Raw genomic sequence first — 72,089 nt, forward strand, 5'->3', positions numbered from 1 at the left:
AAATAAATAATACATTTTCCCTGTGGTCGTATGTTGAAATCTCCCCCAACACTGCCCCACTGCCCTTCCCTACACGGGCCGCGGCTGCTCCCACAGTATGCTCAGGGTACATCCGGAGTTTCATTGAGGTCTATCTCCCCCCATATACATTCTTTAAACCTAGCATCCTTCAGCCTTCCGGTTTGAAATGCCCAATGGGAGTTGGCCCTCTGTGTCTCAGTTCCCACTGTGATCTCTATGGGTGAATGATCGGACAGAACCCTCAGATGATTATCCCTGGAACAATTCTAATATGTCAGCGGAGGAGAGTAACAAGTAGTCAATTCTTGCATATGATTTGTGTGAATGACGTTTGTTCGGGGTGGTGGCAGCACCTCGATATCCCGCTTTGAAGGCGAGCAGATTGCGAGGGCTCTCCTCTGCTCTAACTTGCACCCCACTGTAATACCGAGTACTTTTTAAAAATTACATGCAATTGATTTTAAAAATTGTGGTGTAGTAATTGTGTCCTTTTATATTTTTCAAAAACCTTTGTGTTCTGTGATCTGGTCCCCCTGTGCCCCGTTCCACCGCGGCTTCCAGGTGCCGATTGTTGTGGAGGGCTAGGTCGGGCACCATCTTGAGTGAGGCCCGGACCCTGCGGGACCCGAGTTAGCGGTCCAGCTGAGGGAGGGGCTTGGTCTATAAGTAGACCTTGTATTTGGGGGCCTGGGCGTCTGTTCGGGGTGGTGGCAGCAGCTCGATATCCCGCTTTGAAGGCGAGCAGATTGCGAGGGCTCTTCTCTGCTCTAACTTGCACCCCACTGTAATACCGAGTACTTTTTAAAAATTTCATGCAATTGATTTAAAAAATTGTGGTGTAGTAATTGTGTCCTTTTATATCTTTTAAAAATCTTTGTGTTCTGTGATCTGGTCCCCCTGTGGCCCGTTCCACCGCGGCTTCCAGGTGCCGATTGTTGTGGAGGGCTAGGTCGGGCGCCATCTTGAGTGAGGCCCGGACCCTGCGGTACCCGAGTTAGCGGTCCAGCTGAGGGAGGGGCTTGGTCTATAAGTAGATCTTGTATTTGGGGGCCTGGGCGTTTGTTCGGGGTGGTGGCAGCACCTCGATATCCCACTTTGAAGGCGAGCAGATTGCGAGGGCTCTCCTCTGCTCTAACTTGCACCCCACTGTAATACCGAGTACTTTTTAAAAATTACATGCAATTGATTTTAAAAATTGTGGTGTAGTAATTGTGTCCTTTTATATTTTTTAAAAACCTTTGTGTTCTGTGATCTGGTCCCCCTGTGCCCCGTTCCACCGTGGCTTCCAGGTGCCGATTGTTGTGGAGGGCTAGGTCGGGCGCCATCTTGAGTGAGGCCCGGACCCTGCGGGACCCGAGTTAGCGGTCCAGCTGAGGGAGGGGCTTGGTCTATAAGTAGTTATGCACTTTAAGACGTGCAGCGGCCACTCGCAGCGGGCGCGCCGACTGCGCGCTGAAGGAGCGCCAAAGGAGGGCCCGTCTGTGCCCCTCCGTGTCCCAGGCGTTCCCTGCGCCAGCCCTCCTGTTAACGTACCTCAGACGCCTTCTATCTCTAACGCCCGGTACTCCCGCAACCACCTCATTGCACTCAATGTCAGGAACTGTAGGTGCAATGATTCTTGGGCGGTGATAGACAGTGCATCTTGGGTATGCTATGGGTGTAATTTCCCCTTTCAACCTACCCTTAACCACCATGCTCGAGGTCATGCTGACTCTTCACTCATTAGAGCAGGTTTGATTAATGCTAGGTCACTGGTCAAACATGCAGCAGACGTTTTTGAACTGCTGCTTGAAAAGCAGCTGGACCTACTTTTCATTACTGAAACCTGGCTCAATGACACATGTGCCCCATCAATCGAGCTTGCCATCCCACGGGGTTTTAAAATCACAAGAACTGACCGCCCGCTTGGTAGAGGTGGCGGCATTGCTGTGGTTTATAGGGAGTATTGGATTCTCTCCCTTGACCCCCCGGATCCGCTGGCTGACGCTGAGGTGCTCCACTTCTCCTTGGCATTTAATTCTCACCTTACCGTAGGTGGTACGTTGGTGTACCGACCTCCGGGATACGTTGGGAATTTTGTGGGGGCACTGGAAGAGGTTATTATCCCACGGGCCTTAAGATACTCAAGGTATCTTCTCCTTGGGGATTTTAACATCCATGTGGATAGCCTGGATTCTCCAGAGGCCGTCCGCCTAAACGAAGTTCTTTCCATGGCTCAGCTTAAACAGTGGGTCGCGGCACCCACTCACATGGGTGGTCACGTCCTAGATTTGGTCTGTTCCAACTTCGATATTCTCATGGCTCGCCCTGAGATGGTGACTTGGTCAGACCATAAGCTGATCAGGTTCTCCTGGCCTCTGGCTAATGCGGTGAAGAGCGGTCCCCCAATCATTCACGCACAGAAGATCAATTTAGATATCCTGCCTGAATGCCTCGCTGCTACCCGTCCTCTACTACCCTTAGAAACTGAGGCGGCAGTTAATGTTTTTAACACATGGGTCGAACTCGGGACCACTGCCTCCATTAGAAAAGGCGGGGTGCGTAGAATACGCACTACCCCCTCCAAACCCTGGTTCTCACACACCCTTCGCGAACTTAGATCAGGCTGTAAGAAACTCGAACGGGCATGGAGAATAGCTTACCACTCTAGCCCTCCTGATCAGCTTCTGTTTAAGTGCTTCCCTAGCAGATTCTATGCAACGTATTACCTCTGGTTCAGGTATCTGGTCAAGTGGCATTCCACTTCCCAGATCTGCCTCTCTGGGGCTGCAATCTGTTTCTCATTCTCTTTCTTCCTATTAGCTATGTATGCTATTATTTGCCCTCTGAGGACCACTTTTATGGCCTCCCACACAGCTGCGGCCCTTGTAAGCAAGAGCAGTTCCGCCAAGTTGGGGGGATTCAACAGACGGCCATGTGGGAAAATTAAATAAATAATACATTTTCCCCGTGGTCGTATGTTGAAATCTCCCCCAACACTGCCCCACTGCCCTTCCCTACACGGGCCGCGGCTGCTCCCACAGTATGCTCAGGGTACATCCGGAGTTTCATTGAGGTCTATCTCCCCCCATATACATTCTTTGAACCTAGCATCCTTCAGCCTTCCGGTTTGAAATGCCCAATGGGAGTTGGCCCTCTGTGTCTCAGTTCCCACTGTGATCTCTATGGGTGAATGATCGGACAGAACCCTCAGATGATTATCCCTGGAACAATTCTAATATGTCAGCGGAGGAGAGTAACAAGTAGTCAATTCTTGCATATGATTTGTGTGAATGACGTTTGTTCGGGTGGTGGCAGCACCTCGATATCCCACTTTGAAGGCGAGCAGATTGCGAGGGCTCTCCTCTGCTCTAACTTGCACCCCACTGTAATACCGAGTACTTCTTAAAAATTACATGCAATTGATTTTAAAAATTGTGGTGTAGTAATTGTGTCCTTTTATATTTTTTAAAAACCTTTGTGTTCTGTGATCTGGTCCCCCTGTGCCCCGTTCCACCGCGGCTTCCAGGTGCCGATTGTTGTGGAGGGCTAGGTCGGGCGCCATCTTGAGTGAGGCCCGGACCCTGCGGGACCCGAGTTAGCGGTCCAGCTGAGGGAGGGGCTTGGTCTATAAGTAGTTATGCACTTTAAGACGTGCAGCGGCCACGCGCTGCGGGCGCGCCGACTGCGCGCCGAAGGAGCGCCAAAGGAGGGCCCGTCTGTGCCCCTCCGTGTCCCGGTCGTGCCCTGCGCCAGCCCTCCTGTTAACGTACCTCAGACGCCTTCTATCTCTAACGCCCGGTACTCCCGCAACCACCTCATTGCACTCAATGTCAGGAACTGTAGGTGCAATGATTCTTGGGCGGTGATAGACAGTGCATCTCGGGTATGCTATGGGTGTAATTTCCCCTTTCAACCTACCCTTAACCACCATGCTCGAGGTCATGCTGACTCTTCACTCATTAGAGCAGGTTTGATTAATGCTAGGTCACTGGTCAAACATGCAGCAGACGTTTTTGAACTGCTGCTTGAAAAGCAGCTGGACCTACTTTTCATTACTGAAACCTGGCTCAATGACACATGTGCCCCATCAATCGGGCTTGCCATCCCACGGGGTTTTAAAATCACAAGAACTGACCGCCCGCTTGGTAGAGGTGGCGGCATTGCTGTGGTTTATAGGGAGTATTGGATTCTCTCCCTTGACCCCCCGGATCCGCTGGCTGACGCTGAGGTGCTCCACTTCTCCTTGGCATTTAATTCTCACCTTACCGTAGGTGGTACGTTGGTGTACCGACCTCCGTGATACGTTGGGAATTTTGTGGGGGCACTGGAAGAGGTTATTATCCCACGGGCCTTAAGATACTCAAGGTATCTTCTCCTTGGGGATTTTAACATCCATGTGGATAGCCTGGATTATCCAGAGGCCGTCCGCCTAAACGAAGTTCTTTCCATGGCTCAGCTTAAACAGTGGGTCGTGGCACCCACTCACATGGGTGGTCACGTCCTAGATTTGGTCTGTTCCAACTTCGATATTCTCATGGCTCGCCCTGAGATGGTGACTTGGTCAGACCATAAGCTGATCAGGTTCTCCTGGCCTCTGGCTAATGCCGTGAAGAGCGGTCCCCCAATCATTCACGCACAGAAGATCAATTTAGATATCCTGCCTGAATGCCTTGCTGCTACCCGTCCTCTACTACCCTTAGAAACTGAGGCGGCAGTTAATGTTTTTAACACATGGGTCGAACTCAGGACCACTGCCTCCATTAGAAAAGGCGGGGTGCGTAGAATACGCACTACCCCCTCCAAACCCTGGTTCTCACATACCCTTCGCGAACTTAAATCAGGCTGTAAGAAACTCGAACGGGCATGGAGAATAGCTTACCTACCTGAGGCAAAGAAGGATCATCGGGTGGTGCAAAAAAATTACTATGCGGCAATCAGATCTGCCAAGAGTTGCTACTATTCAGGACGAATTAATAAAGCTAATAACAACAGCAAGGAAATTTTTTCAATCGTAAAAAGCTTTGTTTCACCATGTGCCGCCCAACCTTTGTTGCCCTCATCTGAGCAATGGTGTGAAGAGCTTTCATTGTTTTTTGCTGACAAAATTACCAAAATCCAGGATGACCTGCTCGCTGTTTGTAACAACTTTCCGTCACCCCCTGTATTTCCCCCTTCCATGATGCCGGAACCTGCAGAACAGTTTGCTAACTTTGCTTTGTCCTCCAGGTCTGACATCATTACTGCCCTTACAGCCTTGAAATTGGGGTCCCCCTCTGACCCCTGCCCTGCTAGAGTTCTCGGGGGACTAGCGGAAACAGTGTGTGTGTGTGTGTGTGTGTGTGTGTGTGTGTGTGTGTGTGTGTTTCGATTTATATAGCGCACTAATCACCCAGGGGTCTCAAGGCGCTTGCTTAGGGAACCCGTCCTGGTATTCCCCTGTGAGATACCCCGGCAGGGTATTCACAAGGTGAAAGCCAGGCATCCCGCCGCGAGGGGCCGTAGTGGAGATTAAGCAAGCTATTGCCCAGAGTCGCAGAGTGTGACCCCGTGAGTCGAGTAGGCACCGGAGCGAGAATTGTCGAGTCCGTGGAATTTTTGAGCCCGAGACCCGCCGAGGTGGGGAATCGAACCCTGGTCCACGGCTGATCTCAGCTTCCGGGTCTGCCGCCTCTAACCACTGAGCCACGCTTCTCCACTGTGGGGAACGAGGTCACGCAGATCATTAACCTTTCTTTTCTCACTGCTACCGTCCCGGCTTGTTGGAAGCAAGCAAAATTGCTTCCACTTTTAAAAAAAAACGGGTTGGATTCTGCCGTTCCCTCCAACTACCGGCCTATATCTTTATTGCCTGCTCTTGCGAAAGTTTGCAAGAAGATCGCTTTTAAACAGCTGGACAACTTTGTCGAAACTTCTCAGGCACTACACCCAGCACAGTCAGGATTCAGGGCTGCCTACAGCACTGAAACTGCCCTAGTTGAAATATCTGAGGCTATCCGGGAGTGTCTGGACGGAGGTGGCAGAGCGGCTCTGATTTTATTAGACCTCTCTGCCGCCTTCGACACGGTTCCCCACTCCCTCCTTCTCACCAGATTAGCCATTATTGGCATTACCGGCCCTGCTCTTGACTGGCTGACATCTTTTTTAGATAAAAGGACTCAACAAGTTTGGATGCCTCCCTTCGCCTCCTCCCCTAAGAAACTTGATACTGGGGTCCCACAGGGCTCCACTTTGAGCCCTCTGCTTTTCAATGTTTACCTTACCCCTCTAATTTACCTAGCAGAACAGCTTGGGGCAAAAATTATGGCCTACCCAACTTTTGTTTACCTGGCCTAAGGACAATTTGGATACGTCAGCGGCCCAATTTTGCCTATCTTCAGTTTTCCGATGGCTAGGACTTGCCCAGTTAAAATGTAACGAGGGCAAGTCCGAGATTCTGCCCTATGTGTTATGTTATGTTATGTTATTTACATTTTTAATGCGCACAGATGCTCCAGCGAAGGAGCGTCCTGGCGCAGGGAAAGGTAGACGTAACATAACACTAAAACCAGCAACAAAAATAGCAGGACACTTAAAACAGGGAAAAATTAAAACAAAAAGGTTTTCAGGGCCCTACGAAAGGATATTAAATCATCCAAGAGGCGGATTTCCAAGGGGAGCGCATTCCAAAGGGTTGCAGCTTTCACTCGAAAGGAGCGTCCCCCAATCCGGCTGAGTCTAAAACGGGGAACAACCACCAAGGATTGTCCGAGGGATCGGAGTGAACGAGTTGGAACATATGGAGAGATCAGTTTGTTAAGTATCTCAGGGGCCGACTCTTGAAGAATTTTAAAAACCAGGCTAAGAGCCTTAAAGTGAATTCGCTTTTTAATCGGAAGCCAGTGCAGGGACCGCAGAGTATTAGAGGTGGGGCAGGTCCGTGGCAATCCGACCACCGCCCTAGCCGCAGCGTTCTGTACTCGTTGTAGACGAAGGATCTCGGCTTGGTTCACTCCTAAAAGGAGTGAACTAGCGTAGTCCAACCGAGAGATAATCATTGCTTGAATGACCAGCTGTCTTGTGGGAGCATCAAAAAATTTGAGCAGGGGTCTTAGCCCGCGTAATACCCCAAAACAGCAAGCCGCCACTCTCTTAGTATGAGTCACAAAGCTTAAAGTGTGGTCAAGCCACACTCCCAAGTTCCTGAGTTCCAGGACAGGGGCCGGAGCCGATCCCAGCTCAGGAGGCCACCATCCGTCCCCCCAAAGGTCCGCATCCCTTCCAACGATCATCACCTCCGTTTTTTTCGCGTTCAGCTGGAGACAGTTGTTATTCATCCAGCTGGCCACCTCTCTCAGTCCACTTCGGAACCTGAGGGCATCCTGCTTGGCATCCCCGCTGATCGTAACCGCCAGCTGAGTGTCGTCGGCATAAGAGACCATGGTTAGGCCCCACTGCCTGGCGACCTCAGCCAGCGGCTGCACGTACAGGTTAAAAAGCGTGGGACTCAGCGAGGAGCCCTGAGGCACCCCCAGGTCCAAAGGATGATACTTGGACTGAAAAGGAGGGGTGGCAACGCAGAAGGAGCGATCACTAAGGAAGGAGCGGAACCACTGCAGAGCCGAACCACAAAAGCCAATGTCTTGAAGGCGGTGTAGAAGGATGTGGTGGGAGACAGTGTCAAAGGCAGCGCTCAGGTCTAATAAAATAAGCGCTGCCGTTTGACCTGCATCCAGCACAGTCCGCAGATGCTCAACCATTGCCAGAAGGGCCGTCTCTGTGCTGTGACCAGCACGGAACCCATTCTGCATGGGATCCAGGACATTAACTCGGGTCATATGCTCCGCGAGGGCCAGATTTACATGGGCCTCCATGACTTTGGCCGGCCAAGGAAGCAAAGATATAGGGCGGTAGTTTTCTGGTTTTAGCGGATCCAAGGATGTTTTTTTTAGGATCAGGGAAACCACCGCTTGCTTCCACTTGGCAGGGACGAGGCCCGAGGTCAGGGAGAGGTTAATCAGAGAACATACTATTGTGCGTCCCTGAAAGGCAGCATCCCTGAAAAGGGCAGATCTTACCGGGTCTGCAGGCGAGCCAGATTTGACTCGCAAGGCCCACTTAGCAAACTCCTCATCAGAAAGAGTGGGAAGGGAGTGCAACGACGGACAGCTACTGGAGCCCCTCCAAGGAATCACAGGTGGCATTGTGCTTGGAAACGCCTGGTAGATTTTCTTAACTTTGTCCAGAAAGAAAGTGGCAAGGGCTTCGCAGTGGGAGATGGAACTATCCAACTGCGGGGCAACTCTCTTTGCCATCAGATCTTTTATGGTTTTAAAGATGGTCTTGGTGGGATTGAGGCTATTTCGGAATTCGGCTGCGTAAAACGCCGCCCGGGCCCTGCATATAGCTCGATGATAGAGCTTAACAGAGGCCAGGTAGGCGGTTTTCCTAACGGCGTCGTACGTCTTACGCCACTCCCTTTCTGCCCGTCTACAGGAGGACTTCAAGGCGCGCAGCGCACTGTCATACCAGGGGCTAGCCTGCCGGGAACTGGACTTACTAGAGATGGTAGGTACCAGGGCGTCAAGCGCCTTAGTAATCCAATTACAGAACAGGTCATAGCCCGAGGTAGCATTCAGCAAAGGACCTAGAGGCTCAGCACCCATGATGTGGTGGAGGTCCTCTAGCCTAAGTTTGTTCCAGTGGCGCCGAGGTATCCGCTTAGGAGGTGGAATAATAGGGGTAGCGGGAAGGGGAAGCCAAGCAGACACCAGAAAGTGGTCAGACCATACCACAGGATCAACCGCCACGATCTGGACATCCGAAAGGGTCGTAAAAAACTGATCCAGAGTGTGGCCGGCCACGTGTGTGGGCTGAGAGACCAGCTGGATCAGCTGCAGGGCCTCTAAGTCGGCCAGAAAACCACTGATGGCCAGAGTCTCTAACCTGTCGAAGTGGAGGTTGAGGTCGCCTAAGATCAAGAAATTAGCGCAACCACTAGCCAATAGGCTCACTGCCTCCGGAAAGGCACCTCTGAAAGCTACATCGCTGCCTGGGGGGCGGTAAACAACCATCCCTGACAGCGAGAACTGAGCGCTGATGGTAACCTTAAACAGCGCGCTCTCGCATCCAGCAATCTGCAAGACCGTCCAGGTACATGTGAAAGTGGATTTGATAAATAGGGCGATACCTCCACCTCTAGAGCGGCGATTAGATGTGAAACATAGATAGCCCGGAGGACAGGCAAGATTAACTATGGCATCGTCAGTGTCTTGAAGCCAGGTTTCAGTTAAGGCCAGCAGGTCTGGTGTCTCATCCAAAATAAGATCTGCCACGGACAAGTGGTGTTTTACTAGAGATCTGGTGTTAAGATTTAAAAATCGTAGACCAGACCCCAGGCTACCAGGCACAGGGGAGACACCGGGAAGAGCTCGTAGACCAGGAGAAGTGACGAGATCGCGAATACCTATGGGCCGGTCCAGCGACCACCTATTACAGACACACTGGAACGGGCCACACAGCGGATGGTATGATGTGGCAGAGCAGCGTGGGAGAGAATCCCTGATGGCTCGAAGCGAGGCACTAGAATAGGCAATCATCCTATCAATCCAAAGGATGAGGGCATGAAATAGTCTGAAAGAAAAATCCCGCTGCGTCCCGCGCGTCCTTAGCGCGGACTCCGGCGCGAGTCAGGCGCTACCGCTGCGCGTCACCGCTGCGCGAACAGAGTGAGCTTTAAGTAGCAGCTCACCTGGGCTACTGGAAGCGCTAGAGCGCTCAGGCTGATGGCGCGACAGGCTATGGTTCCTTCCCTGACAATTTTGCCAACCTTCTCTGGCCCACTGATCTGCCCTGTCCAAATTCTATTGGCGGCCCTGCTAAAAATCTGGGAGTGTGGTTCGGAAAGGACCTCAAATTTGAGGACCATATAAAAAAACTTACAGGTGTCTGCTTTTCTACCCTGAAAACCCTACGCAGGTTCTTTCCCCTTCTCCCTCAAGAGGCCAAAGAGACTGTTACACGTGCTCTAATTCTCTCCCGGTTAGATTACGCGAACGGGCTGTTCTGCGGGCTACCGGCCTATCTTATCCATCGTCTTCAGGTCATACAAAATGCCACCGTAAGACTCCTGTTCAATATACCCAAGAGTTCCAGTGTGCGCCTTCTACTTCGCAGCCTTCATTGGCTCCCAGTTGCCCATAGGATCATGTTTAAAACTCATGTACTTTCCTATCGCGCTGTCCATCAAATTGGCCCTGTCTACTTGAGGAAACGGTTTTCCCCTTATGTTCCTAACCGAGCCCTCCGGTCTGCCAATTTGTGCCAACTGACTGTGCCCAAATTTAAGTACTGTAGATTAGGCGGCCAATCTATCGCGGTCAAGACCGCCAAGGCCTGGAATGCTCTCCCCCTCCATATCAAGACCGCCCCTACCCTCATGGCTTTTAAGAAAGTTCTAAAACCCACCTATTCAACATTACCCTGTAAAGTGTCTCCATTCTGTCTTCTCCTGAACCCTTTGCTCTGCTCTCACCTTCTCGCGCCAGGATACTATTTTTTAGTAATAGAGCGCGCTACAAAAGCCTTTATAATAATAATAATAATAATAATAATAATAATAATAATGAGAGTAGTGTGTGTATTCATGGTCATTGGTCCATTGGTCATTGGCCTGGTAAATGTAGCTATCTGGACTTGCCACATGGCTGTCTTGTCTTTCACCATCCTGGCTGATCTCGGTCACTTCTACATGACTCAGAGTCCTCCACTGCTCCCTCAGAAACCCATAACTATTCAAAATGAAAGTACACTCACTGAACGGCAAGCACAGCAGCCGCTGTCCTGCCCCATAAATCTCTCCAGGTGGAGGTCCCCAGCACAAGGGTTTTGCATCCAGGATGCCCAGTTACCAAGAATCTTGTCAGGAAGAGGCACCTCACTCAGCCTGCACCACATGCTTATTTCTGTATACGAGTGGCATCTTTGGGCCTACTTCTCATGGTAAGGTTAATTAGTGTAGTGTCCTGTGGTTACCTAACACTTCACCCTCAAGTATCAGTGGGGGAATCTGGCCACTTAGCAAGTGCAGCCATTGGTTCAGCTTCCTGTAGGGCATGGTGTAATGTTCCCACATTTAAGAGTGAAAGGGCATGGTTATAGAGTGAGCCACCACCCTATGGTAGTTTGCCCAAAGTCCCCAGGTACCACCAGTCGCAAGAAAAATGGGGGTCTGAAGCGGCTTCAGGTTAAGGAAGTAGTAAGTAAATGCGGAGCTCCCATGAACCAAACTTGTTGGCACCAGCTTCTCACCCCGCTAGCCGTCATTGACAGTGTCGAACGCCTGCATCACTCCCCCAATGTTTTGCAACAGTGACCCGAGTTATACCTCTGCCAGGAGTCTGTGCACACAGGCTCTTGACAATAGCACCCCGGGTCTTCACAGAAGTGTGCCAGCCTCCAGGCCAGCAGGGAGAGAATGGGCCACCTCCTCTTCAGTAGGCGCAGCTCCAGGTGGTACCCTGGCTGTTACTGGTGTGTGTGGGCTCCTAGGGTAAGTGTATCCATGCTGACAAAGAGGGGGAATGACGAGGGGTGGATAAAGGGGGCAATGGTGAATGCTTACCAGTCTTCTATGTAATAATGTTCATCAGGATTCGTGATGCCGGCATGGAGCTCACTTGCAGTGCTGCCACCATCTTGAGCCACCAGCCACACCCTCCAATTTTCTGTTTTTTATGGTTCCTAAATACTTTTGATTGCTTTGAGGGATTTCTATTGGATTGATTTTATTTTTGCACTTTTTTGGAGCTTTTTGGATAATATTTTTCTATTTTTTGGTGGATTATACGTTTTGACTATGTGGCTAGAGAGGATGATCTGAGGATACAGAATAGTAAGTCATAATTATTTGTATTGGGCGGAAAATGCTACATTTTTATTATTTGTGTACATATTATGTGTTATTTGGAAATGTGTATTTTATGTGTTGTTATTATTTAATGTAATGGATTGAGTTTTGTCTTTGAGCTTTTTTGTTGGTGAGTTTTAGGTTTTATTATAAAAAATGTAATATATTAATTTAATACATTGGTCTTATCGACAATTGGAGGTTTATTTATTGTTTTGACTTATGTAAAAAATATCACATTTATTGTTTACATAAAATTATTTGCCATGCTTAATAAGATGATGTCTTTTGGTAATCTTGAAGGGAAGTGTTTATTCTAATATGCTTTTGGCTGATATTACTAAGTAACCTACTCCTTTAATGTTTATGAAGACATGTCGTACATTCTTTTGATTTATTTGCTAAGTTTAGGTGCAATTTGTGTTACAGACTTCTCAATTCATAGTTATTGATAGCTTTGCTTTTTATGTAATGCTTCTATTAATTTATAGAGTGTTGATTTGGCTCTGCCTAATATGGAATGGATTGTATTATGCCATCCTTCTATTATGCTGTTTGTTTTGGCTTCCTGTGCCTAGGTGCTGTCCACCATGGTATTTGGAATTTGGGTTGGCATCCGTGTCCGGAGCAATGTAGTCTGCCAACCCAAGATTCTTTAAAATAATCGATTGGTAGGCTTAGTTTGTATTTGTTTTGTTACTAGAATGGGCTTTCAATAGTGCGATAGTTTTGTTTATTTCAAAGGCAAACTGTGGCATATTCTGCACTTGATACAGATTATGGGAGGTGTCTCCATATGTTTTTATTGAAATGGTAGTAACAGCCTTGCATAGCTGTGTTGGGGTAAAGTTTTAAAATTACTTTAATCATGGTTTGTTCAAAGTCTATAATCATTTTATGAGGGTAGCAGTTATTTGTTTTACGGTTAATGGGTTAAAGAGTTTGAAGTAAGTGCTAATTATTTTAGTTGGTAGTAGAGCATTTATAAAAGGGATATTTGTGGTTTGATATTCACCATGTATGGTGTATATCTAAGTGAATGGTTTAGGACACATTTTTGAACATCCCATTCATCATCTAGGTTCGACAATGTATTTGTTTTAGTAGGTGTCTGCTGTAGGAAATATAAAGATATGCCTATCATTTATTTATTTATTTTGGCAGTTTTGTATAGCGCGAACAAGACCCTTGCGGGTATCAGAGCGCTTTACAGATCAAGTATAGGTAATGGTATAAAAACACATATAAATATAGGTACAGTGGCATATATGAATACAGTAAGCAATGGGAACAATTAAAGATTAGTACATAGCTACAGTAATGTATAGGACAAGTTCAAGTGAATTTGGCCATGATAATTGATTTCACTTCTTTTCTTAAATAGGCCATAGATGGGTTAAGTCTCGTTTCTGGGGGTAGAGCATTCCAAATCCTGGGTGCCATTCCTGAGAAGGTACGATTGTATGTTTTTTTCTTGGAGAAGCGATGAGGTTTCAGAAGAAGATTGTTAGAGCTCCTGGTAGACCTGTTGCCGCCTGAAAGAACTAGTTTCTCCGCTAGGTATCTCGGGGTTTTGTGATGAAGTGCCTTATGTGTCATACAGGCGATTTTTAACTGGATCCTGGCCTCAAAAGGTAGCCAGTTGAGGGCCTGAAGGTCAGGGGAGATGTGGCAGTTGCGTTTAGTGCCTGTGACGAGCCTAGCGGCTGTATTGATAGAATCTCTGAGAGGAGCGGTTGTTGATTTGGGTAGACCACAGAGTGCGACACTCCCATAGTCAATTCTGGGAATTACTAGACATTGGAATGCCTGTGTGAAGTCATTTGTGGGAATGAAGAGTTTCAGTTTTCTTAGTGTGTTAATCTGAAAATGTGCACCCTTTGTTGCAGCGCAGATGTGTTTCAGCATATTTAGTTTTTCATCTAGGGTTATTCCCAGAGATTTAGCGGAATCAATGATGAGGGGTTGACCGTCTAGTGCCGTTAGGTGTTCCATCCACTCGCGGATGATCGTTGATTGGTTGGGAGGTGCGATCAAGAGGAAATCTGTTTTTTGTGTGTTTAGTTTTAAATGGTTCTTGGCTAGCCAGATCTGTGTATCTTTGAGCGTTGAGTTAAGGGACTTGATGTATTCAAGAGATTTGACCTTAATGTAGAGTTGCGTATCGTCTGCGTACATGTGATATTGGATATTTGCGGAGTTGAGAAGCTCAGTGAGTGGTTCCATAAACAGATTGAAGAGTGTTGGGGAAAGAGAAGATCCCTGAGGTACTCCTAGAGTGACAGGGGTGGAATTAGATAATGATTGGTTGATCTTGAATCTTTGAGTTCTGTTTTGGAGGAAAGAGGTGAACCAGTTTAATACTGTCCCAGATAGCCCCATTCTATGCTTCAGGAGGTCCAGTAGGTTGTCGTGTTTGACGGTATCGAAGGCTGAGGATAGGTCAAGGAGGATTAGAAGGCAGGCTTTGTTTTGATCCAGTATTTGTAGTGCATCATCAATTATGTGGGTCATGGCTGATTCAGTGCTGTGTCCTGATCGAAAGCCTGATTGAAATTGGTCTAGCAGGTTGAAGCGGTCTATGTGGATACTCAGCTGCATGTGGACACACTTTTCAAGTAGTTTGGCAAGGGTTGAGATGTTAGATATTGGGCGATAGTTACTTAAGTCAGTTGGGTCCGCTGAAACTTTCTTAAGGATGGGGGTTACCTGACCAGCTTTGAGGATGTCAGGGATGGATCCTTGCATGAGGGAGGAATTTATGATCCTCGTCCATAGGGGCACTAGCAGTGGCATGAAGGTCTTTAGGTGCGATGCTGGGAGGGGGTCAGTGAAATGGCTAGAGGGATTCAGAGAACTGAGCATGTTGAGGATAGTTTCTTCGTTGTAGAGGTTGAAGGTGGACCAGGAGGCATTGTTTTTGAGGTTGGGAGTTGTGATGCAGTTGTACAGGGGATCCGCTGTGGTCCAAGAGGAGATTGTGGGAGTAACGGGAAGTGATACTAGATCGTTAGGTCAGCTTTAAGTTTTTCAGTCTTTGTTGTGAAAAAGGAGGCAAGATCCTCACATTTGGGGAGTGTATCCAGGTTGGCTTGGGGGGAGTAGTGGACACCCTTAGACTGAGCTTTGATTATTTCGAAGAGTTTTTTGGGGCGATTCTTGGCATGGTCTAGTTGGGTACGTATGTATTCCGCTTTAGCTCATCTAATCCTTTTGTAGTAGGCATTTCTGGTGCTCTTAATAATTTCAGGAGAGCAGTGGAAGGGACCGCTCTCCATTGTCTTTCAATAGCTCTCAATGATCTCCTATCTTCATTTAGTCTACCATCATACCAGGGGTTTGAGTTCTTTGTGTTGCCTCTTTTTAGTTGTAGGGGGCTATGTTGTCAAGAACCTTGTTCATCGAATGGAAGTAGTGATTTGTCAAAGCCTGAGCATCGGTTGATCCATCAGGTGGGGGCGCGAGGGTGTGACTAGCTGATGAAAAATCGACCGGATTGATGTTTTCTAGGTTCCTCTTCCAGATTTGTGTTCTCGTGGGTTGGACCGAGAGCAGTTTGACTACTTCCTTCATATGAAAAGTGATAATGTGACGGTCGGACCAATCGCAAGGGAGGATCGATTCCAGTTGGATAGAGTTTGATTTGGAAATTATTAGAACAAGGATTGATCCTTTTTCATGCGTGTGGCTGTCGCAAATTTGGGTCAGATTGAGGTCGGATAGGAAAGCTTTGAGGTTATTGACCTCTGGGTCGTCAGGATCATTCCAGTGGAGGTTAAAGTCCCCCAGGAATATCTGTGTATTCTGTTGCCCTACGTTCATCGCTAAAATATCCATCAAATGTTCGATGAAGGTGAGGTTGTTGCCAGGAGGATGGTAGAAAGAGTGTAGTGTGCATATTGACTTGCTATTACTAGTAATGAGTAGGCAAAGGCATTCACAGGAAGAGAACAATGGGGCGCGGTTCACAGAGATGTTGTTCCTGAGAATACAGGCAATACCACCGCCTGTCTTAATGGGTCTGTCTAGTCTTGTGATGTAGTAGTTCTGGGGAACTAATATGTCTAGAATGGGTGTGGATGACTCAGTTAGCCAGGTTTCCGTTAAAATTATAAGGTCAGGTTCATTGGTTATAATAAGGTTAGCTATGTCGGAGGCATGACGTACAGCCGATCTACAATTTAATAAAATGCATTTTAACTGGGCCTTGGTCGAGGTGGTGTTCTGGTCATGGGAGATGGGTACTCTTGTGAGGTTGCTTTCAACAATACCTCTGGGGGTGTGTCTTGTCCATCTAGAGGCATTGGGTGGATGGGTTGGATTAAAGACCGTTTCTGAGTAGTCACTAGGTCAACTGGCCCACCAGGTAGGAATGGAGGTTCGTAGGAGTGAAGTAGGGAAGTAATGTCCTTTGGTGATAGTGTTCTCCTTTCCCTTGATGGCCTGGATGAAGCATTGGGGTGAGGTACTGTTTTCCATTTGGGGGGCTGCTGAGGCGAGGGATTAGAGCAAGGCTGCTGAGGGGGTTTCGCTTTGGGTTTGGGTGGTTGCCTGATCAGATTGTGAAGAGTTTGGATGTCTTCCTTTATTTGTCGTAAGGATAGTTTTATCTCGTCTAGTTTGGGGTCAGGTGTTAAGGTTGTCATATTGATGGTCTGGTCTGTGGTAAAAAGGGGTGATGATGTGGTTTGTGTGGTGTCCTCGGGTGAGACTTGTGATGGATCGACGGGTGGTGGGTTTACAGTGACGAGTCCCATGGGGACTGGATGGGAGGAGAGTGCTTTAGGAGTATCTGAATTCTTATGTGGTATTGTTGTGGGAGGGGAGATATTAGGCAGGTGGAGAGTGAAGCGAGGAAGTGCAGGTGTAATGTTGTGTGCTGTGAGAGGACTGATGTTGGGATTAAGATTGCAGGGAGCGAGGGGGGATGCGGCCATGACGTGATTAAGTGTGTATGGAGAGATTGGGGTAGAAACTGGAATAGAGTTAGTGGAAGGGGTGAGTGTGGGGGATGATGTGGAGAAGGAATGGGTGAGGAGATGGGGAGTGGTAGTGAGGGGCGAGGGAGTGAGTGGGAAGGTCACGGGTGATGTGACGCTAGTGAGAGGCGAAGGGGAAGTAGTAGGAATATTAGTGTTACTGGGGGGAGCATAAATACTGTGGGTGAGTATTATTCAGTGGAGTGACGGTAGGACTTGTGGTGGATGTATTTGTGCTATGGGATAGCGAGGGAGAGTGACTAGCGGGGGATTAGATATAGAGATCCTTTAGAGGATTAGGAGAGGTGGGATGGGGTCTTGTAGCCTTAGCTTTGATGATTGGGAAGATATTATCCAGTAGATTAAGGTTATGGTCTGATGCCTGCATGAGGATGAACCCATTGTGATAGATGGTAATTGTGGCCATTGCGTTGTAAACGGGAAAGGGATGATGGATAGTGTAATACCGTGTGCAGTTTTCTTAGTAGATGCAGTTGCGAATAGTGTGAGAAAGGCTTTCCGCAATTGTGCTCTACTTTTGGTGTAGAATATAATGTCATTCGTTATGTGTCCTGTGTTATTTGAGAAATAGGTGTCAGAGATTGGGGTTTCTGGGTGTGCTTTTAGGAGGTTATGTTTGAAGCCTTTTGCTGACTTTTTTGAGAGGGTGGAGGGGTATTTGATGTAGTAGGTGTGTTGGCCCTTCGGTTCCATAGTATATGATCCGATTGTTGAGGGGGTGGGAAGGTCAAATAGTTAGGCAGTAGGAGTGGGAAGGGATCTAAACAGGGCGTATGTGAGGTGATGGGCCTCCCTATTTGTTACAGCGCCTCATAAGGGGTCTAGTAGTTCTGAGGATAAATCAATCAGAGATTATCTTCCTGGGTGAATGCCTAATGTATTGGTCGTTCCAAGATGGCCGCTAGTTTGCCTGGTGAAGGGGTACTTTTGTCGATTGGTCCTATTTCTCTTTCCATGCAGCTAGGCTATCTAGGTCAAGTGCTTTGTCTAACCATTGAAACTGTTCAGATCGAGTCCTTTTCCTATTACTTAGATGGTAGCTTGGGTTTGCTGTATCAGTTAGTCCTCAGTCTATGTGAGTGAACCTTCCTTTGATTAGGTTGTAAGGGTTATTCAGGCTCATTCAACCGAGTCGTAATGGCTAGGAATATTGCAGCAAATCACTAGGATTGATATATGATAAATGAAGTCAGGGGGCGCAATGAGCAGGGGCTTGGCCCTCTGGTATTTCCAGAATATGCTTGCAGCTGGGAGGTGGAACAGTACCTTATTGCTCCTCCAGCGAGGGGATGTATCTGCTCTCTCGCCGATGGTGAGGTCACGAGGCATCCAGTGTAGGTGTGGGCTCTTTGCAGGCTCCCAGGCGCCGACTCCCAGCTCCGGTGATCACGCTGCAATTCCCGCGCGGGTGTGGGCTCTCGGCGGGCGCAGACTCCTGGCTCTTCTTCACGCGCTGCAGCTCTAGCGCGGGTGTGGGCTCTCGATCGCTGACTCATGCGCGCACTCCGCTCAGGACAGGCTGGTGCACGACGGCAACAAAACTCCTGAGAAAATCCTGAGAAAATCCACACAAAGCAATCACATGTGAAGTCGATGCGGCCCGACCCGACTCCAGGTCCACGGGCCGATTGCAGATGGCACCCGGCTTGAAAAAGTGCCGTCAGCGTCCGCCTCTCTCCTGCAGCCCAAGATTCGGACGCGGCAGCTGAACCAGCCACGCGGTCCGGGTCCGTCATGCAGGGTCTGCACCGAGGAACGTCTCATCCAAAGTTCCTCGTGCTATTAGAGGTACAGGTCCGACCAAGAAAATGTCTTTGTTTTGTTGATCTCCGTATGTGCTCTATCTTCCAATCCAATCCAAAAATTCTTTATTTCGGCCTCATGGGCCATAAAAGAAGCAATAAAAATACATACAGATAAAAGACAATATATACAATAAAAGCCAGCTGAACCTGCAGAATTTAAAGAAGCGTGGTAAAATGGATTAACCAGACATTTTCTTCCTTATTATCCATGCTGCCATTAGGAATTTAGAAACCGCAAACACAATGTGGCCCAGGGTATTCGTTTTCAGCACCCTGTAGGCTTGTAAATAGTTACTGAAGCCCAGATTCCGACATAGAGGGGCTAGCCAGCGCCTCCTCGGGCTCCAGTAAGCATGGCAACAGAACATTATGTGCAAGTCATCTTCTTCCTTAACTTTACAGCAAGGGCAAAGCTTGTCGCCCCCAAGCGACCACTTATGGGTAAAAACTTTGGTAGGGAGCGTACCGAACCTCCATTGCAGGAACAACTTCCTCGCCAAAAGAGGGTAAATAAAATCCATAAAAGGTTCAAAAGCATAAGAATTTTTGGATACAATAAAACATCCGGTCAAGGTGCCGCTATCATGTGCACTGTCCATATCAGCAAGGGTTTTGTTCTTGTAGAGCTGTGCCAGGGATTTGCGCGAGATCCTTCTACATCCCTGCGCGGGGTCATCCCATAGGTCTGGCAAGTTCAAACTGACACATTCCGATTTGATGTGTGCCAGCCACGGGATCTTACCATTTACATCCAGCCTCAAGACATGTATGAGGTCCTGCCTATAGTAATGCAGCTCCTCAGTGGACCATAACCGATGCCAATACTTCACCGGTTTCGCCCGCAAGTCCTCTGCGATTGACGGGAGGCCCAAGTCAAGTCTTAGGGGGAGGAGTGGTGTGCCCTGCGGGAGAGCAAGTAGACGTCTGAGGAAACAATTTTCCACCACTGCCATGACCCTCCCAGCTTTATGGCCCCACAGTTCACTGCCATACAAGGCGGCCGCCTTCGCCTGAGTCCTGTACATTTCTAAGGCCGGGCTAACAGGCTTGAAGGTGGACTTGTTAGATACCCTCAGGAGTGCGCCCGAAAGCTGAGAGAGTTTCAGCCTAGATCTTGCCACCTGGGAATCCCAAGTCAGATTTTCTTGAAGTGAGACCCCCAGGTATGTAAAGGTAGAAACCCTTTCCAGAGTGGTTCCCTCGAGTTTTGGGCTGGGTCTGGTCTTGGTCGGAGGGTTGAAGATCATGAACTTAGTTTTGTCCGTGTTCACCTCCAACCCATGTTGTTTACAGAAGTGACCAAAACCATCCACGATCCTCTGAATCCCCATGGGGGATTTGGAGAGAAGGAGGGTGTCATCGGCAAACATAATTGCCGGAACCCTCCTTCCTGCCAAAACCGGGGCATCATTGTCCCTAACAGCGTCCAGATGTTGAATGACGCTGTTGATGTACAGACAGAACAGTGTCGGAGCCAAAACACAGCCCTGTCTGACACCTCGGCGGACCGGGAATTTACCCGAGGGCTTGCCATCCCTCCCACACCTTACCACCGCAAAGTTGTTCTCATGGAGTCGAAAGATGGTTCTAAGGAGGTGGGGGGGAACTCCTAGCTTCTGCAGAACCTCCCATAACTTCCCCCTCGGGACGAGGTCAAAGGCTGACCTCAGATCCACGAAGACCATGTACAATCGACCCCCCTCTAACGTAACCGTCTTCCAGTACAAAAGAAGGAGGCGAAAGATTTGATCCATGGTCGACGTGTTCTTTCTGAAGCCAGCCTGTAAGGGGCTTAAGATGTCATTGGCCTCGACCCAGTCTAGGAGATGGTCCAGAATGAGGCGCGCGAAGATCTTTTGGGGCACGTCTATAAGGCTTATAGGCCTGTAGTTGGAAGGGAGCAGAGTAGAGCCCTTCTTGTGGATGGGCACAATCTCTGCCCCCAACCACGACCCAGGGATCGCCATACCTCCAAGAATGGCATTGAATAAGACAAGAAGGTATGGACCCCAGATATCCGGGTGGTGCCTAAATAGATCCCCGGGTAACCTATCCAGGCCTGGCGCCTTCCCCACTGCTAGACGTTCTAGGGCAAGCTCCACTTCCCCCAGGGATAATTCCATTCCGGACTCCTCAGCACCCAAAGGCAATTGCATCTCCACGGCCGAGCAGGGACTGGCATCTAGGTAAAGAGCCCCGAAATGGGACTCCCATGCCGCAGGGGCTATATTAGGCTCAATCGCTTTACTAAGTTTCCCTGACCCGTTGTTTACAAGGGCCCAGAATTGCCGGGGGTCCCTGGATTTGAGGGCATCGTAGAGGTCCTGCCAATACTTCCAATCCCACTCGGTCCTTGCAGCCACCAGCACAGATTTATGGTGGTTCCTTAGGTCACGCACTATGGCCTTATCTGACCCCTCTTTTATGGCTGCAATAAGGTTAGATTTTGCAGCCCTGCAGTCTGGGGTATACCAGGTGGGAAGAGGTGTCCTTTTCTTTCGAATTGGGACCTCCGGATGAAATACCTCGGCCAAGTCCCTCACTAGAACCTGGTGAATGTTTCCCAGTTTCTCACAGTAATCAGCAGTTCTAGGTTCGTTCAGAAGGGTCTCCACCTCCATGAGGCTAGGGAGCGCCAGCTCGTATAATTTCTTAATTGACTCCTCCGAATTTACAAGCTTCCCCCACTTAACTCGGCGCCTATTTGTAGTCAGGAGCAAATCCCCCATATCAGCCCCTTGGCCAGCTGGGGATAAGTCAGTCAAGGGCGAAGGGCACACAATATTTAAGCAGAGAGCATTGTGGTCACTGTCTGTCCTCTTAATAACCCTAAAGTCCCGCACTTTGGGCCAGAGTGAAATATCCACCATGATATAATCTAGCCTAGACTCATGGCCCCTCCTATTGAATGTACACACCGAGGGGGTATCGGACGGAGTACGGCCATTACACGCCCTCAGCGCGGCATTCAAAGTAAGGGACATGAGCTGTAAGGCTAGAGGGGACCAAGCTTTAGGGTGAGGGGAAGAAGAGGGTGGAACCCCCCAATGGTCGTCCTCGGCCGTAAGGGCACCATCGAGTAACCCTTCCAAGGGTTCAAAGTGGCAATTGAAGTCTCCTCCAAGTACCACCTTGTGTTCACCCGGGAGTTGACCCAGGAAGGAAGCCAGATCGTTTAGGGTAGGTGATTCACTTGACGAGGCAACCGGGCGCGAGTAGACATTGACAATGTCCCACGGAGTTTTACCAGGCCAGGTGAGCCGCACACACTGGATGTCCTGCGAGCACGTAAGTACCCGCTCCGCCTGACAGCCAATGTGACTCGCAATCCAGATTGCCAAACCACCAGATGGCCTCCCCCTCCCAGCCCATTTGGCAGGGATTTCAAAAACTTCAAACCCTCTCCTAATCTGAACGGCCCTCGCCCAAGTCTCCTGAAGGAGAACAATGTCACAGCCACCCACCAGGGAGTCCCATTCAGGAGAGCCCTCCTTATTAGCTAGTCCTGCCACATTCCAGGAGAGAATTCTCAGTCCTGGGTCAAGTGGCAGGCTGCCCTTGGCTCCAGCATGAGGTTGCAGGGTGGCCTTCAGTGGACCGACGTCTAGAGCGCCGGTTCCGCCGACAGCGGTGGCAGCGCCATCGGCCCACTCTGCTGCCCCGATTTGGGAATTGTGGGCCAGCCTAGTGTTAAGTGGGGGACTCAGTTGGCACGAATTATCAATCGTGTCAGCGCCTCGCTCATCAACTGCCTGGAGCCGGAGTTCCGGCAAAGGGGTCACAGCCAAGCCCACATGACTCTGCACCTCATCCACCCCATTCCCATGGCCAGACAGGATTGGCCGAGTTTGTGGTCAATCAACCTGGTCCAGACAGGAAAACCTGTTGTGGTGAGTGAAGTTGGCCTGAGCAATTGGCAAGGAGGGCCTTGGTCTGTAACGAGAACCATCTACGGCAAAGCCCACCCTGGTCCATCCCTTCTCCGTCCCTCCCACCGTGTTGCTAGCACTAGGGTAGAAGTAAGCAAGGGGTACAAGTTCTATTGCGGACTTATCAGGCCTTACAAGCCAGTTGCAGATGTAGTTAGCAATGTGCGGGCTCCTGAAGCTTAAAACGATACAGTCCCCTGGCCTGTTTTTCTTGGTAGGGCCAATCCACGGGATCCTCCTTACCATCAAAACCTCACCCTTCAAGCTTGGAGGCAGCGGTCTGTTGATACTGAGCCAGCTTATGACCTTATTACGTAGGGAGTCCTGGGACTCCCTAACACCACCAGCTAGCTCAGGAACTCCCACCATGATAGCCGTATATGGGACAGCTTCTGGGGGCAAGTTGACCTCCCTGCGTCTATCTGGGGGGGGGACACAACCATCACTCAGGGCATTTGTAGGACCCACTGTCGCCCTTGTCTGTGGCACAAGCCGCGGCACAGGGGGTGGCTTAGATCTCCTGGGTGCCGGAACAGGGGGCCCCGGAACTGGAGGTAGCGAAGTGCGCGTCTGGGAAATAGACACACCATTTGCGCTAGGCAGTGCCCTACTGGAAGCCTGGGGTAATGTAGCAGGTGGTAAACTGTTCCCAGATGGTTCCCCGGTGGTTACAGAAATGATAGGAGCTAGACCAGGGCTACTCCTGATGTCAATATTTCCCCGGGACTGAAGGAGATTCTCTATAGCCTCTAGTCTAGCTAAGATGGGAGCTAACAGGTTCTTAATAGTGGCTGTAAGGGAATTGATTACTGCATCTGAACTATTAGAGGACAACCCCCCAAAGATAAACGGGCCCTCCACCATTGGTGATGACACAGGAGCTGGCGAGGCCCCAAGATCCGACCCAGACTCAGAAAGAGTGAGCTCAGGGGAGACCGAAATATCTGTACTATCTTCGAGGGTTGTTTCAGAAGCAACAAATTTTGCCCTTTTTGCCCTCTTTAGTTCAGCTGGTCTTTTCCTCTTTAAGGGCTGAATCACCCCACTATCAACAGGGACTGTTGTCAACACCACTTGACCCGCTTCCAGCGTATTTGAACCCATATTGTCCAGAACAGCGGAGTGGTTGGAGGTCCCTGCTGGCCGTGGGGAATCACGATCCCTCTGCGTGACCGGTGTTCTTAGCTGCCGAAGTACAGACTCAATAGTCTGGTCAATGCTATCCAGGAGAGACATGTGGGTAGCGTCCGTAGTGATGGGTGTACTTGCATCATTTGAAGCGGATTCCTCAAGGTCCAGGAACACACTTTCAGGACCCATCTCTAGGTTGGGAGAGTCCGTAGATAAGTGACACTTGCTAATTTGTGAGCTTGCCTTTGGAAAAAAAATTTCCAAAGTGCTTGTGCCAGGTTGTACCGATTTACTCCTTAGAGCTCTGGTTGCCATGATGGGGTGAGTAAGGAGCAAAATAGCGGGGACGTTAGAGGGGTGGCCCGGTCCGGTCTCTTCCGGCCACTAACGGCCTAAAACGGCCCGCTCTTTGCCCGGTCTTCGCCCCGCGCGCGTCCCGCTGCGCGTGTGAGGCGATTCTCCTAGGTATAGCAGGGGGGTGTGGCACTGGGAGGGGGCGCGGCGCGGGCGGGAAGAGGAACCAGCTGGCGGTGTTCAGCAGGAATGCTGGTCCTCGCAGTCCCGCTCGCCGTGCGTCTCACCTCCAACTGCGGCCAACCTCCGATGTTACAGCCTGTCCGCCCAGGGCTCCGCAAAGATAGGAAGTGGAGGAGCTACTCCTGTAGCTGGCAAAGGCTTGTCCCAAGGAAACTGTCTCGAGCGGCACCCGCGGAGCGGGGGCCGCGAGAGGTGAAATGCAGTCAGGCGGGGGGCGTGGCACTGGGAGGGGGCGCGGCGCGGGCGGGAAGAGGAACCAGCTGGCGGTGTTCAGCAGGAATGCTGGTCCTCGCAGTCCCGCTCGCCGTGCGTCTCACCTCCAACTGCGGCCAACCTCCGATGTTACAGCCTGTCCGCCCAGGGCTCCGCAAAGATAGGAAGTGGAGGAGCTACTCCTGTAGCTGGCAAAGGCTTGTCCCAAGGAAACTGTCTCGAGCGGCACCCGCGGAGCGGGGGCCGCGAGAGGTGAAATGCAGTCAGGCGGGGGGCGTGGCACTGGGAGGGGGCGCGGCGCGGGCGGGAAGAGGAACCAGCTGGCGGTGTTCAGCAGGAATGCTGGTCCTCGCAGTCCCGCTCGCCGTGCGTCTCACCTCCAACTGCGGCCAACCTCCGATGTTACAGCCTGTCCGCCCAGGGCTCCGCAAAGATAGGAAGTGGAGGAGCTACTCCTGTAGCTGGCAAAGGCTTGTCCCAAGGAAACTGTCTCGAGCGGCTCTATCTTCACTCGTGACTGTCGTTTGGTGGGGCCGATGTGCTGGGATTAACAAGGATTTAAGCCGATGGCTATCCCTTCCCTTAGGAGCTCCTAGAGAGAGCTTCTGTCTATCATTGTTTTGGTTGTTCTATAACAGGAAGGGGTCCTCAACATGTGTCATTTGTACACATTCAGGTATTTCTGTATCTTGGAATCTTCCATTGGCAGGAGTAGTGCTGGTGGCTTTTTTAGTTTGTGAAATTAAGCCTTTTACAGAGGGTATAGGTAGTAGGTGACGTGATGTGTGCAGAGACTTTATGGAGTATATATTTTAACATTTTGGTTGTGGGATCTTAGAAGCTAGTGCTCAGCCACAGTGATCAGGAAAGAGACAAAAAGGATGGTATTACCTAAAATACTATTCTCACTCTGACAACAGACTGCAGCCCCCTTCACCACCAACATATACCAGGTGGCAATGATACAGGAAGAACCTAGTCAAAGCCCTGTAGGAGGCTTGTCTCCTTTTTCCATACTTCACTGTCCAGGTCTCTTCCCTCCTTCATCCTGATACATTTAATCTGTCTGAGAAAATATCTTGTGCACAGGAACAGGCCTGAGAGATAACCAAAATGAAACCACCGCCCTTCATCACTGTGCTTCGCTATACATACAGTGCATATACTACAATAGTCACATAGAGAAACACACACAACATACACTTGGATGGGTTTAGGTGACAAAATAGGGTATGAATCGGATTGTGTTTTGGCCAAACACTCTCGGCCAGTGCCAAATAAATTAAAAATGTTAGTGAGTGCGTGAAAAACCTTTGTAATTTATAGAATAACGAGGGAATAGCTTTGAATGAGGACTTTTTTTCTGCACCAAATTCCCTTATGCAGCACACAGACAGTAAATTTGGATATTCCAGACTATAGGCCTGATGTATATCTTGCTAGATGGGTTACTCAATCACAACAGTGACGTATATTCCGTCACCCAAAATATAAATCCCAATATATCCAATGGGATGGTATTTATGTTATGCTGGACAGGATATCTGTCACTGTTGTGACAGAGTGACCCATATATAAAGATCTAACTCAGGCCCTATGTCTAAGACGGCTGTCTCAGGCTTGGGATACAACAGGCTAAGACTTTTAATTTTTTAATGAATCACATGATCTGCCCTGTATATGGAGGACTATTGTTATGTTGTTTCTTTCTACAGCTTACATTCTCTGATTGCTTGCTGACTCAGAAAGCTGCCACACACTATATTCCTAAAAGCCTGCCCGGAAAAATGACCTGGACTCATTCCTGCTTGTTTCTATCCTGTCTTTCTTCAAAGTAATTCTCTTCTTACCTTCCATCCTCTGCATCCTTTTATTTCTGAGAATAGTCTCTTCTCAGTCTCATGCCTGCCTCAATCCTTCTTATTGTAATTCAGTATTTGGCTAATACCTCATTTTATATCACAAACTCTCTTTTTTGAAACCCTCTTCCTGTGATCTAACATTACTTAATCTCCGCCAGGCTACCTATCTGACCACCTATTCACCTGAAACCACATAATCCCCACTAATGATAATACCTACCTGGTACTAATATATCACAAATTAACTGAGTAAATTGCATGCACTTTTTTCTTAAGAGCAGATCACTAATTGCAATAACCAACAATAACCACCATATTAATCACTAACCTTGGGTTTCGGAGTAGCGTACTACTTGGCGTAAGTGCTTTAAAGCCTCGTAGGGGTAGCAAGCACTATATGAATCCAATTACAAATACATTGGGGAACATGTTAAGCTTTGGGGGTCAAATTTACTATTTCCACTCCAAATCTAATCACTTTGGAGTAAGTATTGGACATATAGAGGTAGGGGTTTCAATTGACTATTCTCACTCCAAACTTAGCCACATGGGAAAAAGTGTTTGACTTCGAGGGTTCAAATTGACTATTTCCTTTCCAAACTTCAGGAAAGTGTTGGACTTTGGAGGTTCAAATTGTCTATTTCCTTTCCAAACTTCTAGAAAGTGTTGGACTTTGGGTGGTTCAGGTTTACGTTTCCAAGTCCAAAAAACAAACTTTATCACTTTGGGAAAGTACTGGACTTTGGGGGTGGATATTAGATTTACTATTCTGACTACAAACTTAGCCGCATTAGGGAACATGTTGGATTTTTAGTGGGGGGGTCAAATTCTGTATTCCAGCTCCAAACGTAACCACTTTGTGGAAAGTGTGGACATGGGAAGGCTGAAATGTACTACTCCCACTCCAAACCAAATTCCATTGGGGAAGGTGTTAGACCTTGGGGGATGGGACACATTTATTATTCCCACTCCAATTTTTTTTGGGGGGGATGTGTTTATTGGCATTTTTCATAGTTGCAGTACAGAAACAACTCTCATCAGTAAAGTGAAGAAGCTTTGTTAGTGACACATCACCGTCATGTTCTTTTAGCAGTGGTAAATGTAAAACAGCGGTTTCATGAAACTCATGTTCACCTCAGGCCCCCCTCCCACCCCCATCCGCCCTGGGAGATCCTCGGGGGTCAGTAAGCTTAAGTCTGTAGTGTTTTAGCCACGGCTTCCATATTTTCTAAAACTGTTTGGAACAGCCCATGCCTGTTACTCCATTTTCTCACCAAGCATATACATGTCCATATTGTTTTTCCACTCAGTTAGTGACGGTGTAGCCCCCCATGCTTTGGCCAGGTCACGCTTTGCCACCACCAATCCTAGATAAAGTAGCAGTAACTTTGTTCTGGGGAGATTGACCTCCATGGAAATTTCCAACAGAACAAACTGAGAACTCAGTGGGATCGTCTCCTCCAGGGTGGATCCCAGCTCTTATAGCAGGGTCACCAAATACCTCTGAATCTGGGAACAATCCCAAACCATGTGGAAGAATGTACCCTCTGCCCCACGACATCGCAGACAGTTGGGTTCTCCTGCCCTCCTTAAGTGGTGTAATCATGCTTTATCATAGTACGCTCTATGTAGGTACTTGAATTGTGATTGAGAAGTGAATTGAGAAGTGTGGCTCACTGGTTAGAGCAGGCAGACCCTGAAGCAGAGGTCAGACCCGGGACCAGGGTTCAATTCCCGACGCGGCAGGGTCTTGAGCTCAAATGTCCATGGACTCGATAATTCTCGCTTCGGTGCCTGACCTAATCATGGGTTCACACTCTGCAACTCTGGGCATTAAGCTTGCTTAATCTCCACAACGGCCCCCCCGCGGCGGGATGCCTGGCTTTCACCTTGGGGATGCCCTGTAGGGGCTATCTCACAGGGAAAAAAGCCAGGACGGGTTCCCAAGGCAAGCGCGGAGATACCCCTTCGGGGGTCGATTCAGGCGCTATATAAGAAACATAATAATAATAATAAAGTATCAGTCTTAGTCGTGACTTGATGGCCACCTCACGGACGTGCATAAGCGCCATTTCCCAGTCCAGATCATCTATCTCTCCCATATCCAGCTCCCACTTTGCCCTCAGCTGCTGCAAGGAATCTGGCTTGTTGTTGAATATGGTTCTGTATGTACAGGAGACCGCCTTTTCCCCGATCTCACCCATCAGGAGGCGACCCTCTAGTGGTGCATATTCAGGGATATCTTTTGTGTCAATATGTTGTGCCAGCCATGCGACTGTCAGCTGCATGTACTTATAGTGTTGGGACTTATTCATAGCATACACAGTCTGGAGATACAAAAAGGTTATGTAATCAACAAAGAGAGGGTATTCAGTGGGTTCCTACTCCTTGGTCCCCTAGAATTCAATTATCACAAAACAAAAGAAAGGAGTATCCCTAGGACAAAAAGTCCTAGTAATCTAATACGGAGAAAGAGAAGTGTGGAAAGAAAGGGATCTTTCTTTTTTAAGAAACCCCTCACTCACCGATCTGGTCGGTGACATGCTTCATCATCGGGGTCCACCCGAGGGACCAAATGCCACTCAGGTGTGCTGCGACGCTTGCAACTGCAGCGGAACTGGGTTTTGGGTTTTTTTTGTGGGTGTGTGGTGAAGTTAAAAAGTGTACTACAAGTGCGGTAAGGATAGGTCTCTAGCGGGCAGACGCCTGTTGACAAAACGCTCAAAGGCAGCCCCCCCACGGCATCCATGGGGCTCGACTATCAGTAATTACGAATTCCATTACACAGAATGCTGTAAGCAAGCTAAACCATAAGTACACGGTCTAGCACATAGGCGGGTCAGGGAAGGGTGCACCTTAGCGAGTGCAGACCTCCCGGCCCACCCCTCTTGGTCCTGAAGAAAACCTAAAATTTATACACGGTTGAAACATGTTGACCATATTTGTATGCACATTTTGATACTACCTGATCAATTAAACCAACAGAAGTATCTCACTTGTTTTTAGTAGTGTTATACTGACTCCAGAATAAAGTCTATAGGGAGTACTTGTAGTACACTTTTTAACTTCACAACTTCACCACACACCCACAAAAAAACCAAAAAAACCAGCTCCGCTGCAGTTGCAGGCGTTGCAGCACACCTGAGTGGCATTCGGTCACTCGGGTGGACCCCGATGATGAAGCATGTCACCGACCAGGTCGGAGAGTGAGGAGTTTCTTAAAAAAGAAAGATCCCTTTCTTTCCACACTTCTCTATCTCTGTATTAGATTACTGGGACTTTTTGTTCTGGGGATACTCCTTTCTTTTGTTTTGTGATACAAAAAGGTTACCAGCTCCCCTCGACACAGTATGTCTTTAAGTTGTGACATGCCCAGCAAATCCCACCTTCGGAAAGCTCAGTTTCTGGAAAATACGCTGGCCAAGGCCCCTAACAAGTCGCAGACCTTGTTTAAATTGGTCAACAATCTAGCCAATCCGTCTTGTACTGTACCAGCTATCCCTGCCTCCCAGGAATTATGCGATTCTCTAGCCCTCGTGTTCGAGGAGAAGATTAAGACAATTTTGAATGGACTCCGGATTCCTGGGCAGCCCGCACTGTCTTTATCCTCCCCTGTAGAATCCCCCCTTCATTCGGGCCCCAAGAGGGATTATAACAGGGAAGAGTTCCCTCAGCTGTCCTGCTTTCCTATTCCCTCCTTGGAGGAGTTTTGTGTTTTGGCCAATGGCGTGTCCTCAGGATCACCACTTGACCCAATGCCACATAAGATCTGGAAGGCATTTCAAGATGAGCTGTTTCCTCCGCTTCACTCCATCTGCTGCCAGTCATTGAGTACAGCATTAGTTCCAGACAGTTGGATGTTGGCGATAGTCACACCATTGCTAAAGAAGGCTTCCCTGGATCCTTCAAGTCCGGCCAACTATAGGCCCATTTCGCTTTTACCTTTTGCGATAAAAATTATCGAGAAATGGGTCACAAGAGCATTATCCAACTTTCTGGAAAATAACTCCTGCCTGGATGCATCACAATTCGGCTTTAGGCTGGCTCATGGCACCGAGACTGCACTGGTCACCGTGTTGGACGATCTACGAACGCGTGTCGACAGGGGCAAGTCAGCATTTTTAGTGCTGCTTGACATGTCGGCCGCGTTCGACACGGTGGACCATGCAGTACTACTGAGCCGCCTTCAGACCATAGGAGTAACTGGCTTGGCTTTGAGATGGATAACATCTTATCTCAGTAACAGACAGCAAGCGGTGACGTTACCACCTTTTCGATCAGCCACACGACAAGTGAATCAGGGTGTCCCCCAGGGGTCAGCGATCAGTCCGATCCTTTTCAATCTTTATCTTCGACCCCTGGAAGACCTGATAAAGTCATTCGGCATATCTGTCATCAATTATGCTGATGACACTCAACTGATTTTTTCTTTTGAGGGCACAGAGACAGTGTCGAGGGACTCCTTCCACTGTTGTATGTCGGCAACAGCAGAGTGGTTGCGAGTCAACTCGCTTCAATTTAATGGGTCTAAAACTGAGGTCCTTCACTGCTCCCTAGATCGTATCCCTCGTCCGCTCCCGGACGACTTTTGACCTACTTCTATCCCAGGCACGGTAGAGGCTGCTGAATCGGCCCGTAATTTGGGAGTTCTGTTAGAATCTAATTTGCAGCTTGACGCCTCTGTGAACAGGACCACGGCGACCTGTATGGGTTTGCTTCGTGCCCTACGCAAGATCTTACCGCTTCTCCCCCTAGAAGCTAGAGCAGAGGTAGTGCGTAGTTCTATTCTCAGTAGATTAGACTACTGCAACGCACTACTTCTGGGAGCCCCTAAAACTTTGATCTTAAAGCTGCAGAGGATTCAAAACATGGCTGCCAAATTGGCTCTATCCCGCCCACGCTCTGCTTCTTCATCTGCAGCATTGGCTGATCTTCATTGGCTACCTGTCCAACAGAGAATTACCTTTAAGGCCTTATGCCTTGTTTTCAGGGCTCTGCACGGACTGGGACCGATACCGCTTCAAAATCTTTTTTCCTGGTATCAAGCTGCCAGACTTTTGAGATCCTCCTCAGCGTTTCTAGTGACGGTCCCTAGGATCAATAGAGTGAGGATGGGCGGCCGTGCCTTTAGGTTCACAGCCGCCACGCTTTGGAACACCCTTCCTCTGGCGCTGAGGAGTAGACAAGATCTCACCTCTTTTAAAAGGGATCTCAAGACCTTCTTGTTTCCTAGAGCAATGTAATGTGTTTTACCCGTTGGAATGATGTGGTCTCAGCGCCAGGATACCCTTGGGGTGGCAGCTGCGCTTAACAAGTAGAAATACATACATACATACAATTTTGCAATTTCCTTGAGTCTGTTACCTAGTCAAAGTGGGGTTTCCCTGGTCACTCGGCCTTCCCATTGCATCTGCCTTTCCACCTTTTTCCACACCGCTATTACAATCTGTGTGGCTGTTAGGAGTCGTGTATAGCCCCATCCGCCACAAATATAGTGTGTGTATGAGTGCCCATTAAACTGCGTGTGTTCAAGTGCGTATGTGGGGTGGTCCCTATCCATATGGTCCCACTCATTCACAACAATGAGATGGGTCGCCCAATAATATGACCGCAGGTCAGGCAGGGAAATACCGCTGTTATATTGGTTGCGTTGCAGTGTCACCAGGGGTATCCTCGGCGGTTTTCCGTCCCAGAGGAACGTCCTCAGTGTGCCTTCAATTCTGGTGAACACCTCGTCCAGTATCCATTGATACATGATTTGCAGAACATACAAACATTTCAGGAGCACTATAATTTTATAGAGTGCAGCCCTACCGACCAGTGTCAACGGCAAAGTCTGCCACCTGTCCATGTGCGCACGGAATTCCCCGATTACCCTGTACAGATTGCGATCCAGTGCCACTGCAGTGTTTGTCATGACGTAAATCCCTACGTATTTTATACAGTCTGGAGCCAGTTGAAGCCTACTTAGGCAGGCATCACACCCACTACCCCTGCCCACTGGATAGAGACAAGATTTTTCCCAGTTAATTGTGTATCCCACGTGTGTGCCGTAGGATTCGCAGCTTTTCATTATATTAGGAATCGTCTTCTCCGGGTTTGTGATATACATAGGTATGTCATCAGCATATAAAGAGATGCTTTCATCCGAAACCTCGTCCTGTGGACCTCGAAATCCTGTTATGTCTGGGTGCGCTCGGATGACACATGCGAGGGGTTCCAGAACCGGAGCGAAGAGTAGAGGAGACAGGGGGCACCCCTGGCGGGTGCCCCTACCGGTTGAGAAATCCCTTGACACCACACTGTTAACTCTGGTTCTGGCCAGGGGTCTCTCATAGAGAACGGCGATCCAAAGCTCGAATACCGGGCTAAATCCAAACTCTTCTAACACTGGCATAAGAAATGGCCAGTGAACAGTATCAAACGCCTTCTCGGCATCTAGGGACAGCATGAAATGTGGGTCTTCCTTGGTGGTCGCCACCTCTAGCCAGTTATGCAACCTCAGAAGGTTGAGACTCGTCGACCTCTTAGACATAAAGCCAGACTGGTCCCGATGGATGAGACCTGTGATTACCACAGCGTGCCTGTTAGCTAATATCCAGGCCAGTATTTTGGTTTCCATATTAATAAGGGAGATGGGTTGATATGAGCTACAATTCTGTGGCGGCCTTCCCTTCTTTGGATTCACCGCAATTGTGGCGGTCCTCAGACATCTGGGGAGACTGCTCACCTTGTGTGCCTCCAAGTATAATTGAGGAGGTGGGGGCTAAAGTGCATCACATTCAGTTGAAAAAATTCTGTAAGGAGCCCATTGGGGCCTGAGACCTTACGAGTTTTCAGCTGGCCAATGGCTGCTATAATTTCCTCCATAGTGATTTTTTTTAATCCAGCGTCTGTGACTCGTTATCCGTTAACTTCGGGAATTGTATGTTCTGAAGATATGCCTGAATTTGTGTAGGTCCTGCCAAGTCACGTTGTGTGTAGAAGTTCTCATGATATTCTGCAAAGGCATTGACTATTGCTATGGGTGTATCATGCATCTGGCCATCTCCCGTCTGTATCCGGGCCACCCACCTGCTTTCTAACTCTTTTTTACTAAGCCATGCATGCAGACGTCCAGTCTTGTCACCTGCATCATATAATCGTCGATGCATGGCTTGTACAGCTCGTTGTGTGTCTTTTTTGGCAACGCAAAATACTTGGAGAAGTTGTAGTTTGCGCAGTAATGATGGGCTGCTACTTGTGCTAGCCTGTATTTCTATCTGCAGTAATTGGGATTCACGCCCTGCGATCTCCTCACTTTCTTTCCGTTTTTTATAGGCTAGGATGTTTTAGGCCCTATCTCGCAGCACCGGTTTGTAGGCTTCCCACAGTATAATGACTGAGTCCACTGACCCCACATTCTCAATAAGGTAGAGTTCCGAGTCCACCCTAATTTCTTTAGCAATCTGAGGATCCCTTAATTCCCATGGGTTGAGCCTCCATTCCCCTACCGGGCGTTGTGTTTGAGTGCCCGCTGTAAGCCACAGGGACAAGTGGTCTGAGAGGCCTCTCGCCAACTATTCCACCTTATGTATCTCTCTTAATTCTCCCACCAAGGCCAGTATGTAATCCCACTCCAAATTTAACCAGACATGGGAATGGGGTTGTAGTTTGGGGCGGGGCAGATATACTATTCCAGCTCCATAATTAAACACATTGGGGAAAGAGATGGGTGTTGGTAGGTTCTTGGGGAGCAATTATGCTCCCTCCCAAAAAGAGGACAATGGAATGCGGATGGGTTGGAGAGAAATTAAGCTGTAGACTGCAGTGCTATTCCTGCCCATTTCAGAATGAGCCCTTAGCGTCTGTGAGAAATTGGGTTAGTGGTTGGCTGGGGTGTGAGCCCTGGTCAAGCATCAACCACAATCCTAGTCAGGGTAAGGCACAAGCAAAGCCTAAATTAACATGTGCTCGCCCTTGGTAGCTTGGCACAGAGTAGTCAGGCTTAACTTAGTGATAATGTGTAAAGCATTTGTGCAACAATTCAAACAGTGAAAAAAGCTGGGGGTGGGCTGAATTTTTAATTCCGCCAGCGAAAATGGAGGAAATTAGTAATTCTGCATTACTCATATAACACAGATTTATTTAAAAAATCAGCTGCTCCACCAGCAGACTCAATCAGCACTGAACAAGATGCTTGCATGAAGATAAAGCTGTCTTGTTGGCTGTTCAGTGCCGAAAGAAAACATGGAAATACACTTTGTAAATTTGGCATTCTACTTTTTAAATTCATCAACATCTCAGATTATTATTTCTTCTCCCGCTTGTTCTAGGGATGAAGAGAGAACCTGCAGAAGGCTGCTGGCTTTAATCTGCAGGGCTTTGCTAATCTTCCAGGCAGGTGCCGTTATCTAGGTAGCAAATACTACAGAACATTTTGTGAAAATTAATTAAACATTGTATTTATTTATTTCGTATTTATCAGAAAACACCTAAATATTACAGTAATCAAGTGCTATAAGGGGATAATTTGACTGGGACCCGCAGGTTGTGGGAATCAATGTATGAAAATGCCCCTGCCGCATTGCCTTTTATTCAATTGTCTTTGAGAATAACGTCCAGTATGTTCGGCGCTGGATCACAGCATTGTCAAAGGGGTAAGTTGCAGTTGGATACATTCACTCAGTAGGTTATATTGCATTCAAAAACCATCAGAACGTGATGAGAAACGTGGCGGTGCGGGTTCAGACGTTTCCAGTCGGTGTGGTTCTATAAGGTCATCCCCTCATAAGGTGTCCTTCGGCACCGAGGACAAAGTTCCAGAAAGAGGGGATGGGGGACTGCTGATTTGGATCAACAGTTTGTGGCACAGCCCCAGGACTGACTCCATTCTCTGACCCATCCTGTACAGGAGTCTGGTATCCCAGGTGGATGCCAGGCTTCCTGGGGACAAACAGTTGGTTAAGGTTTCTCTCACACCCATATACAGAGAGTGATGAAAACAGGTGCATGTCTTCTGGCACACTTAGGGTGGGCGATGGCTGCCAAAAATGAAGTCACTCAGGTCACTCTCTTGATGGTTTAGAAAATTCACATCTCCCATGAAAAACCCAAGTCTTATGGCATTTTATCAGGAGATCGCACCCCAGAATTAATGAAAAAGTGGGGATATGGATTGTGACCGGGAAACAGCAGTTTATCAAGTGCAACAGTGTTCAGGCAATCATAATTGTTACAGATGAGGCAGCTACTTTAATTGGTTTATTTTACATATTCTTGTGGAATTTTAATGTAATTCAATGGAATTCAGTGGAATAAAATTCTGCCAATTCCAACCACCCCTAGAAAAAAACACACATAAAAATCCCACACCAGGTTAGAAAAATAGAGCGTGATCTAATTAATAAAATAGGCCAAAAATCTAATTAGTAGAACTAGAGTTATTAGTTTTTAGAGAATACACTAAAAAAATAGTGGCTAAAAGCATAGAGCACCAACAGGCCCTATCTGGTCGTGCTGGACCAGGCCAAAGGCAAATTTTCTGGCTGACCATGAGGGAGCGCAGGTCGGATACAGTCCTAAATTAGTCCTGCTGAAGGTTTACCCTTCCCAGTTTTGGGTCAAGAGTCTCATTTGCATTAGAGATGGTTGCGGAAAGCAAGGAGAACGTCGCAGGCGCAGGTCTGCGTGGTGTGAAGAGCCGGCCAGACATCGCGGACGGGCAGACTGGAGCTTCATGTTGGCGATCTACTGCTTGCGATCAATGCTTGCTGTGCAAAGGGACTAGCTGGCAGAAGCTTGCACCGATTTTCAGTGCAAGCTATGTGGTACTGGTGCCAACAGGCCCATTCACGGTTGCAAAGAACCCAGAAGATTGATTCAAAGAGTCAGTGAACCACACCAAGGGTCCAGGACCTGAGAAGCACCACTTGGGGGTTAATAACTTGCTGCAATTGAATCCAGGAGCTGGTTGGGAAGACGTTTATGCCACTGAGGCTCAGAGCAGGAGGCCAGTGGGCTAGCCCTTGGAGTCACTCTGGGGTCCTGGGTTCACAATTAATTTGCAGATACAGTTCTTCCTTCCCAGGCAAGAGTTCAGCAGGTCAGCACAAGAGGACAGCAGTTCCTTTAGAGCAGCAGTCCAGCAGAGTGGCAGTCCTTTTAGCAGCACAGCAGTCCTTCTTCCTGGCAGAGTGTCCACAGGTCTAGAGGTGTACTGTAGAGATGGTGTCTGGAGTCCTGCTTTTCTATACAGTTGTGCCTTTGACCTGGGGGAGAGGCTTCTAGAAGCAGGCCTTTCAAGTGCACAGATGCCCTGCTATTCTTGCCCTGGCTCCAGACTGACTACAGGGATACATGATACAGCCTTTTCAGGTGTAGGTAGGGCTGTTCCAAACCCCTCTCTCCCATCCTGCCAGTGATGGCCTATTCAGTCACACCTGAGCTCCCCATTGTATGTGTCTGTCTAGGAGGAGTACAAAATGTGTCAGCAATACCCAGTCACGTGGCCCAGAAACAGGTTGCAGGTACCAAATGACTAAGACAAGAAAACACCAACTTTCTAAAAGGGCCATTTGCAGACTTGCAATTTAAAATCCGACTTCACCATAAGTTAGGATTTTTAATTGTGATTTCAGAGACACCAAACATGACCTTGGTACTTCTTCCTATTTGGAAATGTTACTTATAAAATGTAATAAGGTAACGCCACTGGTATCCTATAGGAGAGGTAGGGCTTGCAGGAGAAAAAAACTAATTTAAGAGGTTATCACTACAACGGTATGTAAAACATATAAGTATGTGTCCTACTTTCAAAATACATTGCACCGCACACTCTGGGCTTTCCAGGACCTACCTAGCGGTGGCATATGTGTAAAAAAGAGAGGCATTGTCTGGCAAAAGGCTTATTTGGCCAGGTCGAAATGGCAGTTAAAATTGCACACACAGGCTCTGCAATGGCAGGCCTGAGACATGTTTTATTTGCTACTTAAGTGAATGGTAGAACCAGGGCTGCATGCCACTAGTAGTATTTAATTAAGAGGCCCTGGGTACATGTAGTGCCACTTTACTGGGGACTTACCAGTAAATGTGCATGCCATTTGGGTGCAAGCCAATGGTATCATGTTTTAGGGAAAGAACACACACACTTTGGCACTGGTTGGCGGTGGTAAAGTGTGCAGAGTCCTAAGGCCAACAAAAATGAAGTCAGCAAAAACAGGTCTGAAGGCAAAGATTAGGGAAAACCACACTAAGGATGATAGGTCAAACATTGTCCTTTTCTGAAGCTGCCATTTTCCTAAGATGAGTGCATAATATGATCCAGTGGCAACATATTTATTTGTGGTAGCCTATTGTGGTTTCTATATATTGTTATCCTCAAAGAGTGCCACTATCATGCTAGGCATTGTGAGCAATAGAACTACAGAACATTAAAAAAATACAAAAAAATAAAACACCCTTCCTGAACTAAAACTTCACCAATCACTGCACAAACAAATAGTCCTTGAGCAATTTTGAAGTAATATGCCCTGGGATCTTTGCAGACGTAGGGCCACATTTCCCAAGGTTTTGGGACCTCCTTGCATCACACAAGGGAATACAAAGGGGGCGCAAAACCTAAGTGAGATTTATCAAGCCACACAAGGCCACCTTCTGTGGTCCTGTATGGCTTGATAAATCTAGAGTAATGCAAGACAGCACAAATCGCTGCCTTGCGTTACTCTGCGGCAAGGAGGTGTTCCATGTTTGTTGCATGGGTGTTCCCACGCATCCATACATGGATTGTGGTGCATTCCCAGATTTACCATTAGTGGTATACCTAGGAATGCATCAAAATGCTGCACCTCCCCAGTTGCAGCTTAACAAGGCGAAATGTCTTTATTTGTCAGCGTTTTTTCCTCTTTCTATGTATGCAGCATACTGCATCACACGTAGAAAGAGGTAAATGCCTTTAAGAATTTGTTTTGTACAGGAAGGTGTCCCTTCCTGACCCAATGCAATCCTGCCTGTAACGCAGCCACCCTTGCACCATGATGTAACAATGCCTGCATTGTTGCTAGGTAGCCAAAACTGCTGCAGCGCTTGGAAAGGACAGGAATGCTCTGAATAATATTAAAAACAGCATATTCCTGCCCTTTCCCTTTAATGCAGCACAGCAAGGTGGGGTTCTACATTGTGCTGCGTGAAAGAATACTAAATCTGGCCCTGAATGTGTTAGACATCAACCTCAAAGTAACTCTTATCTTTTTTTGTGATGATTTTAGCAATAAACATTTGCTGGGGTCTCTGTTATGAGTTGGTATTATTTTAATATACACAGAACATTGTATGTCACTATTCTGAATGCCAGTACATAAAGTATAAAGACTTTTGGATATGCTGTTTTCGGGGGGTTCTCCTGGCAGCAGAGATGTATTCACCTATTGTTACTATTTGTTTAAAATATACATAGAGAGGTTTTTACCTAAACCTATACGGTTCTTTCTCTCTCACCTAATGATATTGGTTGTTCGGGGGGTATCAATTAGCCTCCTAAGGAGTGTTCGCATTACAATGCAAGAGGGACTATTTCACGTTGTAAAACTATACTGAGTAATCACACATTAACATATTTTTCTGAAAGATGTATTTTATGCAGAAACAATTCTTTTTTTTTTGTTTTACTGCCGCAAGCTTTTATGTTATGTTTTATGCCGGACTCGAAGTGAAAGCCAGACCTATCCGCTTTGCCAATGACTGTTATTTAAGAATTGTACAATCAAACGAAGATCAAATGTGTATATTTTGAAGTAACTCAACCAATATTCGCTTATAGACCTAAGTGCTTTGTATACCATCGAAGTCGTAAACTAAGCGTCAACTCTTCGTACTGCCAGTGTGCATTATTTACAGGCTCATGACCATGCCCACAAAAGAATATAGCATTTCACTCACAGGTTAATCTAGTGCTGTGCAATACGATACAGAACATCCTGATATGGTATTATATTACTCAAATATGTGCAGCTGAGTCATAATTTTTCTTGACAGGGAGACTCGGGAGTCAGACAGCCTAGCCTACCAAGAAATCTCGCTGACACTAAAAACGTTATAAAGCAGCAGATTTGTGAGGTTAGAGAGAAAAACACATAGGGTCCATGTTAGTTAGGTCAAAGGGTCCAAAGCATAATCGCTTTCTGTCATTTTTAGAAGGTCTCAGCTTGGTCCAGGCTAGGCAGTAGTCATCATAAAATCAAACTCTGTCAACAATATGAAGGTAGATGAACTTTAAAAGTACAAATATGAGCAGGCCAAAGGTTTTGTCTATATTGTGAAATTGTAAATCACAAGTAAATGTAGAATAAAAAATAAAGAGCAAGCACCTGATAGACTTTATTCAGACCATTATATTTGACACGCTGTAAAATGGAAACGCAGATCGACTGATCTATAATATAGTGTATACATTCTCGCTTGGGAGGCACTCTAAATGTAGAGTACAGGCGCTTTCTATGTTATAATAAAGTGAGAGCAGATTTTGAGACAGATTCTTTTATGCTTTTCGTGGTCACAAAGGGCCCAATTCGCAAAATAGGACCATTTTGGCCTTTTGATATGTACCAAACTCAAATTGTGATTTGGTAACATTACCAAATCGCAATTTGGGTTTGCGACTACATGCCACATCAGTTTTCAGGCCATCCCTTCCAAGTAGCGATTTGGAATGGGATGAATTAATGTTTTGTGACCGAAATTCGGAAACAAAACATAGAAAGTTGACATGTAAATAAAATCCAGTACTTGTATAGCGCACGAATCACCCCCGAAGGGGTCTCTCGGCGCTCGGGCCGTTGGGAAGATTAAGCAAGCTATTGCCCAGAGTCGCATGGTGCTGGGCAGACCCCTGCCGCTGGAGCCCGGGATTGAACTGTGAGCCAATGCTCCTTTATGAATGTTGACAAAAACATTTTTTAAGAGTGCACAGTGCCCTGTTAAAGTAAATGGGCTGGATGTAAAAAATAAAAAGGAATATTTAATTTAAAAAGCAATCGCACACATGGTGGTCTGCTGACTTTAGCAGACCACTGTTCCTATATTAGCAGCAAATCGTAATGGGGTGCAATTTGTGAACTCACTTCCCAGGGGCAGAGTCAGCACCAGCAAGAATTGCAACCAACACGAGGCAAACGCCCTGTGTACAGCGACTCTTTGGCCCGTCTGATGCGGAGTGATTTCCTGATAATTAAGGAATCTGAGTGTGAAACTTTCATACTTCTATTGAACACTACACTAATAGTGTGAGTATTCAGTTTTGTTCTTTTGTTTTGTCCTGACGAAAGCTCTACAGACCCTTCGGGCCCAATAGAGCTGAAACATGTCGACTTATTGATAGAGTTATATGGTAATCCTGTAACTCGATTACCAAATATATCACTATTTCCCCTTTTAATCTGCAGTGGGCATCTTTTCTATAATAAATACTGTTTTTTGTTTTGGTGCAACACTGTTTTTAGATTATTTTGCTTGGTGGCACTGCACCTCATCCCTCTGGACTAGCTCTTATCATTTCTGGACACTTCTACTCTTTCCAGAGGTTGCCTCGGGTGAGGCATGCATACAGCACGTCGTTTGTCAACCCGATGAATATGCCATGACGCTAGAGAAGGGCCGGATAAAAGATACACCGCACTTTTAACACCTCAGCGTCTATGAGGGTTGTCAACAAATAACCAATGGTTATTGTAGATACAAGTGTCCATTTTCTTGTGTGATGATTGAGCCACCTTAGTAATATTCAGAAGGTAGGTCAAACTCAGAGATTCAGTATTTTGCATATCGACTAATTAGTACATAGATTGGCTCACAAAATACAATACTGGTCGCAAAAATATTAGTCGCATGAGAGTTTTGTGCATTTAGTTCTAAATTGTTAGATCATTTTAACTCTGTGTATATCCTATTCCATAGTCTGGATTTTAGAAATGGGCATGCAGAAGTAAATTGTAAGAGGAAAGCTAGGGACAGATCTATTAAGCTTAGAATGTAACAATTTGTTATTTGTGAATATTACTGAATTCCAAATTGTGAACTGCTATTCCACACATATTAAAGTAAGTCAAACTTTTAGTGATTTGGAATGATTTTCAATTTACTGAATCACAACTTGTGATTTAATAAATTATTCATTTGTGTCTCAAATTGTGAATGGGTTTTGCAAGGTGCAAATGTCACTATGACAGTGACTGATACCATCACTACCAGGAAGTAGATTATCACAAGATCAATGTTTTTTATTTATTTTATTTATTTTTATTTTAGCTGTTTTGTAGCGCGCTCATATACTACCAGAGTGTCCTGGCGCGTAAAGAAAGGAAACAGCATGTGGCCGAAGAGAAAAGAAAAGTAGAAATCTAAATTGTTCTGTTGCAGCCAAATAAAAATATACAGGCCCGGAGAAGACCTGTTTCAGAATCCACTGCATTCCTTGAAAATTATGGCAAGCCAGAAACCACCAATGGAAAAAGGATCCATGAATGGGAAAAGCAAGTTAAGTGAATAACAACTGGAGATCCTCGTTGAACATTGTTTTGCACATGCTATTAAACGTTTTGGGATGTCATCTTTGTCTGTTTCAGGGTCACACGAAAATGTGGCAGTGTAAAGGAACACATTAAGGCCACAGGCGCCCTACAGCTAACCATGGTCAAAATCAGGAAACGATGGTACAGCTTACTCTCTCGCACCAAGAAGAGGCTGACAACCCTCTCATCAACGCTAGCACCAGTGGAACAATTAATTGAGCACAACATTGACATTGAGGAAGTGCCTGGAATTACTAATAATAATACATCTGCTCCTGCACCACCATTCTCTGGTCAGAGCTCTTAACAAGAAATCGTCATTTATCCATGTAGAAACATTATTGAACTTAAATGACATGCATATATTGTAATGTAGAGCTGTATGGACGTTATATAGCTATTAAGGCCATTATTGCATTCATGCAAATAGAAGCAATGCATTGTGGAATATGCAGCTTTCTCATATAAAAATGACATAAACAATAAAGCTAAAAGTGTATTTTTACATTATGTGAGTATCTTTCATATTAAAACACATAATAAGTATGTTATTTCTGTTTTCTCTTTAAAAAATCATGTTTTTGTTGATGTATATATGTTAAAAAAAACACCATTATAAATATTTATTGTATCAACCAACGGACCATAATTTGAGGAAGAATAAACAGGAGTGGAGCTAAAGGTAATGGTTCCAATGGATTGAGGCGAAACTAGTAAACTAGCAGACACCTCTGTTCCACAAGTAGTAGCTGGATTACCAGTCCCTCACTGTGAAAATTATGATTTTGTGTGACTTGTAAAATAAAGCATATGATGCCAGGCACCAACGTTTACCAACCAGCCGTGCTCCATTCACACATGTGCATGTAATTAAAATTGCAAATTGCAAATAGAGACACTCATGCAGGTGAAAATAGCATGGTGTCAAGCGTTGATGACATCAGAGCCCTGCTCAGTCCTATTTTCAGCTGAGTGCACTACTGGAAAAGCACAACACTGATCCGAAAAGGGACATGCATGCCAGTTTCTGACCCAGAAAGATCTTTACCGTCTACATAATAAGCACAGAGGGAGATAGCTAACTCGATAACGATGAGACCACAAGCAGAGACCTGCATCACAGATGTTTATACACGCCTGAAAACAGACAAGCATTGGCAAAGCCAATAGGTCTCACAATGCAAGATCTATTGGGTGTTTTAGAGTGTGTTTAGAGCTTCCCATCCAAATAGTGATTCGGAATGGGCCTGATTATTATATATGGTATGGTATGGTATGACATGATATGATATGGTAAGGAATGGTACGGTATTGTACGGTATGGTATGGCAAGGTTTGGCCTGTATATTTATAGCATAGTATGGTGTGATAAGGAATGGCCTGACATTGTATAGTATGGTATGGTATGGTATCGCTGGTCATTGTTTTGTATGGCATGATATGGCCTGTGTGACATTATATAATATGTTATGATATGGTTTAGTATGGAATGGTATGTTGTGATCTGTCATTCCATAGTATGGTAAGGCCTGTCATTGTATAATATGACATGGTATGTTATAGTATGGTATGGCATGTCATGCTATAGTATGGGGGTCTATCATTGTATATAGTATGGTATTGAATGACTTTGGTATGACCTGTCATTGTGTAGTATGTTATGGAATGGAGTGATATGGCCTGTCATTGTATGGTATGCTATGGCATAGTATGGCCTGGCATTGTGTAGTATGGTAGGGTATGGTATGGTATGGCCTGAATGGTATGGTATTGCATGGCATGGCACTGTGAAGCACACCATTTTTTCCCATTTCTTATCTGGACCTACACCCGTAACGCCGCATGTTTCTGGGTTCGAACATCTGTATATTTTTTCCTTTCATTCCCGTTCTTCTCTTTCCTCACTAGGTGATACTGTTTGCCCATTGGCTGAGGAAACTGATCCAGTTGCCACGTTTTGTTCTGACCGCCGGCATCGAGCAAGGGGGAAGCGGAGCTCCTGGTTCCTAGCTCTCATATTCTGGGAGCTCGTCAAACTGATTCCAAGTACTTGCTAGTACCTCTGAGCACCCCGATCTGCTGCTCCCGCCCCCTGCCTTTGACCGCTGGAGAGTAGGGGGGAGTAGGGGAGCGGAAGGAGAGTGGTACATCTGTTGGGCAAACAGGGTTGTGAACAAGGCTGTGGGCTGCGGGCCGAGGGGAGGGGAGGGGGGAAGTCCAGGTAACAGGCACCAGGCAATAGCGTGCCACAGAAGGCAGGCAACAGTGCACGGCAGAGAGGAGGGAACAGCAAACCGAGCAGCAAAAGCGGAGGGAAACGCACTGCCTGCTGGGTTGGACCGGCAGTGGTCAGCCGTGGCTTTTAATCACCGGCCGCAGTACCTGCTCCCCCCACTCAAACCCCCAGTGAAGACAAACATTGTGTTGAGGAGTCTTGCGAGACTCTTCTGACGTTTTCCTCTCGAGCTGCAAACTCCCAACTCCCTCAAGGATCAACCAACCCAATCAGGACGTTGACACTGACTGGATTGACTTCTCCCCCAGGGAAAGGGGAAGTGGACAGAGAGACACACAACAAATTATACAAGATTAAATCTTCTGTTGTCTCTCTCTCTAGGAAGTGCTCCAGGCCGAGGACCTTTTCAAAAGGAATGTTCTGCGCTGTCTTCACGCTACACTGCGATGCAATATTGACAACATTTACTCATCTGTAGATTTCTTAACGGGCTTAACTAATTATTTAGACATCATGTTTACTGACCATTAATCCGTCTGACCCTTGTTTGCACTTTTCGAAGGTTTTTTAACTCTGACTCTGTATCTTGTCACCTTCAAATAAACATTACATGTCAGTATATCTTAAAACTACTACTAAAAGAAATCAGGCAATTAGATTAATAGGGTTAGTTTAAACTGAACTTGTAACTTCATGCTGAATCATACCTGAAACTTGGTTACTTCTGCTGATAGGAAGCTCTGCAGTAGGAAGACAGATAGAGACAACCTATCTAAATTCACTCTACTTCCTAAGGTTAATTATCATGACTGACCTTGTAAATAAGTTAACCTTTCTCATATCATTCTGTAAACTAACCAACTTATCACAGAATTGCTCAATACACATTAGATTGCCTATTTAACACATTTGCCTTTACCAAGGCTTATTTGTCCCTTTATCTGCTATAGAGCGCTTAAAACCATATAATATTTGACTCTATGCATCTAGAGACTTAAATCTCCTTCTCATCTCGTTTTGGTGTCTCCAAGTTTTACAGGCGCTAGTCCATTGGCTTTTCTGTTCCAATTCCACCTTAAAAGTCACTTGCTCTTGCCAAGGCTTGTTCCTTGGATTACACTAGAAACGAGTAATTTCCTTCTTTAGCGTTTTCTAGTTCTACATTAATTACACCTTGCCACATTGCATTGAAACCAAGTCCGTGGCCTTTTTACAAATGAAAACGATCTCTTACTGTTAAGTTTTCATCAAGCAGGGCAGCGCTGCCTAGAGTCTCGAACTGCCGGCTGAGAGGGAGCGAGTAAACAAACCTCCCGGCTGACAGTCTCAGCGGAGCTCCGGAGTCCGCCCGCGCTGTCTTCAAGGAGGTCGTGAATCAGCGACGATGACAGCTAGGGATTGGAAAACAGTCTACGCGGGGCTGAATTAAACAGAAATAAAGGGAATTGGGTTTTCTTTCAGGATGGGAAACAAGAGATGACAGGAACTGCCGGATTCAAGGCGGGAGCAGAAGCTCTCGTCAAGTTCAACAAGAGACGAAGCGTCTGACAGTTGGTGGAAGCTCATATTTATAGCTTCCACCACGAGACTCAGCGCGAGCCTCTTGTAAGGTTACACCAGGCACGAGAGTTGGCGCGAGCCTGTCTCCGCAGAGCGCACATTCTAGGGATTGATTCAATCTTTCAGAAGGTAAATAAACAAGCATTGCCAAAGGCAATTTAACCAATAACCTTACAGACTGAGTTTTTAAATAAAACTTAATATTTAAAATAAATTACAGAATACACCCACTAACCTAAATTAACCCTACAGCTTCACAAGATATTACCTGAAGCCGTTCTGAATCAGAAACTAATGAAGACGACCGGTAACACCCCTAACAGTTCCTCCCCCCAAAGGTCGTCTTACAGATCTAGGTTTATCAGGATGCAATGCATGAAAAGACCTAATAAGTCTAGGAGCATGAACATTTCTCTCAGGTTCCCAAGATCGCTCAGAAGGATCATAACCCTTCCAATCAACCAAATAAAACAAGGTACCCCGTATCCTTTTAGAATCCAGAATAGTTTTAACCTCGTACTCAACATGGTCACCGACAATTACAGGTGGAGGTGGATTGTCAACTCGAGTAGAAGGTTCAAAAGGTTTCAACAAAGAAACATGAAAAACAGGGTGAATAGCATATTCCTCAGGCAAAACTAGTTTCACAGACACAGGATTCAAAACTTTCTTGATTTCAAACGGCCCAATATATCTGGGTTTCAGCTTCCTGGGACCCTCCAACTGGATGTTTCTAGTAGATAACCACACCAACTGACCTTCCTTATACAAAGGAGCAGGTTGACGATGGGAATCAGCAGTCTTTTTCATGGTAAGTTTACTCTTGACCCATTGCTTCCTAGCCTTATCCTGGATATCAAACAGATGTGTTAACCTATCAGTAACTGCTGGCATAGACAATTGTTCATCAGGTAAGAGTATAGGAATAGACCTTGGATGTTGACCAGTGATAAAATAAAAAGGAGAGCAACCCAGAGCAGAATGAGTGGTGTTATTATAGGAAAATTCTGCCCAAGGCAAAACTTCATCCCAGGGACAAGAGGAAGTTGTTAACAAACATCTTAAACCTTGTTCAACATGCTGGTTCAATCTCTCAGTCTGTCCATCCGTCTGTGGGTGGAAAGAAGAGGAAAGAGCCAACTCGATTCCTAAATGTTTACTGAGTTGTGACCAGAATTTTGAAATGAACTGAGGACCCCTATCTGAAATAATTTTTGAGGGAAGACCATGAAGTTTCACGATGTTGGATAAAAATACAGTACTGAACTCAGCCGCAGATGGAATCTTAAGTAACGGAATAAAATGTCCCATTTTAGATAACAAATCCACCACCACCAGAACTGTAGTAAAACCATTAGACTTAGGGAGATCAGTAATAAAATCCAAGCTGATTGTATGCCAAGGATGAGGGGGAATAGTCATAGGACGAAGTAAACCCATTGGGACTTCATGTAAAGCCTTTTGACGTGAACAAACTGGACAAGCTTTCACGAATTGTTGGATTATAGGAATCATTTTGTCCCACCAAAAATGACGTTGACATAAATCCAAGGTTTTGTTAATACCTGGATGCGCCGCAAATGCCAAATCATGATTCCACTGCATGACCTTATCCTGTAAAACTCTGGTAGGAATAAACAATTTATCATTGTGATAGAAAAACCCATCTTTAATGGAATTCCCTTTTTTAAGTAACCATTCATGAACATCAAAATTCCTTAATTCCTTCTTAACTGAATCTAGGAAATTCTCTGAATGCGTTTCTTTAATTGAAGCAGGAATTGGCCAGGAAAGAATTGCTTCAACTTTCTTAGGATCCATAAGAATTCCCTTAGGTGACAAACAATAACCAAGAAATTCCACCTGAGAAGCATTGAAAACACATTTTTCCAATTTAGCATACAGAGAATGATCTCTTAATTTCTGTAATACCAACTGGACATGTTGTACATGCTCTTCCATATTTTTGGAATAAATTAAAATGTCGTCAATATAAACGATACAACAGACATCCAATAGATCATGCAAGACCTCATTAATAAAGTATTGAAAAGCTGCTGGAGCGTTGCAAAGGCCAAATGGCATAACCGTATACTCAAAAAGACCAAATTTCGTACGAAAAGCGGTCTTCCATTCGTCGCCTTCTTTAACTCTAATCAAATGATATGCTCCTCTGAGATCCAGTTTGGTGTAAACACTAGAACCTCTAATTTGATTAAGAAGCACTGGAATCAAAGGCAATGGGTACCTATTCTTAATGGTCGCCTTATTAACCGCTCTGTAATCAATACAAGCCCTCAAATCCCCAGATTTCTTCGCAACGAAGAAAAGAGGAGACGAAACAGGAGAAGTGGAATGTCGAATGAAACCTAATTCCAAAAGCTCATCCAAATAGTTCCTCAAATAAACATTTTCAGGCTCAGTCAAAGCGTAAATTCTACTACAGGGTAGAATAGCACCAGGAACTAAATCAATTCTGCAATCAAAAATTCTATGCGGTGGTAATTTGGTTGCTTCAACAGGATCAAAAACCATAGAAAAGTTTTTATACTCAACTGGAAGTTTATTATTTTCAGCAGTTAGAGCAGCACAAAAAAGGGGCATTACTGGATCTTTGGTCTCTTGATAACAATGTAATTTACAAAAAGAAGACTCTAAGGTAACAGTCCTCTTAATCCAGTCAATTTTGGGATTATGTAATTCCAACCAAGGAATGCCTAAAATGACACCAAAATTGGGTGCATCAATAAGATCAAAAACCACCTTCTCAGTATGACCATTATCTGCTACTATAGTCAATGGTTCAGTGCAAAATTGAATCATGCCGGAAGATAAAACTGAACCATCAACAGCTCTTACAGACTCAGGTTCCTCTTTAGCAACAAATTTCAGATTCAGTTTATGAGCAAAACCAATATCGAAAAAATTCCCAGTAGCCCCAGAATCCAAAAGTACAGGAATACTATGTCTTTGAAGAGTGGTTAAAATAAAGACCAACCGGATAGTAAAATGTTTGGGAATATGTGTGGTTACATTGGTGACAAATTTAGAGACCTTAGAAGAAATTCTACTCGAGGAAACGATCTCTGCTTCCCTCGAGAATTTCAGTTTTCCGACGGCTTAATGGAAAGAGTTTCAATAGCAAGAACTTTCTTTTTTGTGGGTTTTACAGAACAATCCTTTGCAAAGTGCCCAGGTTTGCCACAATATAAACATAAATTGCCCTTACGTCTCCGTTCTTTTTCTTCTGGGGATAAAGGCCCTTTAAACCCACTCGGTAAAACAGGTTCAGCAAAATTCTTAACTTCTGACTCTTTTTTCTCAACTTTAACTAGTGAACTTCTAAAATCACTCCTAGTTTTTTCATTTCTGCGTTCACCTAATCTGTGATCAAGCCTAACCACCAGATCCTGAAATTCTTTAAACCCATCAGGCAAATTTACTATGTGAGCAAGAGAATCTTTTAAATCATCCTTTAGACCCCTATAAAATAAAGAGATTCTCTTCTCCTCAGGCCAATGAGTTTCGGACAGAAGTCTATTAAAGGTAGTAATATAAGAGATAAGATCCTTGGTCCCTTGACGAAGATTCAACAACTCATTATCAGAAGACTGAATTAAGGTGTGTTTAGCGAATAAATTGGACATGGCTAATTTGAAATTCTGCAAATTATGAAGCAAAGGATCATTATTATCAACTAAGGGCATGGCCCAATTCGCAGCCACCCCCCCCAGATAAGAAATTATAAAAGCCACCTTAGCAGAATCAGAAGAAAAAATTTGAGGCTTACACATAAAATGCAATTGACACTGACTAAAAAAGGTTGCAAATCTACTATTATCTCCAGAAAACCTTTCTGGGTTAGCCAAGGGAACAGGTGTAGGAGTAACCACAGTAACTTGAACTGGCTGCTTTTCTGACCGATCTTCAGAAATATGTGGCTGAACAACTTCAGCTCCAAATCTAGCTGGCGCCAAAACTGGTTTCTTCTCTTTAGAGGAATCCCTCCAAGATGAGAATCCAGCCCTAGTCTCATTTAATTCCTGACGGAGCGATTGATTCTCCAAACGTAAGTTTTCCATTTCCACTGTCAATTTCTGAACTAATTGCGACAACTGTGAAGCATCCATGAGGGTGAGTTTGCAGACTCAAGAGGAAACGATTTTTAAGTTAGGGAAGAGAGGCTTCGTCTACTGTTGAGGAGTCTTGCGAGACTCTTCTGACGTTTTCCTCTCGAGCTGCAAACTCCCAACTCCCTCAAGGATCAACCAACCCAATCAGGACGTTGACACTGACTGGATTGACTTCTCCCCCAGGGAAAGGGGAAGTGGACAGAGAGACACACAACAAATTATACAAGATTAAATCTTCTGTTGTCTCTCTCTCTAGGAAGTGCTCCAGGCCGAGGACCTTTTCAAAAGGAATGTTCTGCGCTGTCTTCACGCTACACTGCGATGCAATATTGACAACATTTACTCATCTGTAGATTTCTTAACGGGCTTAACTAATTATTTAGACATCATGTTTACTGACCATTAATCCGTCTGACCCTTGTTTGCACTTTTCGAAGGTTTTTTAACTCTGACTCTGTATCTTGTCACCTTCAAATAAACATTACATGTCAGTATATCTTAAAACTACTACTAAAAGAAATCAGGCAATTAGATTAATAGGGTTAGTTTAAACTGAACTTGTAACTTCATGCTGAATCATACCTGAAACTTGGTTACTTCTGCTGATAGGAAGCTCTGCAGTAGGAAGACAGATAGAGACAACCTATCTAAATTCACTCTACTTCCTAAGGTTAATTATCATGACTGACCTTGTAAATAAGTTAACCTTTCTCATATCATTCTGTAAACTAACCAACTTATCACAGAATTGCTCAATACACATTAGATTGCCTATTTAACACATTTGCCTTTACCAAGGCTTATTTGTCCCTTTATCTGCTATAGAGCGCTTAAAACCATATAATATTTGACTCTATGCATCTAGAGACTTAAATCTCCTTCTCATCTCGTTTTGGTGTCTCCAAGTTTTACAGGCGCTAGTCCATTGGCTTTTCTGTTCCAATTCCACCTTAAAAGTCACTTGCTCTTGCCAAGGCTTGTTCCTTGGATTACACTAGAAACGAGTAATTTCCTTCTTTAGCGTTTTCTAGTTCTACATTAATTACACCTTGCCACATTGCATTGAAACCAAGTCCGTGGCCTTTTTACAAATGAAAACGATCTCTTACTGTTAAGTTTTCATCAAGCAGGGCAGCGCTGCCTAGAGTCTCGAACTGCCGGCTGAGAGGGAGCGAGTAAACAAACCTCCCGGCTGACAGTCTCAGCGGAGCTCCGGAGTCCGCCCGCGCTGTCTTCAAGGAGGTCGTGAATCAGCGACGATGACAGCTAGGGATTGGAAAACAGTCTACGCGGGGCTGAATTAAACAGAAATAAAGGGAATTGGGTTTTCTTTCAGGATGGGAAACAAGAGATGACAGGAACTGCCGGATTCAAGGCGGGAGCAGAAGCTCTCGTCAAGTTCAACAAGAGACGAAGCGTCTGACAGTTGGTGGAAGCTCATATTTATAGCTTCCACCACGAGACTCAGCGCGAGCCTCTTGTAAGGTTACACCAGGCACGAGAGTTGGCGCGAGCCTGTCTCCGCAGAGCGCACATTCTAGGGATTGATTCAATCTTTCAGAAGGTAAATAAACAAGCATTGCCAAAGGCAATTTAACCAATAACCTTACAGACTGAGTTTTTAAATAAAACTTAATATTTAAAATAAATTACAGAATACACCCACTAACCTAAATTAACCCTACAGCTTCACAAGATATTACCTGAAGCCGTTCTGAATCAGAAACTAATGAAGACGACCGGTAACACCCCTAACAGTTCCTCCCCCCAAAGGTCGTCTTACAGATCTAGGTTTATCAGGATGCAATGCATGAAAAGACCTAATAAGTCTAGGAGCATGAACATTTCTCTCAGGTTCCCAAGATCGCTCAGAAGGATCATAACCCTTCCAATCAACCAAATAAAACAAGGTACCCCGTATCCTTTTAGAATCCAGAATAGTTTTAACCTCGTACTCAACATGGTCACCGACAATTACAGGTGGAGGTGGATTGTCAACTCGAGTAGAAGGTTCAAAAGGTTTCAACAAAGAAACATGAAAAACAGGGTGAATAGCATATTCCTCAGGCAAAACTAGTTTCACAGACACAGGATTCAAAACTTTCTTGATTTCAAACGGCCCAATATATCTGGGTTTCAGCTTCCTGGGACCCTCCAACTGGATGTTTCTAGTAGATAACCACACCAACTGACCTTCCTTATACAAAGGAGCAGGTTGACGATGGGAATCAGCAGTCTTTTTCATGGTAAGTTTACTCTTGACCCATTGCTTCCTAGCCTTATCCTGGATATCAAACAGATGTGTTAACCTATCAGTAACTGCTGGCATAGACAATTGTTCATCAGGTAAGAGTATAGGAATAGACCTTGGATGTTGACCAGTGATAAAATAAAAAGGAGAGCAACCCAGAGCAGAATGAGTGGTGTTATTATAGGAAAATTCTGCCCAAGGCAAAACTTCATCCCAGGGACAAGAGGAAGTTGTTAACAAACATCTTAAACCTTGTTCAACATGCTGGTTCAATCTCTCAGTCTGTCCATCCGTCTGTGGGTGGAAAGAAGAGGAAAGAGCCAACTCGATTCCTAAATGTTTACTGAGTTGTGACCAGAATTTTGAAATGAACTGAGGACCCCTATCTGAAATAATTTTTGAGGGAAGACCATGAAGTTTCACGATGTTGGATAAAAATACAGTACTGAACTCAGCCGCAGATGGAATCTTAAGTAACGGAATAAAATGTCCCATTTTAGATAACAAATCCACCACCACCAGAACTGTAGTAAAACCATTAGACTTAGGGAGATCAGTAATAAAATCCAAGCTGATTGTATGCCAAGGATGAGGGGGAATAGTCATAGGACGAAGTAAACCCATTGGGACTTCATGTAAAGCCTTTTGACGTGAACAAACTGGACAAGCTTTCACGAATTGTTGGATTATAGGAATCATTTTGTCCCACCAAAAATGACGTTGACATAAATCCAAGGTTTTGTTAATACCTGGATGCGCCGCAAATGCCAAATCATGATTCCACTGCATGACCTTATCCTGTAAAACTCTGGTAGGAATAAACAATTTATCATTGTGATAGAAAAACCCATCTTTAATGGAATTCCCTTTTTTAAGTAACCATTCATGAACATCAAAATTCCTTAATTCCTTCTTAACTGAATCTAGGAAATTCTCTGAATGCGTTTCTTTAATTGAAGCAGGAATTGGCCAGGAAAGAATTGCTTCAACTTTCTTAGGATCCATAAGAATTCCCTTAGGTGACAAACAATAACCAAGAAATTCCACCTGAGAAGCATTGAAAACACATTTTTCCAATTTAGCATACAGAGAATGATCTCTTAATTTCTGTAATACCAACTGGACATGTTGTACATGCTCTTCCATATTTTTGGAATAAATTAAAATGTCGTCAATATAAACGATACAACAGACATCCAATAGATCATGCAAGACCTCATTAATAAAGTATTGAAAAGCTGCTGGAGCGTTGCAAAGGCCAAATGGCATAACCGTATACTCAAAAAGACCAAATTTCGTACGAAAAGCGGTCTTCCATTCGTCACCTTCTTTAACTCTAATCAAATGATATGCTCCTCTGAGATCCAGTTTGGTGTAAACACTAGAACCTCTAATTTGATTAAGAAGCACTGGAATCAAAGGCAATGGGTACCTATTCTTAATGGTCGCCTTATTAACCGCTCTGTAATCAATACAAGCCCTCAAATCCCCAGATTTCTTCGCAACGAAGAAAAGAGGAGACGAAACAGGAGAAGTGGAATGTCGAATGAAACCTAATTCCAAAAGCTCATCCAAATAGTTCCTCAAATAAACATTTTCAGGCTCAGTCAAAGCGTAAATTCTACTACAGGGTAGAATAGCACCAGGAACTAAATCAATTCTGCAATCAAAAATTCTATGCGGTGGTAATTTGGTTGCTTCAACAGGATCAAAAACCATAGAAAAGTTTTTATACTCAACTGGAAGTTTATTATTTTCAGCAGTTAGAGCAGCACAAAAAAGGGGCATTACTGGATCTTTGGTCTCTTGATAACAATGTAATTTACAAAAAGAAGACTCTAAGGTAACAGTCCTCTTAATCCAGTCAATTTTGGGATTATGTAATTCCAACCAAGGAATGCCTAAAATGACACCAAAATTGGGTGCATCAATAAGATCAAAAACCACCTTCTCAGTATGACCATTATCTGCTACTATAGTCAATGGTTCAGTGCAAAATTGAATCATGCCGGAAGATAAAACTGAACCATCAACAGCTCTTACAGACTCAGGTTCCTCTTTAGCAACAAATTTCAGATTCAGTTTATGAGCAAAACCAATATCGAAAAAATTCCCAGTAGCCCCAGAATCCAAAAGTACAGGAATACTATGTCTTTGAAGAGTGGTTAAAATAAAGACCAACCGGATAGTAAAATGTTTGGGAATATGTGTGGTTACATTGGTGACAAATTTAGAGACCTTAGAAGAAATTCTACTCGAGGAAACGATCTCTGCTTCCCTCGAGAATTTCAGTTTTCCGACGGCTTAATGGAAAGAGTTTCAATAGCAAGAACTTTCTTTTTTGTGGGTTTTACAGAACAATCCTTTGCAAAGTGCCCAGGTTTGCCACAATATAAACATAAATTGCCCTTACGTCTCCGTTCTTTTTCTTCTGGGGATAAAGGCCCTTTAAACCCACTCGGTAAAACAGGTTCAGCAAAATTCTTAACTTCTGACTCTTTTTTCTCAACTTTAACTAGTGAACTTCTAAAATCACTCCTAGTTTTTTCATTTCTGCGTTCACCTAATCTGTGATCAAGCCTAACCACCAGATCCTGAAATTCTTTAAACCCATCAGGCAAATTTACTATGTGAGCAAGAGAATCTTTTAAATCATCCTTTAGACCCCTATAAAATAAAGAGATTCTCTTCTCCTCAGGCCAATGAGTTTCGGACAGAAGTCTATTAAAGGTAGTAATATAAGAGATAAGATCCTTGGTCCCTTGACGAAGATTCAACAACTCATTATCAGAAGACTGAATTAAGGTGTGTTTAGCGAATAAATTGGACATGGCTAATTTGAAATTCTGCAAATTATGAAGCAAAGGATCATTATTATCAACTAAGGGCATGGCCCAATTCGCAGCCACCCCCCCCAGATAAGAAATTATAAAAGCCACCTTAGCAGAATCAGAAGAAAAAATTTGAGGCTTACACATAAAATGCAATTGACACTGACTAAAAAAGGTTGCAAATCTACTATTATCTCCAGAAAACCTTTCTGGGTTAGCCAAGGGAACAGGTGTAGGAGTAACCACAGTAACTTGAACTGGCTGCTTTTCTGACCGATCTTCAGAAATATGTGGCTGAACAACTTCAGCTCCAAATCTAGCTGGCGCCAAAACTGGTTTCTTCTCTTTAGAGGAATCCCTCCAAGATGAGAATCCAGCCCTAGTCTCATTTAATTCCTGACGGAGCGATTGATTCTCCAAACGTAAGTTTTCCATTTCCACTGTCAATTTCTGAACTAATTGCGACAACTGTGAAGCATCCATGAGGGTGAGTTTGCAGACTCAAGAGGAAACGATTTTTAAGTTAGGGAAGAGAGGCTTCGTCTACTGTTGAGGAGTCTTGCGAGACTCTTCTGACGTTTTCCTCTCGAGCTGCAAACTCCCAACTCCCTCAAGGATCAACCAACCCAATCAGGACGTTGACACTGACTGGATTGACTTCTCCCCCAGGGAAAGGGGAAGTGGACAGAGAGACACACAACAAATTATACAAGATTAAATCTTCTGTTGTCTCTCTCTCTAGGAAGTGCTCCAGGCCGAGGACCTTTTCAAAAGGAATGTTCTGCGCTGTCTTCACGCTACACTGCGATGCAATATTGACAACATTTACTCATCTGTAGATTTCTTAACGGGCTTAACTAATTATTTAGACATCATGTTTACTGACCATTAATCCGTCTGACCCTTGTTTGCACTTTTCGAAGGTTTTTTAACTCTGACTCTGTATCTTGTCACCTTCAAATAAACATTACATGTCAGTATATCTTAAAACTACTACTAAAAGAAATCAGGCAATTAGATTAATAGGGTTAGTTTAAACTGAACTTGTAACTTCATGCTGAATCATACCTGAAACTTGGTTACTTCTGCTGATAGGAAGCTCTGCAGTAGGAAGACAGATAGAGACAACCTATCTAAATTCACTCTACTTCCTAAGGTTAATTATCATGACTGACCTTGTAAATAAGTTAACCTTTCTCATATCATTCTGTAAACTAACCAACTTATCACAGAATTGCTCAATACACATTAGATTGCCTATTTAACACATTTGCCTTTACCAAGGCTTATTTGTCCCTTTATCTGCTATAGAGCGCTTAAAACCATATAATATTTGACTCTATGCATCTAGAGACTTAAATCTCCTTCTCATCTCGTTTTGGTGTCTCCAAGTTTTACAGGCGCTAGTCCATTGGCTTTTCTGTTCCAATTCCACCTTAAAAGTCACTTGCTCTTGCCAAGGCTTGTTCCTTGGATTACACTAGAAACGAGTAATTTCCTTCTTTAGCGTTTTCTAGTTCTACATTAATTACACCTTGCCACATTGCATTGAAACCAAGTCCGTGGCCTTTTTACAAATGAAAACGATCTCTTACTGTTAAGTTTTCATCAAGCAGGGCAGCGCTGCCTAGAGTCTCGAACTGCCGGCTGAGAGGGAGCGAGTAAACAAACCTCCCGGCTGACAGTCTCAGCGGAGCTCCGGAGTCCGCCCGCGCTGTCTTCAAGGAGGTCGTGAATCAGCGACGATGACAGCTAGGGATTGGAAAACAGTCTACGCGGGGCTGAATTAAACAGAAATAAAGGGAATTGGGTTTTCTTTCAGGATGGGAAACAAGAGATGACAGGAACTGCCGGATTCAAGGCGGGAGCAGAAGCTCTCGTCAAGTTCAACAAGAGACGAAGCGTCTGACAGTTGGTGGAAGCTCATATTTATAGCTTCCACCACGAGACTCAGCGCGAGCCTCTTGTAAGGTTACACCAGGCACGAGAGTTGGCGCGAGCCTGTCTCCGCAGAGCGCACATTCTAGGGATTGATTCAATCTTTCAGAAGGTAAATAAACAAGCATTGCCAAAGGCAATTTAACCAATAACCTTACAGACTGAGTTTTTAAATAAAACTTAATATTTAAAATAAATTACAGAATACACCCACTAACCTAAATTAACCCTACAGCTTCACAAGATATTACCTGAAGCCGTTCTGAATCAGAAACTAATGAAGACGACCGGTAACACCCCTAACACATTGCTGCTGCTGAACAGCTGAATGTAAGATCTGCTCACAGCCCGTGCTTTTCCAGCATCCCCCTCGCACGTTTGTTGGGCTAGAGACTGTGGGTGAGGAGTAAATCAGAGTAGTCCAGAGTGGTATTTAGAATTCGGTGAGCTGACTTGCGATAAGAAAAATTTAAATTAAAAAAGCCCTCAAAGCTGTAAATAAACTATTATAACTTAGCCACCTACCCTCAAAGGATGAGATCAGGCAGGGTCAGTCGGACACCGAAGCAGCCTAAAAAAAAACCTAAAGGCGAAGAAACCCTTAATCGCCGACCAGAGTTACACAAAACAAAATAAAACGGTATCCAACTCTACGCAAACAAAAAAAGGACCACCAACAGTGCTACATACTCCACTAATCTCCCCAAATGCAACTATGATCAAGAATAAAAAGCAGGACGGGAGAGAGAAACTAGGGATAAACAAAGCTTTCTTTTTTCTGAAAAACCCAGGAGCCACTCTCCTCATGACCCCACAAGCCTTGCCAGGCCTGCCCGCACCTCTAACTCCCGAGAAGGCAGTCTGCAACAAAGGCCTACCAACTATATTGAGTGCATCAACCCCCCATCTATCTCGGGTAAACTTAATCACTTCAACTCGCCAAAGTCCGTATCAGGACGACATAACAGCAAATAACCAACTGCAGAAGGAAACTGGCGAGAGCCCCAATTGGAGAGCCACCCCCGTAAATGCAGAGTACAGGAGAAATCTCTACTCTGGGCTAGAGTAAAACACAGTCGACGGGAGCAACAATCGAGGTCGCCGTAGAGAGCAAAAGGATGAAGGAAGAACTGAGGCGTGTAGAAAGATCAGAACCTAACGCAACACCTACCACAGCACTAACCTTCTTCACAAAATTCTTAAAATCCAAATCACAGAGCCCCCTTACAAAGCAGCAAATACACAAACCATTTGACAAAGAGTCACGGAGATCTGAAGCACAGATACACAGTGAACAAAAGACAAGCCTAATGGAATCAAACAATCAGAATGTCTCAGAAACTTCTTGGCTGAAGCTCCTAAGCTCTACATCAAGTCCAATAGCAAACAAAGAATTGCTACAAGACACAAGCAAAACTAACTACAAAGGAAAAAAAAACCTGTGAAAAAAAAACGTGCAGCTCAAACAAAGAAGTGCAACCAATTCAGTTGAGAAGTCAGGAAAAAATATCGGAAAAAACCAGAGCAGGAATAACTTCAATCCCAACATCTAGCACCATCTCGCCTCACCAAGAATGTGCTGACTTCCTATCATACCAGAAGCTCGAACATAGCGCCAGCACAACCCATCCGGGGCTGCTTCTCTCAGTAATAGAAACCCTTCAGTCATCAGCAAAGGTACTAAATTGGCAATCGGATAAAATGGATATCCAAATTGATCTAATGAATACCATATCCCACTACATTGCTGGGATTGACACCAAACTTGACAAGTTGAATAATTTGATAACAACAGCCCAATCAAAGTACACACTGGAACAAAACCCCTGCTCCTGCGGCCCAATCATAGACAAACTGAGCCTTGTCCCCAATCTTATAGAAAAAATACTGGCTCTTAAAGAATCAGGACCGCTTTCCTCCAAAGTTAAATCAGCCGAAAACAACACACATCATTATCCCGTTAAAAAATTAGATACAGAAATACATAAACGGAAGAATTTGGAAGAAGCAAGTCTGACGTTAAATATATCAGTCCCAAACAAACAAACTACATTAACTAGACGCCAGAAAAAATGGGAAAGGAAAGCAAGGAACAAACAAATAGCAGGGAACACGGAGGAAGGGGTGAGAATGTTTCCCATATTCACCACAGCTAAACGAAAGGGGCAAAAACTAAATATGACAAGATTATCTGATGATCTGATTGACCAAATGCCCAAGACAACATCTTTTACCAAAAAAAGGAAGGGAGGTCCTACTTGCGAAGGGAAAAAGCCACCTTTCTACGCGTATTGTAGTAGAGCCCACAGGTGACATAAGGGACAGAGACATAAGCCTGAGGTCGAGCATGGCCTACTCCACACAGACCAATGGCGTTGCGGCAAAAAGCATTCGCAAAGAAAGCGTGAGTTTGCCACAAATAAGTGGACTCACAGGGCCCTCCTACCAACTCAGAGAGAACTCCACAACACAAAGAGGTAGGGCAAAATAAAAAATCTACATCAACTGGGCCAAAATTCAACATTAATCAGGAAAAGTGGCCCGAAGGGACTAAATGTTCCTCACAAGGCAAAGAAGAATCAAACCCTAGACAAAGCAGAATTCAAGGCACGGCACGTGGGACCAACAAGCAAGGCCAGCGTGATAATGTAAGTAACAACCAAGAGGAATTACCAAAAACCATTAAAGGTACTGCAAATCTGAAACTCCAGGCAGGGGAAGAAAAGAGCTTACCCCCTACCGCCGACGTAAAGATCCTATTACATCATGGAGGCCGAAGTGTAAATATGAATAATAAGGAGGACGCGAACCCTGAGGAAGGGTCAGAGGCGGACCGTACCAGAGCCTCCCGGACCAACTTAGACACAAACGGGGGACTGGGGAAAGAGAGTAATCAGACCATAAGGCCACCGACATCTCAACGTGCAGAATCAAGTGATAAACAGGCAAGCGGTACGCACGTAATACAAACATCCGCCTCGACTGGGCCTTACTACGGAATCAGAACGGGCTGCAGACCTGAACCTGGAAAAGGCCCCGGGAATTGGTCTAGCAAAGATGACCAACATCTTAAACAGCTGCTCTTCACTCCAGAATATGAAACACAGAGGATGCATGACATTCTTAACAGGGGCAACATATTTAAACTCTACGCCAACATTCAAGGGCTACAACACCTAACTACAGCAGACCTACTTTCAGTCAAATTCTGCAAGCAAGAAAATAACAACACTCTGGAACAAACACTTACAACATGGCGCACAGAGGAGATCGCGCAGTTAATATTATCCTCAAGGGAAAGGTTCGACTTATGGGGCATAAGGCTCTCTAGACCGGCAAAACCACGTTACCCAGGCCCACTTGAGGAACCACTGGCGACGAAGGGCAAAAGGAAAAATTCGCCAGACAAAAAAGAGCAGGCTCATTCAGTACTACGGAACGCAAGAGGGAATAGTCCACCACCGGCAAATTATCATTTGACCAACTTAGCCACCTGCCCTCAAACAAGCAAATACTAAAGACGCCGCCGATTACTGGCGCTGGCTAACTGGTACATTGAACAAACAGAAAGACAACTGACCATCCCAAAAACCATCAAAGGATAAGAGTCAAGAAACCTTCCATTTACTATCATGGAACATAGCCGGCGCCAGGAAATGGCTGGAAGACGGTCTGCCCCTCCACAATTGGGCATCATGCGACATCATCGCCCTTCAAGAAACATGGGCACTAGAGGAGCTACCACTTGTTGGGTACACGCATTTTAACATTCCAGCAGGAAAAAACTTCAAATATGGTCGACCAAAAGGGGGGCTATCAGTCTACATCTTGACGGACATCAATATCAGATCAGAGTAAATAGCCCCGCATGGGCCAAACATGCAATTAATAAAACTGTCTCTTCCTGGCAGAGCGACCCCGGTATTACTAGTGAACTCCTATGTACCTCCGAACGTGAAAGAGAAACAAGCCCAGCTGAATCAGCTAGTATCTACAATTAGTGATATTCGAAACAACAACCCCACCTAGGAAGTCATCTTAACATGGTGATTTCAACTCAAATCTAATCCACACATCAGAGGAGGACTAGAAGCTAGCTGTAGACAACGAATTCTGGAATGTGAAACCACAAAACCACCTGAAAACAGAGCGTCATGATCCGGTTGGTCAACAACTGGTAACAACCTTGGAATATCTTGGACTACGGTTCCTTAACGGGAGAACTCCAGGTGACAACCCGCCACAGCACACTCATCTAGGAATCTCGACCACTTCAAGACTCGACTACACAGCAGTCACACTTCCACTATTGCCACTTGTTCAGCAATTTTCAATTGAATTTACATCAAAAAGTGACAACTCATACCAGCATACCTATTTCAACCTAAAACTTAACAAACATCGTAACACCAAGACAGTTGCAGATAGTTCCTTCTCCACCAACCTGAAACAATTAAATTGGACAACGGCCAACATTGAAGATCTTCCGGTAAAAGTACAGAGATTAAAAACGGGGAGTGAGACAACTATAGGTAACCAGATACAAAAATGGGAGAACTTCACGGAAGAGTTAACAACAATTATGTCCACTTCTCAAAAAAAATTACAGCCTTCAACTCACAATATCCCACTTCCAAAAAACCTGGTAAAGCTCAAAATAGAAATAAAGAGAAACGTGAGAGCATTAAAAAAGACAACTACGTCATCAAAAGACTGGGCCCAAAGACAGAATCTTAAGAAAGAGTATAAAAAGAAAATGTGGGAATATAAAAGATCCCTGAAGGACGATTTCTGGGCAAAATTACTCTGCACCGCAAAGAACACCAACTCAAGTGCATTCTGGAGGATCATCAATGGCTTAAACCATCCTTCAAACCCAATAACATCAAATGTCCAAGAAGCGGACTGGGCTGCGCTATTAATACAGAGATTCTCGGATGTAATACAAGATCTGCCTAACACACGAGCAGAACAACAAAACAATAATAAAAAGGTCACACAAAGAACAGCGAGCTCCATAGCTAGTGGCGAACATAAAACCCCCTGTACAAATGCAGCATTCCCGAAGGAAGAATGCAGTGCAACTCAATCATCAGATGGGGATCAATGGACATCAAATGCCCCATCAAGAAGATGCACAACCTTTGGAGAACAACGAGACAGCAGACACGTCCAGACACCCAGGCTTCTGCGAGGACGACATAAGAAGAATTATAAGGAAGAGCCGCGGCAGTGGAGCTCCAGGCCCTTACGGCATACCCCCAATAGTTTTCAAAGCTGACCCGGACTTTTGGAGTGGAAATTTAAAAAACTATTCGATGAGGTAGAAATTGAAAATCAAATTCGAGCTGGCAAGGCTCAATAATCTCACCTATCTTCAAAGGAGGAGACCTAACATCTCCAGCAAATTATAGACTGATCGCTCTCCTGGATGTGGACACGAAGTACTATGCATCCTTACTCCTTGAAGATCTGATAAGCTGGTCTGGTGCCACAAAGAGAATCCCGCCGAATCAAACAGACTTCAGGAAGGGGAGCGGGACAATGACAAATGTCCTGTCACTCTCAGTGCTAGCCAATAAATACCTATGAAGGAAACAGCACCTCCATCTCTGTTTCATTGACCTAAAGGCGGCCTTCGACAGCGTAGATTGCAATATCCTATGGAGGAAACTGCGCAGCTGGAATATTCCGGAAAAAACACTCAGAGGAATTTTACTCCTTTATTCCAACACATGGATGAAGTAAAACTGCGGAACGGAACATGGCTCTCAAGAAAAATCAATACCAGCAAAGGCCTTAAACAAGGTTGTGTTCTGGCCCCGCATCTCTTGAATCTTTTTATGGCAGGCCTAGCCTCGAGCCTAAACAAGATCTCATCCCACCCACCCAAACTAGGCTCCTTGAATATTTCTAGTGGATAACCAGACTAATTGTCCTCCCTTATATGGCAAAGCGGGTACTCTATGTTTGTCAGCTGAGATCTTCATTTTGACTTTATTCTTGGCCCAATTCTTTTTAACTCGCTCTTGCCTGTCTGATAATTTTGCTACTCTTTCAGAGTCCGCCGGCATAGTTTGTTGTTTTTCTGGTATGAGTACAGGAATGGATCGAGGATGTTGACCAGTTAAAAAATAAAAAGGAGAACAGCCTAATGCAGCGTGTTACATGTTATTATATGAAAACTCTGCCCAAGGTAATACTTCGTCCCAGTTGTTAGACATGGTGGAAAGTAAACAACGCAAACCCTGCTCAAGATATTGATTTACCTTTTCTGTTTGGCTATCTGTTTGGGGATGGAAAGACGAGGACAAGGCTAATTCAATACCCAGCTGTTTACTGATTTGCGTCCAGAATTTTTAAATGAATTGCGGGCCTCTATCTGAAATAATTTTACTTGGAAGGCCATGCAATTTCACAATATTAGTCAAGAAAATATCACTGAATTCAGCTACTGTTGGCAGTTTGCGTAAAGGAATAAAATGTCCCATTTTTGACAATAAATCTACCACAACTAATATGGTGGTGAAATCATGTGATTTGGGTAGATCAGTAATAAAATCTAAACTAATTGTGTGCCATGGATGTGGGGGGAGTACCATTGGTTGAAGCAACCCCATCGGAGCTGTGTGTAGGGCTTTTTGACGAGTACATACCGGACAAGCCTTAATGTATTGTTGAACATCAAATGTCATGTGATCCCACCAGAAATATCGTTGACACAGTTCTAGGGTTTTGTTTACTCCTGGGTGGGCTGCCATGGCTGAATCATGATTCCATTGTAACACTTGGTTCTGTAAGTCCTTGGTAGGTACAAAGAGTTTGTTTTTATGAAAGAAAAAAACGTCACTTGTCGTATTATGTTCCTGTGATAACCATTGTTGTGAATCTAGTGTCTCAATGTGTTTTTTGACTAATTCCAGGAGAGTTCCTGACTGAATTTTGGCTACAATCCTTTCTTTAGGAATAATACTTTGGGATTCTATTTTTAGATCCTGATGTTTGTCAGAAACCAAACGGGATAAGGTATCAGATAATAATTGTTTGTTTTCAGGACGGTAAGCAATTAGAAAATCAAATTCACTAAAGAATTGTTACCATCGCATCTGTCTAGGAGTAAATGCTTTTACTGTGGAATAAAATTGTAAGTTTTTGTGATCAGAATAAATGATGATGGTGTGTTTTGCTCCCAAAAGATGGTGTCTCCATTCCTAAAACACATCTTTGATTGCCAACAATTCACGTTCGGCAATGGTGTAGTTCTGTTCAGCTAACAGCAGTTTTCGGGAGTGGAAAGCTATTGGATGTAAATGCCCAGTTTCTGGGTCTTTTTACATTAAAACACCACCAAGAGCGGTTTGTGAGGCATCCGCCTCAACAAAAAATGGTCTATCTGTATCAGGATGCACCAAAATGGGTGCTGAGGTAAATGCTTTCTTTAAACAGTTAAAGGCTTTTTCAGAATCCTCTGTCCAAACAATTTCTTTTCCTTTTTTCAATAATTGAGTGATTGGAGCTACAATTTCAGAAAATCGTGAGATGAACCGTCTGTAGAAATTTGTAAACCCCTAAATTCTTTGTGTATCTTTTATGGAGGTTGGTGCTGGCCAATTCAGTTTTGCTTCCAGCTTTTTTGGATCCATAAGAATCCCTTCAGGAGATAACCAGTATCCCAAGAATTCCACTTTTGTTGTGTTGAAAACACAATTTTCAGATTTACCATACAATGAATTGTCTCTTAGTCTTTGCAGTACTGATCGGACATGTTGTACATGATCTTCTTTATTCCTTGAATTTATCAAAATATCATCTATATACACTATGCAACAGATATCCAAGAGATCATGTAATACTTCATTTATGAAGTAGTGAAACGCCGCTGGGGCGTTACAAAGACCAAACGGCATAACCGTATACTCAAAAAGTCCAAATTTGGTTTGAAAGGCAGTTTTCGACTCATCGCCTTCTTTAACGCGAATTAAGTGATATGCTCCTCGTAGATCTAACTTAGTGTAAACACTGGAGCCTTTGACCTGATTGAGCAGTACTGGAATTAATGGCAGAGGATTCCTATTTTTGATTGTTGCATTATTAACTGCGCGATAATCGATGCACGCTCTTAGATCATCAGTCTTCTTAGCCACGAAGAAAAGTGGCGACGAGACTGGTGATGTAGAGTGGCGGATGAACCCTATCTCTAATAGGTCATCCAGATATTTTCTCAAGTATTCATTCTCGGGTTCTGTCAGAGCGTATATCCTACTGCACGGTAACACAGCTCCAGGAATTAAATCAATTTGGCAATCATAGAGTCTGTGCGGTGGAAATTTAGTGGCTTTAACTGGGTCGAAAACATCAGAAAAGTCCTGATACTCAGTAGGAATACATGTTGTTTATGAATCTATGGCTGCGCAAAAAAGGGGCATTACGGGGTCTTTTGCTTCCTGATAGCAATGCAGTTTACAGTACGATGACTCCTAAGAGACTGTTCGTTTAATCCAATCGATTTTCGGAATATGTAATTCAAGCCATGGATGCCTAGAATCACCTTAAAGGTAGGGATATCAATGAGGTCAAATACCGTGTTCTCGGTATGACCATTGTCTGCAACAATTCTTAACGGCTCGGTGTGAAATTGTATCAAATCCGAAGATAAGGCCGAGCCATCCACCGCTCTTACCGGTTCAGGCTCTTTTTTGGGCACTTGGACAAGTTGTAGTTTTCGGGCTAACTCTAAGTCAAAGAAGTTGCCGGTGGCTCCAGAATCAATGAGTACTGGTATGCTATGTCTTTGCTGCAAGGATAAAATGAATATTACCGGTATAGTGAAATGGAATTCGAGTGATGACATTGGTAGCATACTGAGAGATCTTTGAGGCTACACCCGGAGAAACGATCTCTTCTTTCCCTGAGGAACTTAGTTTTCCGACGAAGATTCAAGACTTTTCTCAAATACCAAGGCTTTTTTCTAAGCCGGTCTTACAGAGAAATCCTTAGCGAAATGACCAGGTTTACCACAATAAAGGCATAAATTCCCTTTACGCCTTCTCTCTTCTGCATAGGCTCTACAGAAGACGTTCTATCCTCAGCATCTTTTTTGTCAGTTTTAAAATGTAAATTCCGTATGTCCCTTCGGGGTCTCTCACTTCGGCGTTCCCCCAATCTATGATGTAGCTTAACTACTAAATCTTGAAATTCCACAAAATCATCAGGTAAATTAACTATGTGTGCTAAAGAGTCCTTCAAATCATCTTTAAGACCCCGATAAAACAAAGAGACCCTCTTTTCTTCAGGCCAACGAGTCTCGGCTAATATTGGCTAATAATCTATTAAAGGTAGTAATGTAGGTGATTAGATCCTTTGATCCCTGACGAAGACCCAGAAGTTCATTATCAGATGCCTTCATAAACACATGTTTAGCAAAAAGATTAGACATGGCCATCTTAAAATTATGTAGATTGAGTAGGAGAGGATCATTTGTGTCTACTAAAGGCATTGCGCAGTTAGCAGCCTCCCCTCCTAAATAAGAGATGATAAAGGCTACCTTGGCAGTATCTGAATCAAAAATCTGTGGTGTGCACATAAAGTGCAATTGGCACTGACTCATAAAAGTAGCGTACCTGCTGCTTTCCCCTGTGAATCTTTCAGGATTGGCCAAAGGGACAGGAGTAGGAGTCACCACTGTATTCTGCACAGGTTGCTCAGTGGACTGACTTACATGTGATGGTGCTTGAAAAGAAGTGGTAGCAAACTTAGAAGGGGTTAGTATACGCTTTCTTTCCTCGGTTGTTTCCATCCAAGCAGTGAATCCTATCTTAGTCTCATCTAATTCCTGTCGGAGTGATTGATTTTCTAGACGTAATGCCTCCATTTCCTCATTTAATTTGTGCACAAGTTGTGTTAATTGAGGGATATCCATTGGACTAGGACCAACAAGATCAAGAGGAAACAAGGGAGGCTTCGCTTTCTGTTGCGCTATCACACGAGGCGCACCGGTTGTTTCCTTCCTGATGTTGTATAGTCCCAACGCCCTCACGAATCAGTCAACTTAGCAAGGATATGACCCCTTGATAAGCGAACTCGTCAACTAGGGAAAGGGGAAGTGGAGAGAGAAACAAACAAAACACTGGTCTTCTTCCAGCTACTGTTTCTCGTTGAAGTGCTCTGGGCCGTAATCGTGGCTTGACTGAATACAAGCGTTCCTTTGATGCAATAACAATAATAAAAGACTTTACAAGAATGTTCCAAGAATTAACCCCTCTTCTGAAGTCAAGAGAAACAGAAACACATTACGCACCATTGATCAATAGGCCCATGCCCTCACTTCACTTGGTCTGAAGCTTGTCTATCAGACTCTTGTCTTGTCTTGGTTTTTTGTCCCTCTTAAAAACAACACGAAAAATTATCCTTTACATTTATACACTTGTTGAATTGTCAACATCAAATGTTAAGTGTTAGCAAGATTAGTAAAAAAACATTAATCAACTCTTTAACATGCACACATACCTGTAGACCCAGGAAGAATGCTTATAATGGGGGTTCTAATCTGGAAGGAGAAGAAAAAGAAGAAAAAAAAGGCACAAACACCCTAAACAATCCTAGTACCAAAGATTAAGGACTGGTCTATAACTTATGAAGTATTTCTTTAAAATACAGCATCTAAGCATGCAGTGTTTATACACAATGTCTGTTGTAAACACCTAACCACACAGTTGGTTTGTCTGTATGCTTTTGTCTCTTCAAATCACTAATTTTGCATTGACCAATGCTTGTTGGTATTAGTCCCAATGCCTTATAAAACAATGCATTCAGTTACTGCTGTACTTAACATTTACATTACCACCGTACATAATTTACAACTCAATTCACTGAACATATGCTAATTTTCACTTGCATTGTCCAATGCTTGTTCTCTATTTCAACATTGTCCTGAGCTTATTTTTATTGTTGAGATTTACTATGATTTACGAGAAGTTCAAAAATTGTCCTAGGTAACACAGTTGCTAAGGTACACAAGCTACCTGTCCTTCTTCTTTTATTGCAGCTCCTTGCCGAGTTTCCTGGAGGAAGGGGGGCCGGTTCCGGTGACGAGTGAAGAGAGGAAAAGAGCTGTCGAGTGAAGGTCCTGGAGATGGGTCCGGAAAGTGGCGAGATATCAGGTAAGCCGAGACAGCTGGTTTGGTGAAGAAGGAGGCTTGGAAGGGACAGGAGTCTTACGCGATAATCAGGAACGTGAAGAGTCATGTCTGGAGCGCTCGTCATGAAGCAATGAAATATAGCGAAGCATTGTCATGTTCACGAGCGCTCCTTTTATAGGGCTTAAGAGAGCGGCAGTTTCTCAATTTACATACGATGCACGTGGAACCTGCCTTGTCGGTTGGTATGTGTGAGTGTGAACGTGTGGGCACAGCGTTAAGGCAACAAGCATTGCTACCTGACTACAAACAAACAAGCATTGCTACCTGAAATGCAAGGCAAATACAATACTGAAATAAACCCTAAAGATACATAACCATAAGGACGATTTGCGATGAGAATGAATTAAACATCAGCAGCATGAGCTCCCTTAACAAACACGTCCAACTGGAGGGAAAAAAGATAGAAGCTGTGCCTAACTACAAGTACTTGGGCTTTTACTTCGACAACCGACACAATCACCATCTGCAAAAAACTTACATTGCCCAGAGAGCAAACGCGCTTTTGTTTGCCTTTAGATCTCTAGCAAAAAAGCTCAAGGGGCCATCATACAAGCCTCTTCTGGTAACAATAACAGCTAAGGTGCTCCCGACGCTGTCATACGGCTGTGTAGCCCTCCATGGGAAAGATGCGGATCTGCTGAATAAAGTACAGACGGCTATCTACAAATCCACCTTCCAAATTCACCGGGGAGCTTCACCAGCTCAGACGAGATTAGAATTTGGAGTACTAAACGAAACACTGGGAAGGAAGTATGCAACTATCAAGCATTGGTATAGCTTGAAACAGAATATAGCAGCTTCAGAATTGCACAAAGCACTGTGGGACAAAATAAAAACTGATGCAAAGTCCCCATACAATCAATTTCTCGAGAAGGCCTTAACAGACACCGGCACAGAAACCTTTGGGAAACCAATCTGCCTTACCCGGCCTTCAAGCAGGCCATAAATAAGTCAGCAAAATTCCATTCACTTTTAATTGATAAAACCACCTTCAGCACAAGAAAACATGCCTGGATGGTTATATCCAAATACAAAACACTCACTGCAGCCCCATATCTAACAATTACATTCCCGGCCCCTAGAAAACAACAGCTAATGGCGCTACGACTGGGAAAATTTCCTTCCACCATGGACCAGCCAATCTGGGTTTATGACAGACCCAAAATTTGAGGATTATGTGGGAGCAGCAAGGAGGACTTCATTCACCTTGTTTGTATCTCCCCGAATTTAGCCCATGCTCGAGCCATCTTCCTAAAAAAAGGCCATGAACAATCGAGGCATAAGAACGTGCAGATCAGCGATTATGGCAACCCTAAATCCAACAGACACCCGTTTGAACTGCCTATTAAAAAAGTTCCTTTTGGCTCATGTTCAAGCGTTGAAATGTAACCTGGTACCCTGCCTAGAATAGGGTAATAGGATGGTGGACTCTGCGGCAGAGGGCTCTCTCGAACTCAACAAAGAATAGTACCAGAACTTTGGGTGTCATATTTTACATGGATCAACAAAAGTCTCTTGATCGATTTTCTAATTTGTATATCATGTACACCAAAACATCTATATTTTAAAAATAAGAAAATATTTGCACTAAATACAGAATGTTTTAGGATTAAGGGAAAGAAAATGTAGCCAAACATTAAGAGTTTCATCTGTAGTACTTGATTTTACAAAATGTATTGTTATGGTTTTAATTAACTGAAACAATAAACTTTCTTATATTACTCTTTCCTCCCTTTTGTCTCTCTGTCGCTGACAGTGCTCACCATAACTGCCATCAAGGAGTGAAGCTTATTAAGGATTATTAAGCAGTATAGAATACAAAGCTAAAGCAGTCCATGTAGGAAAGAGCATTATAGAACTCTCAACTGGGAGCATCCCTTCCAGTAAAGTATGCATGCATTAAAACACATAGGGTGTTGGTAATAAAGTGGACCCTATGTGTTGATCCTCACCCCTTGCTTCCCCCCTTTGTTTTTTAAAACAATCTTAGAAAAGAATCACAAACCACTCCCCTTAACTATGGTCTCTGTATATCTCTGAGTTGCTCAGCGGTCTTTCCAGCATCTGAAAGTGACAAGAAGGAGAAGATTAAGAAGAGACCTTAGTCATTGTGACTACCTAAGAAATTGTTTCCCAATAAACCCTTCCCTGGGGGCACAGTTAAATATTTGTTAGCCATTATAGGCACCCCGCACGATTACACAGGGCTGCTTCACTCTTGTGTGTGAGGCTCTGTTACCGGCTCACAGTACAGAGGTAATGTCTTTTGGCAGATACTCTCCACACCAGCATGCTCAGCAGCAGCTCCACTGACAAAGGAATGTAAACAGTGGCTTTAATCATGACTTGGGCTTCGGTGGTGAGCAAACACAGCAGGCACTCAATCTGGTACATTTGTGCTTGTGGCTGACAGTAGTACACAGTTGTTGTTTTTGATTCATTTATTCAATATATTCCTGCCCTCGCCTCCCATTGGGGTCCTATGGGCACTGGAGGGATACCAGCAATTAATTAGTTAAATTATTTCACTTTTGTCCACCCCCTGCCTCCCATATGGGTCCCAAAATGCTCTGCAGGGATACCAAAAAATATTTGATTCATTTAGTTAACTTTTGTCTGACCCCACACCTCCCTTAAGTGCAATTATTTAATTAATGTATTCAGTGTGTGCCTGACACCCATAGGAGTCCATGGGCCTTGAAGGGACACCAGCAAATATGCTATTTATTGATTTAGTTTTAGTTTGTCCCTTCCACTTCCAATAGGGGTCCAATGGGACCTGTAGGGATATTAGCAATTACTTAATTAATTTATTTGATTTTTGTCTGCCCTCCACCTCTCATAGAGGTCCAATGGTCCATGGAGGGACATCAGTAATTATTGCATTAATTAATTTGATTTTTAACTGCCCCTCAAGCACCCATAGGTGCCCCAGGAGCCCTGCAGGGAGCCACGCAATTAATCAATTCAGTTGTTTGATTTTTGCATGCCCCCTCCTTTCCTGTGGGTCCAATGGACCGTAAAGGAACATAAATGTTACTTGCCTTGTGTAGTGTCTAGCAAAAAGTAGTTTGTTTGTGCATGGGTTCACCATTTGTAAGTATTTGCAATGATAATAATGACTTGTATTACATTGGCTTGATCGCAAAAAGTTTAACTGACTACACTTTTTTAGAGTTGCCTGTAGATGCACAAGACATTTCAAAATACTGAGAAGGAGAGAAGTTATATCAAAGCCCTCTGCTAAGTGCTTTTGCTCATGCTGAGCACTGACCCCTAGTGCTAGGAAGATGGTCCCAAAGAAGAAGGTTCCAGCCGAGAAAGTAGACAGTGAGCAGAAGAAGAAGTCTGTTGTCAGTGCCATAACTCATATCAAGTCCTCATCCTTTTTCCAGAAATGCTACACCCTCCTCTGGACAAGAAGAGGTTAGAATGAGTATAACCTCTGGATCAATGGTATCACCATGAATACCAAAGCCCATGCTTCTCAGCGCTGTAGTGAATGCAGTCATGGAGACCAGCAGTAATTCTGAATTCAATTTGTCCCACTGAATCTTTACAAGGACGTAAACAACAGGGAACACAGCCTATAGTAGCTGAACTTCCTAAAGAAGGAGCAGAACAAGAAGTTGAGGTTACTTCAGAGCAGAATTTTGTTGTGACTCATCCAGTGGATACATCAGCTTCATGATCTTTGGGAAAGAAACTAAAGAGTGCTCCTCCATCTACTCAAAGGCCAACTCCACTGAAAGTAAAGCTCTTCTCTTTTCAACCTGCTCTGAGTCATGCAGTTCCACCCAACACCGCCTGCTTTCATCTTTTCAAGAGGACCCCAAAAACCTTCATCAATCACCACCACCACCAACCCTTCCACAGTTACGGCCCACCATTGAGAAAAGCCAACACAACTGCCTAGCTCTACTTCAACACATTTTCCAGGGTTTGGCACAGTAAGAAAGCTCATCTCCCCATGGGATTTCTTTTTGTTAAAGCCAAATGAGGAGCACATTGCTGAATGTTCAATTTGCCTCATAAA

The sequence above is a fragment of the Lissotriton helveticus genome, chromosome 12 (genome assembly GCF_964261635.1).
Source record: "Lissotriton helveticus chromosome 12, aLisHel1.1, whole genome shotgun sequence".
Lineage (NCBI taxonomy): Eukaryota > Metazoa > Chordata > Amphibia > Caudata > Salamandridae > Lissotriton > Lissotriton helveticus.